The following is a 72,089-nucleotide window of genomic DNA, read 5'->3' as shown; positions in this document are numbered from 1 at the left end:
GCCGCTCAGCCTGCCCCACCCCATGGAAGGGACTGGCTCCAACTTGCTGTGATACTTGGCACCCAGGTGCCCTGTGCAGGTTATGCCTCTGGCTGCGCAGTGTCTCTTCTCTCTCCCTGGACAGAGCTCACTACTACACTGCGCTGCAGACTGCCGCCATCTTGTTGCTACTCGCGCTCCCAGGCTCCCCGCCTCTGCTGCACTCAACCCAAATCGTCTAACCCAGCCTCAAGCGTCTGCCAACCTCTCTCTCCTGCCACTGTTGTTTTGTTCCACGCCAACCCTGCTCCAGCACAGTCATATCGCTGTACTCCCCTGTACCTGACTAATGCCTGCATTTTATGGCAGCGTGCAAACGACACACCTGACACTTTTAGGTGTGCGTCCGTTCCTGGGTGGTTGTCGTCGAACGGAGGCTGCAGACCCTGCCATCAAAACGTGGTAGACACAGGACAGTCTGTACCGATTCTGCAGGGGTTTATGTTCCCAGTGTGTGTTGGTAGAGTAAGAGGGAACATGTATGCTTGTGTGTGCATGTGTGTGTGTGTGTATGTGTGTGAGAGAGAAAGAGAGCAAGGGAAGTACTGTCAAGTCTCCTTGGCAGACGCTGTGTTGCATGACTATATGTACTCAGAACAGACATCCATCATAAAATAACTGCTTCACACATGCTTAGATTCACTCAAAACACAGATTCACTGAACACAACTGAACTGTATCGGACTTTACAGATAAATAATTTTCTAAATAGTCGTTCAAAATTATTTGCAAATGTAACATATCACTCAATTTAGCATAACACTCTTAGGGTACAGTTTAAGCTTGTGAAAAATATTCCATTTTTTATCTATTGCAATACTGCAGAGGCACTGAACATTTAATGTGAATGTTACCGCAGGAATGTCCAGAATACACATAGTTTGAATGCCAGAACCTGGAGCATTTCTGTCCATACTATTAAAACTTAATGACTCAAATGTATTTTTTGTTCATTAAAAGTACCTCAGAACATTAATGCCCATACAGTTATTCATTCAGCATGAGTTGTACTAATGTACTGGAAACCCATTCGTTTACAGTGACAGTAATCACAGTGTCGTATAGGCTATGGCGCAAATTCAAGTGCTGTGCGTTTTGAGGCAGTTGCATTTGCTTTGGGTGAAAAGGATGTGGAAGTGAGTAGGTGGAGGGCTGTGTTACCATACAGCGGTGAGTTCAGAAGATCCTCGCCTTTGCCACACACTCAGCGGAGGAGAAACTCTAACCAAAGAAATCAAAAAGAGTATGAAAAAAAATGAACTGTCCTTTGAGAATACAACTGCTATAACTTGATCTTTACATCTTAAGTTTGTTTATATATATTTATATATATGTGTGTGTGTGTGTGTGTGTGTGTGTGTGTGTGTGTGTGCGTGTTTTCTGCTTCACTGCTTCACTGATTTTTGTCCATATCACTGAGACCACACACTTTTTCTCAGATTTATACACTGTATAGATCACTGCACACATTTCCTATTGTGAATCAGAAACAGAATCAAAAGTTATCTCTAATGCCATTACCCTGGTAACTTTTTGCCTGTTTTGCATCTAATTTTTGTTTCTTAACTCAAGTATTTCTATAACACGCTCTGCCCTTGCACACCTTATCATTCGTTGCTTTGAATATTGTTGAACAAGGGGTGATGAACCAGGAATTTAAGCTTGTTTTACTCATTACAAGCTGCTCAGTTTAAGTATTTTTGCGTGAGACCAACAACGCTGATCAGCTCACAGAAAATACTAACGTTTTTAATGAATGCAACCTCATAAGCCATTGTAAAATATTTCACACTGGATCAGGTAGGACACTATTTACTTTTTGTGGAGAATTTAGGCTTTCTTTCAGTTTAAACTTTTTTCTCTTACTGCTGCCGTAAATACCATTATTGATAGATTATAGAGAAATGTATTATATTTAACTAGCTAACAAAAAATGGTTATTGATGTAGAACATTTAATAACAACATAAATAAAGTTAAACCAAATGGATAGTTCATAGTGAAAAAAAAAAAGTAAGGCAGTGCTGGAAAGTGTCGTGGTATGTTCTTTGCATGACGTATCTTTGCTTTTTCTTATCATGCACAGCAACTAATATGTGCAGGGATGGAACTGCAATTATACGCTTGCCGGTTTCTGATGAAGCAGAGCCATGTTCCAACCTTAATAATTTAAATATAATTTCCATCAAGCACAGGAAGCCATTTATTACCAATTAAATTTTATTTTATTATTGTTATTGGTTGTTATGCTAATTCTTGCAGTAATTGCTAGCTGCATTATTGTTCTGTAGTAATTAAGCAATAATACACGAGAGGGAGTACCAATATTGCACGGTATAGCGCTCTCTCGTGTGTATTATTGCACTTACACTGCAGTTTTGTATTATTCAGTCATACTTGATTTGATTGATGACTGGCTAATGTGACAATGATCCAGCAGAGATCAGCTGCTAGTTTGATAGGTCAGCTGTTACTTTGTGTTAGGTTAATTAGAGGTATGAGGATAAACAAGGCAGGAGGATACATGTACAGAAATGTGGTTGAAAGTGCCAATACCAGGAGATATTGGCACTGATAAGACAGCCACTCAGCCAATCAAAATTGTGACTGGCTCTGGGATAATAATAATAAAAAAAAAGAATGCTCTGTTGGGTATTAATGTCATATGATATCCAGTACATTACCTTCATGGCTTCAAAGTAGACGCAGCCTACATTAAGTGGTACAGTTTGGATAAGAGAATGAACTGATGCACCCAAGGATGAGTCTCTGCAGTACCTCACATTCTATGGCTTGCATATAATGGTTACTAATGCATGTGCTTTGTCTGAAAAATTGTCTTCAAGGTGGAGTATGCTACATAAACAAGACTACATAAATATATATAATACAAGAGTAAACAGCAGGATTTAATAATGAATTCCATGGTTACCAAAACAGTCTGCATAACAACCAGTACTGGGCAGTTGCTGAAAAGCTGACATTTTGCAGATACAAGACTCTCCCCAGTGAACAGTGATATCAGCCAGTGCCGAATCCGTGAGGAGTTTTGGATTTTACAGTTGTAGTACATATGAAGAGGGGATGTTGAGAGGAGCGATTCTACAGTTAGACCTTTGGGGTTGTCCAGCCCCTAATACAATGTGATGAATACAAGTGCCTTGTATAAATAATGTTGATGATATAATAACCCTTACATATATAATTACACAGTAACTCATCTCGTGATCCAGTCATGGAACAGAGTAGGGAGGGGTTTGACGTTACTTTGCTAAACATTGCTATTCAAGTTAACAACATTATCAATGGCAACTGTTGGCTCGGCTCGGAGTTCTTACTTACGCTTTGGTTCTTTGTTTCGTCCATCCTCGTCCTCTTTTTGGCTGATGTTAAACCCAAAACATTTGAGCAATGAACACAAGCTGGTAAACATCTTACACCTGAAATTCAAAAATAAAATTGACTGATATTAGCTCTTCCCTCTGAAGACATTGCTTTTTAACGCTGTGATGTTTCAATCATGAAACGCTAATGTTTTAAACTGTAAATAATACCTGTTTCATTCAAATACTCCACAGCTCACTTCATCTCTTAGAACAGAAACTAATGGCAGTGTTGCCACCAGCCAACAGCTGCATAGTAGAGATTGGGGTTGCCAGGTAATCATGTCAAGTATCCCTCATGTCTTGTGTATTTCCTCTCCAAGGCCGTAACGCCCATTTACATTGAGACGTACAAGTCCCCCCCAATGTTCAGGCACTCCAAAAATGTCCCCCCCCAAAATATTGCTGGAATATACCGGTATTAGCAATTCAGTGTTCAGGATATCTGTCCCCCCAATGCTGAAATGGTGGTTTCGGCCCTGTTCCTCTCCATCTCTTTAAAAAACGGCCCAGTTTTTGCACAGAACACACAAACCTGGCAACTGTGCAAGTCTGCATAGACTTAACACCAGCCACTTGTAATCCTGTGTTGAGTTATGATGACTGGTTCGAGCAACGTTGTTAAAAAATGTTGGCAGGGGCAATTTGTTAGTACCGTCACATTGGCAGGGGGATGTCCCTACCCCAAGACATCCGTGCCCAATTCTACGCCCATGTAGTAATTGTAATGTAATAATATGTAGTAAAAATAATATTTTTTAGGGGTGTGGAGATTAAATTCAGGTGTGCTTGAGCACCTCTAAAAACCGACGAAAACGCCCCTTGATGTCGATTGGTGCAAATCTACACACAGCAGTCTACATTCTGAAACTCGTCTCCTTCTCTTAGTCCTTTTCCCACTTTCGCTCTCCCTGTCCCTTTCTCCTCGTCTTACACAGTTACACACACCCCCAGCCTGTCCCTGAGTTTCACACACACACACACACACACACACACACACTGTCTTTTGTTCAGGGTCAGACGGCATTGAAGGCAGATCCTGTGGCTCTTCTGAGGAGAATGTTAATATGCCTCCTCTGGTTTCTCTGGGGACGGAGGGAATGGACCATGGCTGCTAATCCACTGTCACCCTGGCCTCCCTCGCTCCCCACACACAGGAAACAACAGCAGAACAACTGTCTGGGCTAGCACTGATCTCTGATGGTCACACTGAAAATGATTGAACCATGCTGTCACATTAGTGAATCACCTGCTAGAGCTGCTCTCAATTGATATTCTCTCTCACCTGACATGCTTTCTTTCCCACACGCACTCAAGTCCATACTTAAACTTAGGTCTGTTGGGAAATGTATTTTATGTATCTTCTGTTTTACTTGTCTCGGGTATTTGCACAATTCAATGTGCTTTACTCCACTTGAGATCCATCAGCACTGAGCTGCAGACAGCAGATGATCCAGGAACAGTATTCAGCAGCAGACTCTTGGACGATTTCTTCATTCTCCATTTACTTCCAGCTTCGTCTAAAAGCCTTACTTCTAATGTATGTATGTCATATATGAATGCAAGACAGTCCCATGAAGTTTACAGTCTCATTTCTAAAGCTGGAATGTATGTTGTAGACATAGAATTACATGAAAACTGCGTCCCTCCAACACAAACTGGATTAAGCACAAATTGGACATGCTGTTTTCATCTGTGTCAGTGAAAACATTTGCTAATGGTTGAGTTTGGGCAACTTAAATGAAATTTCTTAAGCTAAGGCTGTGGAGTTACATACTGTAGCCATCAGTTTGAATTAACAAATCTTTTTGAACAAATCTCTAATGAACTCAGAATCAGAATCAGGCATTGAGGGGTGAATTGACAAAAGAATTGTGTGGCTTTTGTGGATGCTAAACCTGCACAACTGTAAAAACAAACAAACAAAAAAAAATGTGATTCACAAAATGCCTGCAAAGGGTGAAATGCACGGTTAACTGCACTGCCAGTGTCATTCTCCGCCTTTGCTATTTCAAGGTATTTAAATTAGGTAATATGCATACATTTGGTGCCAAATTGGCCCCTTTCCATGCAAATGAGCCTTATTGCAAAAACAGTCCAGTTCACAAAGACCAGCGCTAATAGCCACATGCAGTTAGAGTGAAATTATTATTATAAACATCCTCAGAGAGTTGGTGGTAATTGAAGTGCATTTATAGGGGTGTCACGCCCAGACTTTCCCGTGATCATGGCAGCAGTGATTTTAGCCAGGTGAAAGCATCGCCAGAGCGGATATTTTTAAGGAGAATATCATTTTGCAATTTAATTGAGACCAAAATTATTCTCACATACAGGTTGCCAGATCAAACAGTTCTTGCTATACTTGATGACATCAAGGATAACATTGAGCCGGCCACTCAAGAAGTCATGCAGGGCATTGCCCTGTCGACTGTGTTCTTGGCACAAGGCAACATTTTGGCAAGGCAACACTTTTCCACATGGTTGATTGTAATCAGATGCAAAACTGTATGGTCATGTTTGCGCTGTAATATCAATTACGCAATATCTTGTGAATCAGACCTTGAGACTGGGCAGAGAACGGTCGTAGGTGACGTACAATTCATTGTGCTACCAGCAGCCACAATCTGTTCTTTGTGAATTCGTGCCTGAGTTTACAAGTCACCTCTATAAGATATTTGGGCACGCTAGGATTTTCACAGGAGCTGAATGGACTGAAGAAACTGACTATGAACTATCTGTTGACAAACTGTCTTTGGACTGATGAACTGCTGATTGTCAGTACCAGTAGCGCAGTAGACTATGGAAAACACTTGCAGTAATATGGCAGGATTATATGAGGTGAGATACTTTAAATTCCAGTGTATGTCCATGAAACACTTGAATGATACTAAACCAGGAGTGAGGTGAAGTGAACATGCTGCTGGCATCTGATTCGCTTGATGAGCCAACCAAATCAGTAAATCTAATGATACGCCCTGAATGGAGATGGAATTGAACAAATCACATAGTCAATGATAGCCAATGATCTCCTCTGTACATGTACAGTACATGTACAGTAGGGATAGGAACTTAGCATAAAACTGCAATTAAAAGCAATTAAACTACAGAGCAAGGGACAGCTTCTCCTGCTGGTGAAAAGCACCTTTCTCTGGGTTTCCTGTCACATCCTGCTCACTTTCCTGGGACAGAATCAGCACACTGGCTAAAGTACCGGTATATTTTAGAGTTTATAATTCTCAAGCCAAACTCTGTCAAGCTCAGATTATGTAATTTTTCCAACAGGTACGAAGGGTCAGTCTCTGTTCTGCAGACAGCAGTCATTCAGGGTCACGTGTTATAGTCCCAAAGAATATACATACCTGATTTGGTTTTTAGATTCTTAAACAATTGAAGTGGATTAAGAATTAACAAGCGCATTATTTCTGATGAAAATGATCATTCTCTAGGCAACATGAGCATGTTTTGATTCTTAACCATCACTACCACTGCCACAACATTTAAGCCTGCTGGTGGCACTAGAGGAAAAGTCATAGGGTCAACAAAGTCAACAAGCATCATCTAGCCAAAACAAATGTTGGCTAGATGATGCTGGTGGCACTCGACAGGCCAAAATCAACAGATTTCATCCTCTAGTCAACATGGATTTCGTCACCAATTTTTGTAATGAGCCACTAAATAGATTTTGAGATATTCCATTGCAATATTGGCATTTTTGCCTGCTGTTGGTGCTAGAGGGGAGGTCATGGTGACCCCATGGGGTTTCATCCTCTCGCCAACATGAATGTTGTCACCAAAAGTCATGGCAATCCACCAAATAGGTTTGGAGATATGACCCTCTGGATCTAACCAACAGACCAACCGTCACAGTTACGTATTAGCCCTCTTCTTCCCAGGGGGAAAAAAAAATAAAAATAGGGGGAAGATTGAATGATGAAGACAGCTCCTCAGCTATTTGGTTCCACTCTTCACCGAGCTCCTTAGGTGGTAAGTGTGGTGAAAAGATCTAATATTCATTTTAATATGCATAACACATTTTCAGGTCTGTGTATGAAGTAAGTAAGAGTGGTTTTACTGAGTGAGCACACAGCTATGGCCATTGGTAAGGTGCAAGCAAGTGAGGCTTGCAGTAGACTTCGCTAATCAAATGGAAGAAGGAAAAAAGCCCAAAGCCCAACATGTTCACTCTTGCTCTTAGCCACTGTCCAAAAACTGCATGCTTGGTCCTGAAACACTAACCATAATAAACATGAAGTTAACATACATTTTTCGTAGTAACATGTAGTGTTCTCACAATATGTAAAAATTTTGACATTCTGCAAGCAAGCTGGACGGCAGTCCAAATGTGGTTGTCCCTCTGTAATTGGTTGATTTTAGTATCACTCATGCTGCACAGCATTATGGGTGGTTTGCCATTCCATTATTTTCCCTAATGCCTGCTCAATTGCACTTGGATAAAAGAAAAAAAATCCCCAGCCTTAATGAACTATTCTCAGTGTCAGTGAACAGAAAAAGCCTAGTGATCTGTAGGCACTACGATGTGTAATGGAGTATCTCTTTCACCCATTCATTCCCTCTGTCCCTCTGTTTCCCAGCTGTCAGCTACTGTAGGAAAATGCACCTCGCTATCCTCCCCTCTCGCCACCTCTTCTCTCTCTCTGTCAGCTGAAGTCCTTTCATAATGAATGGCAAGGTACGATAATAGCCTTCAGGTTGCCATGGAAACGAGACAGGAGCCCTGTATGTGTTTCTTCTCTTTTTTTCCAAGCATAAATGACAGAGGACTCTGAGGCAAACTCTCTCCCTTTCCCCACTCCTCACACAGGCAGCCCCACGTTTTCACTTTCACATTTTCACGTTTTGCTCTCATCTTTTCACTCTTTTCTCCATCAGCATTTCTTATATTTCTTCCTCATCTGTTTTGATGAATTCATACAGGATGAAGGAGACGTGAAACTAATCCCAACTGCAGCCTTAGCAAAAAATACAGCGTTGTTTAACAGGAATGTCAATCCTTCACCATGTTTTTTCACACATCACTGGCATCCTCAAAGTGTCCAGCCAGTTCTTTCCTGTTGCACCTGGATGAATGAGGTGATCTCTGGCCATTTTTACACGTACGCAGGTCATAAACACCTAACAACTTTTTGAAAATTGTCCAGTACTAACGATTGATCCAAGACTCACAGGAGCAGACGCAGCTTTTTCACCACACAAGACCCAGCTCAGGAGCCCAAGTCGCCTCCCTGCACTGAGCATCTCAGTGCAGCTATTAGTGCCGCCATTGAAACTTCTTGCTCGTGGTCTCGGTTCCCTGCCCAAACAAAGTATTAATCCAGTCCATTACTCTCACATCCTTGTATATTAGGCAGTGGTGAATAGTAATGAAGTACATGAAGTAATGAAGTAACATGTAATAGCACACTTTTATATGTGCAATGACTAAAAGAGCCCAAGGAAGTGAGTGTAGTCTGTACAGAACAAATTATATTACTTTTCTGCATTATTGCTCACTCTCCTTGCTCCCTGACACCTTTAACTGTTCTGTTGATTCGAACATGATCACTCCTCCTTACATATTCAGAGTTAAAGGACAGCAGTCAGCACAAGATGCACGATAAATAGCACATATCAAACGGACATTCAGCATTCACTACATAAGTGAATGTCTTTAGTTGCAGCTGTGCAGCAGGTGTAGTGAGTATCCAGTAGTGCATTTTTTTTCCAGTGTAACATGACACAGTTATGATGAATGGAATACTATTGATCAAATAAACGATGAGCCTTTTAATACAGCAACGTAATTCATGAAGCTAAAGTATAGACGTGTGCACAGTTTGAAGTTACTAGGCTGTCTGCAAAATTAAATGTGCCTGAGGCAGTAAAAAATAGCATAGCAATAAATAGTAACAGTAGAAGGTTTATGTTGAGCAGGAGTCAAAAGACAATCATATATTGAAAAGGTTTTTGACAATTGAATTTTTTTTTTTTTTTTTTTTTTTTGGTGTAATGACAATCAACTGCTTCAGCCCTGATGACAGCCTCCTTGGCTATCGTATGTAGGAGGAGAAGCACTACTGTCATAGACAATCAGTCAAAATATGATTTATGAATATTGCTTGCAATGTAACATTAATAGTTACAAGTATTTTGGCGGGCTTGAAAGATAATTAGTTAAATGACAGAGTTATCCCATTACTAAGTGCTTACTACTACTGTGTTAATAACTATTAAATACTGGCACTGTGAGAGCTACCTGTGAAAGCACATATTAATATTTGGTTTCTGCTGTAATCACATGCTACACACATTCTAGCATTATTTAAGTTCATGTAACAGTTAATTCATAGTATATGGACTGGTCAAGTGTATTTTGAGGATTATAGCTGTAAGTATTTCTATCTTTTTTTTTCTTGAGTGTTCAAATGCAACAACATCTATTTTTGTTATTTGTGACAGTGGATAGTGCCATATGGTAATTTATTGAGTATGCCCTACAAAACATGCTAGGGAAGTAGAGGAATGTGCAAATAAATTTTGACAGCATATAAAATGTGATGTGTACAGCATGCTCAATGTGTTTCACAAGAAAGTGGATTTAATTCAGTGGAACACAAGTCAAAACTAAGATATTTTTTCCGTTTAAGTGGCCGAGGCACTTGGAACATGGTTAAACAGCCACAATAGGCACATTTTTCCAAATCAAGTGGTAGGAACACAAAAAGCCATAATAGTTCAGATAAAGTTCATATCATACTTGACTATATGCGTTTTTCACAACATGTATGCTTTTAGATCAAAATCTATGAGGCAACATAACAATTTGCATATTAATTTTTTCACAGTATAATATTATATATCACAGTATAATGTTCCATTGTTCACCACTGCCACCTCAGAGTTTAGCCTGTCTAATTAGAGGCAGTTTTCACCAATTACGTTCAGTTGTCATCATCTTTTGTTCAGTTTCACTCTGTGTGTTTATTCACTTTTTCTCATTAGTCAAGTGCTAACGACGAAAACTCAGATGTTTTTAATTCTCTACTTTTAGAAGACAATGCCTCGTTCTTATGAATCTTTATGGAGTTGTTATGACTGTTTGCGTGCTCACACAGCATGTGAGCTGAAGTTGACCGCAGTCTTTAGTTTGTTGGTGAGTAGGATATGGCGGCAGAAAACCTTTTGTTGTGACATCATCTGTCAGTCACGTTCTACTTTGTGCTTGTTATGTCTTGCCTGCCACCGCACCACCAATGATGCTGCAGTATAGCAGTCAGCTTAGGCCGACCACTAGTTGAGGTGTGAATGTCGAGTATGGATCACACAGCAGACCACTAAGACTGTGGAATGCTTTGTATTATTCTTGGAGCCACAGACCTTCGTAGTGAGATAACACATACGTTTATGCTGTCAAGGTTGTATTCTATATTCTTCTGTGTCGGCAGGGAAGGTTTTTATTAGCTATATGTCTCTGATGACATGAATGTAAGAATCCTTGCAGGACAAATTGTTCAATAGCAATCATTGTGTGTGTTTCTTTTTCTTGCTGGTATCATTAACCAGTTAACCAGTAGGCTGACAGCAGCCTTGTTGTACTTGAGTCCAAGATTCGAACTCAAGTCAGACTCAAGCTTTGTTGACTTGGACTCGAACTGGTGCATTAAATGCCTTCTGACTGTTGAAGCTGTAGTTGAGCACTCAAACTTTTTTTCTTTTTTGTTTTCTTCTTTGTCATACAGAGGTGCAGAGACTTACTTAACTTCCCTAAATGAGGTAGTGGAAATGACATTCATGCCTCTCGTGGTTTTATACTGTATGCCCCATTACAGACATAAGCATGTTCAACTTCCTCCCACTTGCTCACAATGTGCAGCATACAAAGATGCTGAAGGAAACTCCCCAAGTGGTGCACTTTTGGATTTTGCGATGGATTCAACTAAGAGCTTAGCTAGATGCTTGATCTGCAAGCAAACAATTGAACAAAAGATGGGGACAACGTTGAATTTGACTAGACTTGTTATCATGAAAAATAGACTAAAATCAGCTGTGTTCTCATCAGCAGAACATTAAGGTGAGGTAACATCATCAAAAAATTGATTGCATGACCTGAATAACTGACTTGTTAAAGCTTAGAAATCTTTAACATAACCTCTGTAAGCAAGCTGGGTAGGTAGCCAATGACATTTACATCAGCTAACTAGGAACAGAACGGTTCCGAGTTCAGCTTGAAAATCAGCTCAGACATGGACAGGAGACTTGGGCTCAGGCACAGCTAATGTGGACTGGACTTGTGGTCAACAGTGATGACTGATCGCCGAACACTCGTGATTCGACCTGGACTCGAGGTCTAGTGACTTGACTACAACACTGCCTTACAGTAGTACCAATCTAAGAGCCCCTTCATTAGACCACTACAGCTGAGTTTTGTAAGGATGAATGAGAATTAATGTAAGTGGCAAGGCAGTTAGCATCCCTGTTCTGCTGCCACAAGCTGCCTTTAGTTTCCTCTCAGTGAGTGAATTTCAGTTTCATTTCATTTACCGTACCATTGCTAGCCACAGCAGCATAGTGTGTTTTCTCACTTGAAAGACTTTGTTGTGGTTTACAAGTTTAAGTGTACTGTACTCTAAGACATAAAAGCAATAGAAGTTTATACAGCCTCTGCCTCAAGAGGCTGTATTATGGCACAGTAGCAGATGAGTATAGAGTTGTCATCAAAATGCTTGATTGATTTTTTTTTTTTTTTTTTTTTGAGATATCTGAAGTGCATTTTCACTCAGTGTGTAGGACGGTCAGCTCTACCACCACAAGTAGCTGGGCCTACCACAAAAACAGCAGCATTGCTTTGCATGAGCAGAACTGAAGCTCCTCAAATGATGCCCAACTGCAGAGTGCATGATCACCCATGCTAGAGAAATGTTGTAACACAAGGACTCCAGGGACACGAAAATGTCTCTGTCTGGCACAAAGGTGAAGACTGGGAGGGCACAAGAAGCTGAGTCATGGCTGAATCATGGCTGCATGACAGTGTGCCTGTGGGGGCAGCGGCATCAGAATTAGCAGCTTTCCTACAATTTGCCACAAGAGGGCCCAAGGCAAAGACAGTTGACTGGTGCAGGAGGAGAAGTAAAAAGAATGGATGAATTTAAATAGCGAAAACACCCAGTGATCCCATGTTGCATCACAGATGATGTGCCAAAGTATACCAGAGGCTGTGCAGCATGGTAACTGAACTATACCACAGAGATCATGTTTTTTTGCGAAATAACATAGGCAAATATCCCAACGAGCTAACAGGCAGAGTATCCTTTACCCCTGGGTAAACAGAACGTTCATGAAAAGAAGTAAAACTGAAACACAAAGCTAAGCAATAGGGAATGAAAAAACGTGAATAAATATTTTTAAAAAAATGAAAGAAAAAGACTTCAAGGAAAGAACTTGTTGGATTACTTAGGTGAGGCCAAAAATTCTTAATTGACACATCTTGGCAAGCCTAAGGTGCTGAGCTGGAAACTCACTTCAAAGGTAAGAAGTGTACAAAGTTTTTAGCATGCTGGCAATTTCAGGAAAAGTGCAAAATCATTCCAATAAGTAATACTGTAAGTACGGTGAGTACATCTGTTTGCTTGTATTTAGTCACTTCCTCTTTGTTTCAGCTCCACCACCTCATGCTGTGCAGCCGGTTTCTGGCACTGGGCTTTTTCCTGGTATTCACCAGCGTGACCTGCTGTAGTTCAGTTTGCGTAACTCCTTACATATGTTTTACTGGAAAACAGTGTTGTGAGGTGTGGTCTGATTTATGTTAGGCTGTATAGATAAAGTTTTGATTGCAGTTTAAGTTCTGAGAAAGAAGATGTTCTGAACTGGATCCATCCACTATCTACTCTTAATCCACTTCCTTTTAGTCACTGTTCTTTAGTCATTCTTGGCTCCCGTCTCCATCCTCCACATTTTTCATTTTCTTAATCGGAGTCTGGGATGTTGGTTCTGTTAGGGCTAGGGGGGTGCTTTTGTGGAAAACCCGAGGTGAAAGACATATAGTGTTGAAATTTTGTTGAAATTTTGTGATTTTTTTTTTTTTTTTTTTTTTTTTAAGACACTTTGCTTTTAGGGCGGTTCAAATGGTCCCTTAAAACAAACAGTTCCACCTTGATCTGACTGGTAAATAACTAATCACTTTAACCAATTCATTTCTCTGTTGATGTCATTTCTGTTTGTGGTGTGCACCTTCACCGTCTGCAGCATCAGCTCTCTAAATCTTTAACTGTAGACATTACGTGATTTTAGCTCTGCCGCACTGACGGAGGTTTTTGTTTTCATGTCCAAACTTTGCTCAAACCCACAGATCTTTATTTTAAATTCTTTACAAAGCCATATGTGTCCTGCTGAATTATAGGAAAATGTGTCTAAAATGATCCACAAGATATTTTTATTTGATGTAATGATGCAGCCATAAAACAATGGCAGCTTTAATAGAAATGTGACTTGGTTTCAATTAAGTGTTTCAACGAGCACATACAGAAAATGTAGTGTTGTACAGTATGGAAAATAAATCTTTTTTTCTAACTTTGAAGCTACATAAGAGGACGTTTAAGGAAAATCAGATTTTAACGGGTTAAAGGTAGACTATAAATTTATTTAAATGTATTTAATTTGTGGGTGCATTTGTAGTGTGGTAATGGTGATTCTGTGGCTGTTTTATGGCAAAGCAATTATTTGTTATTGCTGAGAAAAATAGACATTTAAAAACAATGATCTTTCTGTGTTGTGCAATTTTATTTTATTAACAGACAAATGCCCTTAACTTTGCAAAGCTACCTAAAATGTACAGGATACTATTTTGTGCTCACTACTTTTGAGGTCAAAGAAGTGTCTTCCCCAAAAACAAAAACAACTGAGTCTGCAGCAAACTTGCAGAAAGCTCTAGAAGCCAGAGGATGCAGGATATTTACAAGAGGTTTGCCACAAGTATTTGCCAGAAGGCAGCAAGTTTGCCACAAAATGGACTTTTGTTTGAAAATATACATTTGCTGCAAATCTGCAAAAACAAGAGAGGTTCACCACAACAGTTTGCCAGTGGGTCTACATTTTTGAAATGGTAGTTGTCATAATTGTGGTTACTGTGCTCTATAATATAACAATTAATCACAGATAACCACTTCAGTCAGGCTGGGGCAGATTCTTTCTCTTTTGAAATTGTATAGTGACACCTTTATGTAAACTGTAATGCATGCTTTTCATCTCTGGATCAGATGACAATTTGAAAATTTTGTTTTTTAAAGCAGTTAAAATGAAAGATTAAGTTAAAGCTAAATAGAAAAATGATGCTGGTTGAAAATTCACAATACAGGCATAAATTTGGTGTGTGTGTGTGTGTGTGTGTGTGTGTGTGTATGACACAGCAATGGTTGAAAGGAAACAGCAGAAATGCAGGACACTACAACAGATTAACTCTTGAAACAGCTCCCCACATAAAATGTTTGTGTTGTGTGTTTTATTATTATCAGAGAACTTGGATTTGAGTCTGTAATCGAGTTGCATTCTTCCTGTAACCTTGATCAGTGTGCTCGCTCATTGGGAATATATTAACTATTGTGAGCACTGTGGCTTCCTCCAACACCAGATGAGTATGCAGTACAGTAAGCCCAGAAAAATTCAGTGTATGTCATTGTGTGTGTTCTCGTGTTTGATAAAGGCCTCAAGCTGCTTAAGTTTCACAGCCTCTCGCATTGTCTGTCGCGACAACTCCGCCTGCAGCTTTGCGTGTGATGCCTCAGGTCGGAATCACACTTAATGTGTTGGATGATCACTCTGATTGAAGTTCATTCATTTTGAATAAGAGAATTCCTTTACCGTGGCATCATTCCACTGCAGATTCACTGCGTTGCAATGATGGTGCTTTTTTACTGCGTGACTGTTATGCAGTGATTTATGCTGTAGTTCCATCTTCCACAATCATGTCCAATCAGTTCTCAATAGTCTGGATCCACAGGGCTCCATGCTTAATACAAACATAGTGTGATTGCAGTGTAAGGGCTGAGAAAGAAGATATCCTGAACTAGATCCATAATGATCCACACTTAATCCCCTTCCTTTTACTCACTGTTCATCCATAATCCCGTTTTCATCCTCCACACTTTTTTATTGTCTAAAATGGAACTCTTAAAAAATGCATCTCTTTTAAATACTATGTTTTTAATACATTCTTGAATTTAAAGATTTGTCCTGTTTTGAAACGGAACAGTGTGAAATAAACACATATACACATACACATTTTTTTTTTTTTTTTTTTTTGAAGAGGAGTTGTCAGGGAAGTTGTCATAGCAACCTAGACCACCAGCAAAAGATGTCTCTGCTTGTGCTTAAGATGTTTTAGAGACCTTTTTCCTCATGTTTTGGGTATGTTCTTAATTAATTAAACATTTATACAGATATGGCATGTATGACACCCTGAAAGAGGAGAATCATCTTTTGTGGATGAAAATCCCCCCAAAATCAACTGTATGTAAATTATGTCACTGTTCACATACCTCTGTACCTGATTGTAAGATGGCCACACAGCGGACTGTCCGTCTTTCCGTCATGGACCTGTTTTTCCCAGGTCTCCTGTGGTCCTCCAACCAAAGGCTCTTTTGGCCAAAGTCCACGTGGCACAAAAAGGCCGCAGCATTCCTGATGTCTGTGGCTAATCTGTGGTGTCAGCTCGTGTTAACGCTGCACCGCCAAATTTGAGGGCACACAGGGCCAGGGAATATTAAAAACTCCCATCAGCAGCATTCCTCCAGAGGAGGGCGGGTCTGACGAGAGCAAGGGTCAGCTAAGGTTGAGCGGTGGCTGTGTGTTGAGCCGCTTGTACTGTAACGGTCTGATCTACTGGACAGGAGGTGGGGCCGGGGCAGGACGGAGGGAACACACTTCAAAGACAGAATGCTTTTTCCTTGTCTCCCCTCATTGAAACCAGGCTAAATGAGCTTTGTGGGGGCTTTTGTTCCTGCAGTTAGACAATGCGCAGACTGGACGGAAGACGCTATAAGGGACAGGAGGTCATATGGACAGTTAATTATTTGCTTTGCAACCTGCCAGACTCTTTCTGCGTGCCACCCCAATTGACCTACAGTGGTCATGAGATGTTGTTAGGTGTGACTGTTTCTTCAATTGCCACCTGTCAAATTTCACATCGCCATGTGGCTGAGAGTGTCTGAATTGAGGCATTTTGGTTATAGGTATCACAAACCAAGGGTGTAAACAGTTTGTGCTCAGGTCTGGGCCTTGTCTTTGCTGCCTACACTAGTTTGGAGTTATCGATCTCTATGCAGAATCATAACTGCCAGTGGCTTGTTTAGTATCTCACAGAGTGAAGCTTAACATGCACATAGATGGATAAAAAAGCATGTAAGTTTGATTTTTGCCACTGATTTGATGCTGATTTATGAGACACCAAACTAAAAACTATACAATCTATATCTGGACAAACAACAAACCATGCAGTGGTTGAAAAATATGATACATTCCTGGTTTTCTGAGGCCAGCGTACAGACAAGCAACACGTGTTCAGCTCTTTCCAACTTCCCAGAGGGGCAAGGACAGGAATGCAGTCAAGGTCAGGGGTCAGACAGCCATGCTCATGTGCGTTACTGTAGCCTGGCAACAGGTGCTGTGCAACAGCCTTAGCTACATTGTCATTTAACATTGCAGAAAGCCTCTTTTGTCAAGCTAAACTTTCTCATATTTTCCTTAAAAAAAAAAAAAAAATCCTTTTCAAAATTACTGCCTCTCATCCAGTTTTGTCAAAAATGTTTTTAAAGTGGGACTAAGGGATTTTAGGGCTGCACATCTCAAAATATTCAATTTACTTTTCTTTCTTTTTTTTTTTTTTGCAGTAGTTGAAAGTGTTGTTACATGTCTAAAAGATGAGAAACATTTATTTGCAGAGAAAGAGAAGCTTGTACTTGAGAGAGCTGGTAGTGTCTCGGGGAAGTGATATCCCTGTGCCAAAGTATTCCTTGTGCCTCCTGAGAGAGGCCCCGCCGTTCAACACAGTGAGGTCAACGAGTACAGACCATTACCCACAATTCCCCTGAACAGAAAAAAAAATTAAATATGCAGGGCTGCTCCTTTAAGATGGTAAGACAGGAGCCGCCTGAATGCACTCCGAGACGGAACAGCAGCCAAGATGGAGAGAGGGAGGGAGAGAGAGAAAACAGGAGGGAGAGCAGCTAGTGGGGATGCAGGAAAAGGATAAACTTATTACTGCACTTCCCTGCTCCTGCTACGAAGCTGCTAAATTACAATTATTCATATTGGAATATTATGGGTGTCAGTTTGCTCACTGCACCGCTTAGAGAAAAGGAGTGTTGTTGCTAGGAGAGGAGAGATTCAGCCTTCTCTTATTGGCCACTAGGATGCATAAGATGGCCCAATGAGAGCCCTCCCCCAGAAGCAATAGAATGGCAGAGCTACCCCCACATGCAGACCTGATTAATATGTCAGACATGTTTTATGGGTTAAAGTGAATCAGGCTAGATGTATTGAAAAGACTGCAGCAGGGATTTAGTGTGTGTGGAGCCTTGTGTGTGTGTGTGTGTGTGTGTGTGTGTGTGTAAGTCTATGCATAATTGCACAATATGCATGTTGGGGGAACACATACCACCCTCTGACATATGTGCTACACTGTACTTTAAGGTCAAACTACAGTATGCGCTTGATTCTTAGATGGAGAAGATGTTCTCTCTCTCTCTCTCTCTCTCTCTCTCTTTCTCTCTCTCTCTCTCTCTCTCTCTCTCTCTCTCTTACACACACACACACACACACACACACACACACACACACACACACACACACACACAGCAAACTTCAGTACAGCAAACCTCCTGAACTAACGAACCAAACACAAAACAGACTAGTGGAGTGGAAATAGGAAATAGGATTCCTCACATGCGCATGATTATCACAAGAATCTGGTATGCTAAAGAGAAACAGAAGTGAAAAAACTTAATTCTGTATTTTAGTTGCTATGTTGTTACCTGAACTGGAAGAGGGCTCATGTAATCCGTTGAAAAAAAAAAAAAAAAATCACTGTACAATTGTAAACCTCAGTCTATAAATATATTTCTCTGATAAGACCAATTTTTGAATGATACATTTTTTAATACGTACTTGAAGATAATAAAGCAACCTATTTTTTTTTTCTAATTCAACAGGATACATGAGCAGTATAATTCACAGTGCTGTCTGTGCTTCATGAAGAGGAGTTATATTTATTTACACTTTTTTCTTTTCTTTTTCTTTTTTTTTTTCACTTTTCACTTTCCACTTTAATTGCTCAGTTTTCTGGCAGTCCCTTCCCATAGGCCACGTGCCAAATGGCAATGAGGCAGGCATGGCATCCACTCAAGACCTCATATCATGCCCCTACTGTCCTGTATCTCCACCAGGAGTCTAATTTAGCTCAGTGCTCACTGTTGTATTATCTTAGTGGACTAAAATAAACAGTGGGCAGTGCAACAACCGTGTGTCAAAAGGTTCATTATTTTACAATTACTGGTTTATCTTCAGAGTAGCCAGCTGAGTAGTTAAGCTAAGCTAAAGTGAACAGTAGTTCAAGCGAATATCCATTAAGCTGTAAAAATATTATATATGACAATTAATCAATATTATCGAGACATTTTAGTGACTTTGATGGCATCATTCTTCTGTGTGCTTTCTAAATTCAAGTCTTAACTAACAATTATGGAGGATTCTTATTCTAAAAGTGTTATAACCTACTGTACATAACCTACCATCCTGTCAGAAAATCTAGATTTATTTAACGTTATCATTCACTGAACGCTTCAACAACTACACTATCTCAGAGGAACTGCAGAACCAACTCCAGCTAGTCCAATCAGATAGTGGGACTTTACGTTGAAGGGGTTTGGCAAAGAGCCAGTTCATATCAAATGTGAATGAAGCAGATTATGACAAAGAAGGTTTTCATATGTGCATTCCTTGGTTACCAGCTGAAGCAGAGTGAACAAAGTTTTTGTTAAAGTTTTGGTCTCATGCTCGTGAAAAAAAAAAAAGCATTTATTTGAGGCTGATAAAGATAACTGAGGAATTTGTTTGCTTCGGGGTAGCTGCTGTATCTACTAGAGCAAGTCGAATGAAAGAAAGGGCTGGTTATGCAGTGATTTGTTTTTGAATGGAAAAGTCCCCTGTTAAATCATGTCACTGATTTGTCGCTCTAATTGTTTTTTGACACATTATCAGCCTATATTTAATGTCATATTGCTTTATAAAAAATATTGTACATTTACTGTAGAGAAGAGGGCGCGCACACACACACACACACACACACACACACTGAAAACACCAGGAACAGGAGCCAGACCAATTCTCCATGTGGAGCAAATGGTCAGGTAGTACTGACCATTTGATGCATGTGACTTGTTGCACCCATTTCGACCTTAAGGCTGAAAAGTCAAGGGATCACATGAGGCTGATGTCACACTGCTTTTGCTGGTTGGCTAATAGAACAATGTCTATCAGCAAGCCAATATGTCCATACAGCATGTGGTCATGTATTGATAAAGGTTTTTATAAATAACCTTTGTTCTAACGTCACATTTGCCATAGTAAGAGACTTGATTACCAAGTAAAATCCCCACGGTGACCACCTTTCAAAATCAAACTCAACTTTATTTTCTTTGTTATTTATTGTTAATTCTGACATATGTACAGGACATATAGAGGATTGAAATGCCATTTCTCTCAGAGCCTGGTGGGGGCATGTGCAAGTACAAAAAGAACAACAAAAATACTAATAACAAAGACTTAAAAAATAGTTATGAATACTAGGCTAAAAAAGAAATACTGAAAATATCTGAGGATCTGTTTGTAAGTTAGACTTTTGTTCTAATAAATCTTCGAAAAATATGTAAATTGGCAAGAAACAAAAAGGCGACTAGTACAAGCAGTTAGATTTAAAGCTTAACCAGCCATCAGACACATTGTGAGAGTATTATTTTTACTTCTCTCCTTTTGTTCACTCCACTGTGGAAATATACATCTGCTCTGTGGCCACACGTGCAGCCTAAAAGTGAAATGGCAAGCTGTGGTCAGTCTTCCTCCTTAAGTCACTGGTATGATTTTGATCTGATGCTGAGTGTTATTTAAATGAGTTCATATAATTTTTTTCTCCTCTTTTTATCCCCACGTTTTCCAGTTCAAGCTCAGTGTCAACTTTATTCCAGTCTTTCTCAGAATGACCTCATTTTTGCCTTGCACATTGTCTTTTTCTCTCTTTTTCCTCCGAAGGAGCCACACTGTCTCAAGTGTCTTGTAAATGCAGTTGTTATAAGGTCATGGGCCTGCAAATAAAAGGTCTGAGGTTCAACTTCCAGATCCTCCACCATACACAGTTTGTTTTGAAGTGGCCGAGTGGCTCCTTAGTAATAGGACAGTCTCTGTAATGGTGGTTTCACTGTCCGCTTGTCAGAAGGTCACAGGTTTGACTCCTCAGTCAGAAGGTCACATTATGTTCACAGAAAGATTGATCCCTCCAGCAGGCATTGTGCCATCTTGAGCTCCTACAGGAGCCCTTCTCTTCATACCGGGCCCCTTTCTTGAAGGCTACAGTGGATAATATGGTGGTCGAGTGCTCACTTTCTGTCTCGTGAATTTCCCATTCATACAGCTCAAAGTACATAAGATTAATGTTGAGAGAGATTGCCCCAAAAAGCTGCTGACTGAGAATTGTTGCCACTTACCTGAAAATGTCAACTGTTGTCAGTACAACAGCAACATTACAGTCTCCTGCTTATTTATTTATTCATCTGTTTATTCATTCATTCATTCATTAGATTTCAGCATCTGTAATTAGCAAGAGCTCTAAGTGGACGGACTTGACAGTGCAGACTTTCAGCAGCTTCAGGATATGCCTGAATGCACCTGAAGTGCCATCAAGTGCTGACCTCTAGTGGTGAATGTGTGTATGTCCTACAGCAAAAAAAAAAAAAAAAAAAAAAAAAAAAAAAATCCCAGGATCTCAGCTTTGAGTTTGTGTGTCTCTCAAGGAATGCCCAATTAATGAGAATGGATAAATATTTAAAATAAGAAGGTTGCCTCAGCCAAAAACCAGCAATTTAAATAACACAGTCAAGTCAAAAGTTCAGACTTGCATTAAGAATTTAAAGCTTCTGGCCTTTGTAGTTATTTAAATATCTTTTTTGTGCACAGTGATATCAGGCTGTTTTTCATGCTGTTTGAGAAGATGACAAGGGGAGTTAAAGGACAATAAACACTGGAGACACTTGTGAGTTTTGAGAAAAACACTTCCGAAGACTTTTGAAAGCGAGCAAGAATATTTTTAGGACTTTTTATTTTTACTGAAGATGTTACAGTTTCCTCAGTCCATTTTCTATATGCAGAACCAAAAAGTAAACATGTATTTCTGAGCAGTATAGTAGAGGACCATATGACAAACGGTCACTCAAAATGTAAATCTGTAAACACAATTTCTTCATTTTGCAGAGGTAAAAAAAATAATACTATTACTCAGGCTGTAAAAAAAAAAAAAAAAAATCCATTACGTAAAAAAAATGTTTAAATAGCAGAAAGTACCATAGTAGGAAAAAGTACCTCAGATTGTGTTTAGGACACTTAGGAATCAATCAGCTGGCATTTGGTTCATTTTGGTAGTTACACAGATCATCACAGACATCACAGGTTTAATGCCTACAGTGGCTGGTGTGTCCACTCCTGTTGATGTACCCTTGAGCATGGCACTGAACCCCCCCCCTCCTTAACTCCTCTTGGAGCTCTGTCTGACATTGCTCTCTGCATACATGCACAGTATGTGGGTCTCAGATTAATACACAATGAATATAATTGCCTATAATACTGTGCGTAATATCTTTGAGTACATAATTATAGTGGTTAAGTACTGTAACACTCTTAAAGGGCATCAAGGCGTTTCCACTGACTGTCATTCAAAAGTTAAAAATTAGTTAATCAACATTCAGGAAGTGACAGATCACCACTGCCTCTGGCTGTTATAATAACTGAGTACCATCAGAGATATTGTTGGTATATAGTAAACACTGCTTATGGTATCCCTCATCCTACATCCATCAGAAATTCAAAGGCTCTGAATAGATCAGGAATGACTGATTTCACGCTGAGGCGTTGAAGGTCCCATGGAAGCCATAAGGTATGTTGACAGGCACATTGGCTCGTCCCAGCTCCTCAAATGTCTTGGCATCCAAAACCAGCAGAAATGTACCTTTATCCTGGGGAAGACATTGGAGAGTTTTAATCAAACTACACTGCAAAAAGTCAAAATCTTACCAAGATTATTTGTCTTATTTCAAGTAAAAATGTCTTATTTCTAGTCAAAATATCTCATTACACTTAAAATAAGACATAATCAGCTCAGAAATTACTTGTCTTTAGACAAAATGAGCTTGAAACAAGAAACAAATTTTGCCAATGGAACAAGCAAATTTTTCCTTGTGACACAAGTGAACAAGTAAAAATTTGTCTAAAGACAAGTTATTTCTGAGCTGATCATGTCTTATTTTAAGTGTAATGAGATATTTTGACCAGAAATAAGACATTTTTACTTGAAATAAGACAAATAATCTTGGTAAGATTTTGACTTTTTGCAGTAGAATGTCCATTCAGACTATGATAGGTGTGCATTATTATGCTGCTGTCTGAAAAAACTGTTTTGAAGTGAAAAAATCTGCAAGTGGGATGAGATAAAATGACTATTTTCCAATGTAATTTAATTTGTTTCAGGTACAAATGTTGAAAAAAGGTTTAATAAGGCAGATCTGCCCACTAGCATCAAGAAAATGACTAGGGCTGGGGTGACGCGTTGACGTAATTGATTACGTCGATTACATAAATACATGACGTGGAGAGAGATATCCAACAATTTGGGAATACCAGGTGTGTTTAAAAACTGGCAGAGATATATGATGTTTTTGCTTTCCACAATAGGCGAGATTTTTTTCTTTTTTTCTGCACGCCGCCTTACTCTACACGCACGTGCGCACTGCTCTGTGCCCGTCCGCACCGTACCCAGCTCAGAGCACGGCCCAAACCGCGTGCTGTGTGAAAGCCCCTTCAAGTATGGGAATGCATTTTTTTGTACTACTTAATTCTTCTTACTTGAATTTTATTTTGGAATTTGGAGATTTTAAGAGCAAGGGTTGTATTAAAAAAAAAGTCAAATAAATATTGAAATGTTAAGAAATTAATGTTTTTACATAATATAGAATGTGTAAATTGCTGTATTAATCAAATAATGGGAGAATAATCGACAATCGGAAAAATAATCGTCTAGGTAATCGAAAAATTAATCATTAGATTAATCGATTATTCAAAAAAATAATCGCTAGATTAATCGTTTAAAAAATAATCGTTTTGCCCAGCCCTAAAAATGACACAATTCAAATAAATTATGGAAACAAGTGAAACTATCTCAACTCACTGGTAGATTTTTTTTAACTCTTGTATGAGGAAAAATAAGATTTTAAGAGTCGATCCTAGACATGGGTTGTTCTGTTGGTCTGTTGCAGTATAGCTCGTATATTTCGAGGAATTTTGGCCCTGTGATTTTCACAACTTTCCAGTAACTGAATGTGAAACCAGCAGAAAGCTTGTCACCAGAGTGTCACCAGAGTGTCACCAGAGCTAAAGCATCTCTGTCAGCTGGGAAGACATGAACCGAGAGGTGTTAAGTATGAGTCCTTCCCTCACTGCTTACCCGATCGCACCTTTTCTAAAAGTAGAATGACAACAATCTTAAACAAATACATTTGGCTGACTATTAAATTAACCCACTGCATCAGTTTATTCAAAGACAAGTTTCAATTTTTTTCCTGGCAGTGTGTGCAAGCGTACATCACATGGTCAATGTGATATTTCCCTGAAGTGTCAAGCAGCTATTCTTGTCAGCTATTTCCAAACTAGGCCCTGGGTCAACATTCAAATGTTATGGAAGAACTGCTTTGGTAGCTTTACAAAACCTAAACAGTTCTTAAAAAGTGCAACTATGGACCAGGCCACAGTGCACTAGCCCCCTCCTTGGTGACATAAATGGCTCATTCAGGCAGTCTCAATGGGCTCTTTTGACACATGCTGGGATTAGAAGCACCATCCACAAATTTAGAAATTAAATTTTCACTAATGAAGGTTTTTTCTGTGTTTCAACACTGCAGAAGTGTCAAAATTCTTGTTCAAGAAGAAGAACTGCTTCAACTTCTTTAATGAAGTAGAAGTCAAAAGTACAGGCTCTAAAATGTTTCTGTTAATTGCTGCTCTGAATCTGCTCAGTCGGCAGTCTTGGCTGGTTCGCTTTCATCCGTGCTGCTACTAGTTCTCCCTGTCATGGATGCCACTTTCACTAGACGCCATTTCTCCACCGTTGACTCTCCCTATCTCGTCTGTTTTGGCTTGTTGCATCTGCTGTGCATGACATGCATAGATGGATACACCAAAGGTCTGTCGTTTCTATGTGTTATTGTCCCATCCATTTAGGTTGAAATCAGTCTTTTCGGGAAGACATGCAATTCAAAATAAAAATAATAATTCCACTTGATCAGTAAAAGTAAAGTAAAAAGCCTGTTTTGAAAAGGTAAGGAGTAGAAAGATATCTGTGTTGGAATGTAGGGAATAAAAGTAAAAAGATGGCAGAAAAAGCAATACTCCAATAAAGTACAGATACCTGAAAGATCAACAGTAATGAAGTATTTGTACTTGCCATCTCTGACATGGCATTTAATACTACTACTGATAATAATAACGATAATGATGATTGATAATGATCCTTCAGCATCTGATAGGTAGGTAGGTAGGTAGGTAGGTAGATACTTTATTCATCCCGCAGGAAATTCACATTTTCTTCAGCAGTATCCACAGATTACAAATTAAGTAAATAAAAAAATAGAAATAAAGAATAAGATCTAAGTATAACAGAATAAGATCTGAGTACAACAGAATAACCTAGTAAAGTACAACCCAGTGTGCAAAAAGCAATGTGCAACAAAAAAAAAACAGAAAAAAACGTGTGCATGGGTGTATAAAATGTGCATAGAGGTAGGTCAATGTGCAAATTTAGAAGAAATATACAGTATACACATGATAAATAGCAGAATATACAGTATACACATGATAAATAGCAGAAATATATGCTTATATATGAAAAGATATGCTTTTCAGAAGTTCATTTCAAACTGTGTCAGAGATTTTTTCAGAAAAGTTCACAAATTCCCTCAGCCAACATGGAACCTCATAATCAGTGGAATTCCTCTAGATGCTTCTATTAATACAAATAGTAGTTAACAGAAGTTTACTCGGGGTGTGGACTACTAAACCAGTTGTGCCAAAAATCCCTGTTAATTTTACAAAATCCTGCTGTCGACACCAAAGTCCATGTTAAAAGGAAAACATCAGCGGCATCAAGGTTGTTTCTGCTAATTTGTCATCTCATTCAAATATTTATTAGTATTTATTTCCTCTATGATCTCTAACAGATATAATTACACTGCCAGACATCATTGTAAATCCAAAGCCATAATTCACATTTGCAAATGTACTAGTATCCTCTGTTTATTTCCCTCTTTCTCTGTAAAAGTAGCCTGTAGGTTTGATAAATGGCACCATGTGATACCAAGCAGTCAGCGGGAGTTTGCATATAGTTTATTGCCTTAATCAGCCTTAGAAACTTTTGTTCTGTGTTTGAAAGTTACAAGTTTAGACTATGCATATCAAAAATCATGTTACGTAAACTCATCACTGAATATTTATGACTCACCTCTCTTTTATGCATATTCATAATCACTTCTTGGTCTGATAACTGACTAGACAGAGGAAATGAGCCCGGCTCATGTGGATTTATGGGCCTGCTGCCCTGTCATAAATACTTGGGAGCAAGGTGGGTGTTAGGATTTTTTTCAACACCAGTGCCGGTTCAAATTAAAATTCGAGGAGTCCTTGCTGAGTAGTATAATCGTAAGAACAGATCATTTCAGAGAAGAGAAAATATGACTCACTTTGTTTGATATCACACATAGAGTTATTAATCTTTATTTCCCCTCTTTCCTTGGTTTCAAAAAATAGGTACAGTGTGTTTTCTCATAGCGTAACTATGTTGCAAAGATAACTAATATTTAATTTTAAGTTTATAAATGTGATGTGGTATATGTGTACATAAAACAGTGAACCAATAGCACTTTTATTACATTTTTGACACCATCAAAAATCAATCATTTTCAGCATGCAGGTCTCCATACAAGCTGCATGTTATGGAAGAGGAGTGTTACCTGAGTGGGGGTGAGGACCACAGACAGGATGACGCCGTCGTCCTCGTCCACCGCATCAGGTGAGGGGACAAACACAGGCTCTGATGGGTAGAGGCCCCTCTGGTACCACACCTGAAATCACACTCATACTAGCTTATCATGATCAGGAGCAACAACTTCGTATTTCAAATGATTATTATTATTCAAATTAGGAATTTATATACAATTTGTTGATACCTTTATATTCTTAGGCCTGTATTGGATTTTTTTTTGTTTCATAATTATGATGTTAGCCTCTTGTTATAATGCAGGTTTTAGATGTGGCCTTACTGTTAATGACACTTTTAATGCCATGTTTTACATCTTTGTTCTGCCCAGGGGTAGCAGATGAAAGGAGTTTGCTGTATTCTGGTGCAATATATTTATTGTGCTTTGTCTCTGACAATTAAAAATTAAATTAAATTAAATTATTTCTGTATATTTCTGTTACCCTGTGTGAAGGATCAGGCAAACAAAGCCTGGTGTACAATGCTCTCTGCCAGTTGCTAAATGCAAAGTAATGAAATACTGTGAATTCTTCTGTTCCAACAAACTAAACTCTAAACAGCCAAGTTAAAGATATCTAATATAGTTTGTGACCACTAGGGGTATTTAAGTGCACACCAGGACAACTAGGTCCCTGTATTGTTGACATAACATGCACCTCTAACACACCATGAGTATGTGACGAGATATTACACACACTGATGTAAACAATGCAGCTTTCAGAATTACATAACAAGGCTTGGCAAATATTTTGAGGTAGGAAATGCATTCACAACATGTTAATAAGGCCATTTGACCACAGTTTCAACACAGTCTCCACCCATCAAGCCAATTACTACAAGGCCAGCAGAACCCACGGTGCAAATCCAAACCATATCAACAAGGACAGGGCGAGCCTCCTTTTGTCACAGCCAAGCTCAAAGACTGTGACAAGGAAGGAGACAACATGAGTTGACGGTTAAGAAAACCTTTTTTTTTTTTTTTTTTTAAATATAAAAATATAGTCAACAAAAACAGCGAGTTGAAATCAGTGCATCAATAATGTAGAGCTATGTATGGATGCGAGAGCTGCCATGCCCACTGTGGGAGTGGGGGTCTCCTCCATCTGGAGAGCCAAGACTAGCCGCTGCAAAACCAAGAGACAAGCAACCCAACAAGAAAAGACACAGGCACCCCTAGTGCCCAGCCAGAGGGATTGTCACAACACATGCAATGTGTTTTAGTGAGAAAGTTTGATCGTAAATGCAATGGTGTGTGTTTGCAAGGTAAGCTACATGAGGTAGCTTTAATTTTGTGTGAAAGGATGAAGACTAATTTTGACAAAAACAAATGGAGGGTGGTGATGACGATGTGATGCAGTGAGTAACAGCTTATTTCTTTGATTTGCAACCATGCTATGATTACTGAAATGGAAGTAGTAACTTGTTTCACTACTTTTTAAAGGAATATTTCACCCAAAACAACCAGTTGGTCTTCAATTTGGTAAACGTGCAAACCACATACACAGGTGAAGTAGCCTGAACACCATTTGATTTATTTGCAATTTTTTTTTTTTTTTTTTTTTACCTCAAGTACACTGGTTTTAGACACAGTGAACTTAACAATGGAGAATCAAGACTTGGATTACGCTGCATCAAGACTTTGAGGGTTTGAAACTGATGTTTTCATATCTTTTTTTGCTCCTGTTTGTCCAAGTTGCTGATCAGCTCCATTTGCACAGAAATGGTTACATTTCTCAGAATCTCTCTTCTTCTCAGGGAATCTCCAGAGCTTTTTTTAACTGGACATGCAACACAACTCACGGTGAATAAATGATACAAAACCTATTGTTTTTGGGTGAAGTGTTCCTTTACTGGCAAAAATAAAATAACCCAACAGTGGTATGTAATGATGGCTGCAGCTGTTGTACTCTGCTGGATTATGTTGGTGTAATGACAGCTGTTGTTTGTCTCTGGATGTGTGAGGGAGGTAAGAGTGTCCCGCCCACCTTGAGGGACTTATCCTTCAGGTCCATCTTGAGCAGAGAGTCTCCCACCAGGTGTCTGAAGCCACAGCCATAGAAGTAGCGGTACTGTCGCGTGTTGTATCTGCTGTAGTTGATTTGAGGGAACTCCAGGCCACCGTACTCATGGAGGTCATCACCATGGAGATCCTCATGCTGGCATAACACCTGTTGACACAGCGAGGCAAAGAGAGGATTAACTGTCTATTGTGAGTTATTGTCAGTCGAGTTTACACCACGGTCACTGTTGTCCCAACACGGGTTTGTTGGTCATTAGTTTGGTATGCTACCCTCAGTTCAGGGAAAACACATGAATAGGATGAAATTTGGTTTATTGGTGGCTGGTGACTTTAATTCGCCTTTTTAAACCCTGCCTCACAGCGTCACCATTTGTGTGCTCAGTGCTGTTAGTTTCATGAACTGGAGCTTTGAGATTCCTAAGTGAAGTGACTTTGGACTGTTTTAACTTGTTGTCACATTAGAGAAGATGTGAACTGTTACATCCCCACAAGTCATATCAAAATGTTGATCATAACTTTTTTTCCACATGAAGTATAACCCCTTTTCTGCCTGAACATGAGGCTATGCTTGCTCCTGATGGAATAAGCTGTTATTCATTTTCTAAAGCCAAGTAGAAAATGGTCACAAATTATGTGTAAAGAGGAGTAATATGATGCCGGCATGAATATAGAGAAAAAAACATTAAAACTTAAAGCCTGTCAAGCCCGAACAAGTTCTTAAAGTATTTCTACAAGTAATAAGACTGCTAAAGTTGTACCCATGTCAATTGCTGTCTCAAGAGCATGATGATTTTAAAAGTATTTATAAATCTATATAAACCTGTCTTTACTAGCTTATATTTCCCTCACACTACCTGAGATTCATGGCTGGGTATTCACAGTTGAATTGTCAGAAAGTTGCAGCTTAGAGAGAGAGCCAGACGATAACATAAAGAATCTAATAATAACCACTAATTACAGATTTAGGAATAACTGTACCTTAATAATTGACTATGTATATAAAAATAAATACGTTACCAAATGTACAAATTCTAACTGAATATTTTAACACACTGAGTTGGAGGAATCACGTTAAAAATGCTTCACAGCTGTTTTTACTGTTTGCTCAACGTGGCTGAAAATGTAGCAGACAAACTTTAGCCTCATACTTTCTGCCATTTCACCAATTATTGTGTCATTTTACATCCAAAGATACCCAGAATCCCTTTTCCACAAAAACAAGTAGAAGGATTGCCCTGAGTCAAAATGAGGCCACACAGAACTGCAAACAGGACTGTCATGGTGTTGACTAACATGGCAGAGAGGGAGATAAGATCTGTGGGCAGGAGGCACAAATACATGCTCTAACAGTTAGGCTGACTGACAGAGTTGCACTTAACCCACTTGGAAGAAGTCCAAGAGAAATAGCTCTGACATGAGGAACAATGACTTGCATTGAACTAGCTTCCCTCTACGCAATACATTTTTTAGCTGAAGGAGTTCGGGCCTGCTATAACTATTAACTGTTACTATTAATGATTTCACCGCAAACTTTGTGTTTTCTGAGTTAAAACTGAATGTTATGTACAAAGAACGATGTTGAGCGCCCTCCTTGTATAATGTCCTGCCTCATGAAGACAGTGGAAAAAAATAGGTTGCCAAAGGGTGAGAGTACATGAAATACAACAGACACTGTATAATGTATAAAACCAAGAGATGTATTTGCAGTCACTAGCGTTATAAGTCACAAGCACTTCAAAGCAAGAACTTCCTCAGGCAGCATTAGCAGACAGCAAACATGGTTTGTTTTTGTGCATTATACGGTTTGACGCCTGCTGTAGTTTATGCCCTGCCAGTTCCAAGCAGAAATGTGTCAATGTACAGAAGTAAGACATTATTGCTGCCTTGTTATACCTAAAACTTCTTTCTGACCATGCTACTCTGTGTAAGTGCTTTATGTCATGTTACACTGCCCCAGGGTGTTGCTGGACACACGCCTGCCATCTGAGCAGCAGTGACACACTGCTGCACATAGTGATTTCATGCTGATTAGAAAGAGCAATGTATAAATAGTCTGCTGTCTATTTACAGCAGACTATTTTGCAGTGTTGTTACTGTCCCATGGACCTTTGATGCAAATCAGGAAGAGCAATTTTATAAATTAAAATCTGCAAACAGGTTACGCAGGTTATTATGTAACATTCTGGCAAGATAACTGGTTCATGCTTACAACTCACCTTATCTTTGCTTATTTTGACACAGGTTGCTGTGCTAGAAGGCCTTGTGTTGAGGTTCTGGCCTGTTGGCGTATCCATGGTCACACTGAGGGGCAGAACAAAACGGCGGGGGAAAACCCTGCACATGGTGTTATACACCTGGGGAGACACAGCACGTGTACAGTTTAGCACCTTTATATTGTTTGTGAAGCACTATGTACAATAGTTCAATAGAGTATAGTACAATAGGTGTGTATTTTAGAGATGTATGCTTGTCTTGATTTTGTCTCTAGATTTCCCTTATTGTGTTGTATAAGCAGATGCATGCTTCAAAACATAACTGTACATTTCAGGAAGTCCAGAACTATTAACAGACAGACACTAACAAATTAACTAACAAAAGAAGTTTTGCAAAACTGGTATTACCTCAAAGAGGAAAAGAAGCCATAATATCAGAAAATCATTTGTGTATCAGTCTTGAACTTTAGCAAAACCACAGTTTTTAAGCAGAAATGTTGGAATTGATTGTTAATCACTCATTGCAATAGCAATTTCTCCCTCTCCTGTCCTGTCAACCAGTGACATGATGGTTTACCATCCTCATGTCCAACAGGAGTCACTTGCTTTAGTTATGAACTCCTTGTAACCATGTAAATTACTATAGCTGCAGCTATGCGCTGGCTTATAATTGTGACAGGAAATGTCAGTGTCAGCATTTGTGAACAGCAGTTGCACAATATAGCTTGATAACAGGAAAATGTTCATTTAATCTTAAACATCAGTGGTAAACGTGGTTTTGGTGTCAGTTCCTCAGAATCAAACAGCAAGAACTTCTTTCTAGATGTAACCATTTTTCACCAAGGTTCAGCAGACATACGTACTTGGAGACGACCATTGCAAAAGAAGCATACAGTACCTACCGGTTTATCCACTAACAGTAGCTTCATTACCAGCATACAGCATAGCCACAAGTCATATTGTGTTTTGCTCACTAGCACTGCATTCATTTTGTTAGGGTGACTGGAAGAACTCCAGCTTTCTGAAGTAAGAGTCCTTGTGCTAATGTAGATACAGACAATGTAGATTGAGGAAAAGTGTAAACTATGAAGAATGATCACAAAATATCCAAGAATGGGCTGAACATGACACATTGGCAATATATAACAGTGAAAGAATATCCAAAGGGTGGATTATTGTTTGCGTGTGTGCGCACGTGCGTAGCTTCACACTGACCTCATCTAGTGCGTCTCCTGACTTGCGCAAGTTCTGGATGAGGTAGTTGTTGATGGCTTGCCCATCGTCTGAGGCACATATGTCCAGCATCAAGAAGCCGTCCTCCTCAAAGGCATTGATCTGATGGAAGTTGGAGAGGGCTTTGGTGTAGTACTTCACCGAGCTGACCTGGAGTACAGATGACATGGTTTGACAATATGAGAGCTTGGAATTACCAACCTTCAACCTGCACCTTACTGGTCTTTAGGAAGAACCATTTTGATTTTAGAGGATCTTCAACCCCCAAAAAATCCTAAAATGGCTCACTAGTTTTCTTAAATCAGGAATAAATAAATCCTCATTCACATCACCTGTCCTGTATGCTTGTCAATAAGATGGAAGACAGTTTCCTGCTTGGGATCCCAGAAGATGCCCTCACTCAAAGGCTTCCCCCTCAGCTTGCATGTGACTATCTTCAACAGGTCCATCTTAATGGGCTGCTCAATGAAAACCACATAGTTTTCAGACATAGCTGGAAGAAAGAGGAAGAAGAGACATCAAGAAAGAGGTTAACAGTCTCAGTTTTATGCTATGTGGTGGAAGGTATGAGTATGAGTGATGTTAGCATCACTAATGAAGGTCATCCAGATGGACTGGCTCACCAAAGCTGTGGTAGTAGGAGGGGCAGGACTTGTTTGCAGGGACAATAGAGCATAAAACTTTGGCTCCTTGAAGGGTGTCTGTGGCCTCTGTCCTCTCAGGAGGCACCTTGATGATGTTGTAGATGGCACCTGGAACAGAAGGTATATATATCAGTATCTATATCTATATAGATATACGCAGTAGCTATAGATATAGATACAGATATAGATAACGTGCCTCTTAAAGGCTCAATTTCACTGTATAATTTAATATAGGTCCTATTAACTTAAAGGTACAATATGTAACATTCTTCTTGTTCAAATGTGCAAATGACTTTAACACAACACCAGGGGTTCAATACCATTCAAACCATTGTTAACACTATGGGTGCTCAGATTTCGAGCTATGAAAACAGACCATCAGGTCATGAACTTTGTTTTGTTTTGGGGAAACCCCCCCTTCTCCCCATCTGAATCTCCATCGCCAACACATACACACACTTACACACACACACACACACACACACACACACACACACACACACACACACAATGTCAGGCTGCTCTTATGATCACTCCAGCATCAAGCAACACTGGTCTGTAGAGTCTTTTGTTAGCTGGTTAACACACACACACACACACACACACACACATTTGAAGCTGTTGAATGCCTGGATGTCAGTGGTGGAAAGAGTACTACACATAAGAATTAGCTACTCAAATAGAAGTTCTCTTTGCTGATATTTTACTTAAGTAGATGTTGAAGGACTGCTGTAAAAATCTACTTAAGTGAAAGTAAAGAACTCATTTAAAATGTACTTGGAGTAAAAGTTATTGAGTTACTTTTTCAAAACAGTAACTGTGTTAGACATGATCTTTTCCATGCAGTTATAAAAGGAAGAGAGAACACTTTTCAAACCAAGGCTGTAACGCCCATATACATTGAGAGGTACAAGTCCCCCTTAATGTTCAGGCACTCCAAAACTGCCCCCCCACCGCCACCCACCCCCCAAAAATATTGCTGGAATATATTAGCAATTCAATGTTCAGGCATATCTGCTGGCCCCACCCACTGCCCAAATCAGTTTATTATTCTTATTGCATAACAACAAAGGAATTTGTTCAGAATCAAGTTCCGTCATTGTATTTCTTTGAATCCCACATCGAATAAAAGATATACACTTGGGAGGCAGATGTGAGAGAGTGAGTCTAAATATACTATAATTCAAGCTCTAGCTTTGGCTATGAAAGTAAGTTAGTCAAAAATAAATGACTTCTCGATAGATGCAGACCTCTATATGGGCCCCTTTGGAATAGTAGAACTGACCTTTGCTGCCATAGGAGTTGCCCATATTGTAGGTGGTGCCATCGGGGTCATAGTGTGGGTGGGCAGTGGCTCCATTTACAGCAATGAACTTGCTCCAGTCCACCTACAAATTATAGTGGAGAGTCAGACATATTACTAAGGCTGTAGAGCCTCTAAGCCACCCACCACTGTGCCAGCAGCTGACAGACACAGTTGCTTACTGTAGATTCAAAAGATTAGTGGGTGCTGGCTCTCTGTGAGCACTGTTCTAGGCATCACCATGATTAAGCCTGATTTGACAAAAGTATGATTTAAAATATTGTATAATCACCATAGATATGGTAAATTATATTGGTATTATGATCTATCACAGCATGATGATGATAGTAATACCTTTTCCACTGACTCTAGGCTCTCTGGGTCCACTTTGTGCATGAAGTTTGTCTCAGTACTGACGTAGTAGTCACCCTTATATTTCACAAAGCTGACACTTGCATTGTCTGTGGAATCTGTAATAAGGAAATAAATAGCTTCACTGTGGCACTTTACATAATACTGTATGAATGAATGTCTCATTAAATTTTACATTGGGATAAACCATACTGACTAGTGCCCTCTATGATTTGCTGCTTGCGGTTGTACTAAGAAATCCAGTGGGCCTGTAAAACATTTTAAAGAGGTCTGCTCCCCTTACTTGTTATGAAATGTCTACACATGATATTATGTAATCTTGGGATATGCCTCACCACAGCTTTAGGTTTTGTAACAGTCCTTACTTTGTCAGATTCCTTGGTATAACATCAACTTCTGAGTGCATCATCTGCAGTCAATTAACATCATATAGACGCATGCTTAGTCAGATACAGTAAGATACAATTTGTTCAGTTCATGACCAGATTTCAGAAAACTGGGGAACAACATGTCCAAAGACTGACAGTCCTGCCTCGCCTCTTAGATAATCAAACATTGCAATAGCACTTTTTGAATGTTTGCTTTGTGACCTCGGAGGGAGTGGAAAATTAAGCAATATTATGTATTTTTTTACTGCATCGTCTACTATCACTGAACTAAGGTGACACTACCTGTGGCTCCTTATCATTATCAATTTATCCTTCACATTCCCATACTTGTTGTCTGTCAATCGCTTACCAATTATCTCAAAGCGAGAAAGAAAGCGCTGGAAGAAGTTTTTGCAAGGGTCAGGCATAGCGAGGGTACCAAACTCTGACACCATGATGCGGTCCCTTTCACTGTTCTTTTTGAAGGCATCACTTTGCAGAAATCGGCTCTTGTATGTCACCCGGCCTTCCTCAATCTTAAACTGATGCAGCATAGCCATCCCATCAAACCAGTGGTTGTAGCTGGAGGTGAGAACAGAGGTTATGATCATCAGTAAAAAACACACATATGCAAGACAAGTTTATTTATATACTGAGGTACCTTATCATTCACAGAGGTTATTCATAGTCCTTTACGGGCAAAAGATGAGGAGAAAGAAAAATAAAGGCATGAAATAAGTTAAATAAAAGTACAGACAATTTCACACACATTTAAAGCCGAATCAGTAAAATAAATAAAAGTACCCTATGAACTGATTAATTAAAAGCAGTGGCAAAGAGAATAGTCTTTAACTTGGTTTTAAAAGTGGTGACAGTTCTGGGGAATTTCTTAGTTCCAACCAGAGCTGATTCAAGCAGTGGGCAGCATAATAGGTAAAAGCTGTTTTCACTACATGTGGCTTTAACTCTGAGCACCACTAACTGAATAGTCCCTGCGATGTGAGAGAACCACCCTGTTTGTACTCTGCAAACATATCTGCAACATCCCCTACAATAAGTAGGGCCTTGATTTCAATTCTACATTTAACTGGAAGCCAGTGTAAGGATCTAAGAACTAGAGAAATGTGTTCTCTCTTTGTGTTTTCAGTATTCTAGCAGCAGCACATATGAGTGACATCTGTCTAATGTTGTTGGGGAGGCCAGTATGGAGTGCATTACAGTAGTCCACCTTGGAAATAAATGAAAGCATGAATGCACTTCTCTAGATCTTGCTTGGACAGAAAGTTTCTCATTGTAGCTATGTTTCTTAGATGCCAGAATGATGATTTTGTTACAGCATTGGTATGGCGCTGAAATTTAAATTCTCATCGATGATAACATCAAGATTGTTAACGTGTGGTAGTTTTTAGTACTCTAGAATCAAGTGAATCATTAAGCGCCATCCATCTTGGAGAATTTGAAGAGGAAGAATGTAAAGGCCATATATGAGGGGACCAAGAACCGATCCTTGTGGGACTCCGTACGTCATGGTGGTTCTTTCAGATTCATAATTGCAGATACTGACTATCTAAATATGACCTGAACCACCCGAGGACATTTCTAAGAGCCCAACCCAATTTTCCGGTCGATGTAGCATTATTTTATGATCCACTGGGTCAAATGCTGCAGAAAGATCCAATAACACACATATATACACACTATAAGATATTTTTCATCTACATCATGTAACAGTGTGTCAGGACGTTACATCTGCGATGACTCACTGTGTGTTTCCAAACTCAAACTTTCCTGGGCCGTTGCGGAGGAGGTTGCCATTGATCCAGGTGGGAATGGTCCCTTGTACCTCAGTGGAGATTGGCTCAAGGGTCTCCTCTACAGATTTTACCAGAGGGGAGATGTTCTCCAGCCCCGTCAGCACTGTGGTGATGCATTCTTTGGCCTTGGCACCATCAGAGGGTGTGGTCTCATCTGCAGAAAACAGCATACATGCTTTCACCTGAACCACACTGACATGATGAAAATTGACATCTTTGCCCACAAATCCTGGATATGCCTAGAAACCTAGAACAAAACTATTAAGATGTGTACTGCATGCAATGTGGGATAGTGGCGTGTTGCGTTGTGATTATTGTGGTACGTATAAAGAAAGAGGCTATTGTTTATGTTCTTTCTGCATTTAAACAGCTGTTTTCTTTTTTTCTGGTGAGACAAGACAATTTATTAGTCAGTATTCTATAATTTTAAGCAAAATATTAACTGAATGTTCAAAATACAGGGACACCTTGCAAATATTGAGTTGCAGTTCCTTTTGCAAAACTGAAATCTCAATTGTTTCAAACCATACAAATCCCTCTCTTCAAGTCTTTTGACCTAACCAGATCAAGAATTGGACCTATTAGTATGCAGCGCTAAGTGAAAGAGTTAATGTTCTGCACACTAAAGCACAGTTTTAGTTGGTTTGATTTTAACATGCGATATTGTATTAATGATAGTATTAATAGACTTCATAGAGCAGCTTTCATACAGGGGGTAGAGACCAAAGTGTGTCACAATTAAGTGAAGAAACAAGAGAATGAATAAAATCAGGCAAATTAAAATCACTGCTTATACTTGGAAATGAAACCAAGCAATCAAATGAATAACAAACAATAAAAGAGGAAGCAAATAGCAAAAGTGGGTCTCCTAGAACAATAAAATATGTAAGAGATGGGAATAAAACAAAGGATGAGTGGAATTTAGTTTAAAGTAATGTTGAGTAAATAGGGTTTCAATTGTCATTTAAAAACGCTCACAGAGCTTGCATCTCTTATGACCTTGGGTAGGGAATTCCACAATTTTGAATATGTTATTATTCTTATTCTAATTCTTATTCTTATTCTATCCTCACCGTTGTGGTCATCATCATCGTCTTCATTATTACTGTTGTTGTTATAGTTCTACAATTTTAGAAATCAGATGTTATTTTTTGTACTTTTTAACCAAGCAAGAAGGTCATGACCCCTTCTCTGCCTGAACGCTGGTGAAGGTTAATGCGCTTAATTCTTCAGGAAAAAGCTGCCATTCATTTTCTTAGGGAATGTAGTAAACAAGACTGTAAGGTCCTAATTCTTCTGATATTCATTCAAGTAGGAAAAGCAGGTTGGAAGAAAAGGTTGCTACAGTTTTACATGCTGACTGAATCTCTGCTGCAGCAGAATGCTGACTTGAAAATGCACTGATAAATCAAACCCTTCTTTATCAGATGTGATTTACCCCACTCTGCCTGAGTAATTTAGGGTTGAGTGTAGTCATGAGGAAGTCTTTACAAGATACAGTTTGGAAAGACAACCTGAAAATAGCATATGAAGAGTCTGATAACTTACATTGCTTACAACTGAGGAGTAATCACACATAAATAATGACTATTGAGGATACTTTTGGTAATCCATTCAAATATTTTAGTAGTGAAAGTCTATAATAACTGTAACAAATTAAAATAGTGGTGCACCAGTACGCATTCATTAATGCTTCACTAATGCACAGATCATCATGATTTACTGTATGACTCATGAAGAACTAAGCCAGCAGTTCACAGTAAAACTATGAAATCATGATCATGACTTGTTGGCTGTATTGAGGAGCATTTGTTTTAATAAATCACTAGCTGATGATCAACTAATGGCCACGATGTTATTACTTTACTTGGTGAAGCACGACTATTAACTCACTATTAACTTGTTTTTAAGTGCAAATGTTGTGATGGTTATTGGCTTTGATACTGCCTCACACATAACCATGTCCACACTAAGGTCGGAGGTCTGACTGATTTACAGCTGTTACTAATACTGAAATAGCCATAAGCGGCTGAATGTACTCAGTGTCCTGCCCTTGAATCCTATACTTCAAGCCTCAAGAAGAATATTCCTGCCCCATTACCAACAAGGCATTTGGTAATAAACAGATGTTCCAGTTTATCTGGTACATCCTGCTTGCAGATGGCTGGAAGTCAAAATCCATGGCTTCCATTCCATTATGGTAATTAACACATGAATTAGCAGTCTTAACTAATGCTAGGTGTTGATAGGGAATTAATTCATGACGGTAGACTATTAATGAGATAGACTCTTTGTTAGTTGCTGATGAGATGAACATTAATGGCTTAGTTGTTCATGAGTTATTAACTTATGATGATCTGTGCATTAGTTAAGTATTAATGAAAGTATATTTATGCGCTAGTATTGTAAAGTGTTACCAAAATAACTGCAGTGCTTCACTTTTAATTTATTAAGGCCTAACAATTGTTCAAATTAAGCCACACAAACTGAACTTTACCTTTGTGCCATTTCCACTCCAGAGTTAACAAGAGTCTGTAAACAGTGAATGTGAAACAGCCTTGCTCTTTCTGTGAAATAGCCCAAGCAGGTTTCCTTTAAAGTCCTAATCCTCTCCTGATTTGGATAGTTCTCAGAAAACACAGAGGAAATGGCATGTTTTTGCATTAACTGTTTGAGGGCATTCATGAGCTTGTGTAAAGGAAAGGGACAGTGACAGTGAAATACAGCTACAGTATATGCTGAGAGACTTCCAGGCAGAGCTTACAGTGTTCACTGGTGATCTGAGTGCAGATTTACAGCACACAACCTCACATATCACTTGTATTTTTGGTATGATTTTGTAACCTCATGTGACAACATAGTAAAAATAGACAGTAAACATAGAAGCGCTGCCTACAGGGAGATGTTTGTGTGTGTGCTGTTTGGCTCCACTTACGCATGAGACTAAAACCCTCTCAATAAATCCCTCCAAAAAATAGTGGATAATTGATTTTTAAAGGCCAATATAATAATGTTATTTTGGTGCAGGAAAAAGCCGATAGTTGATTAATCGGCCGATATATAATGACCTTGTTGGAAATCATCTTTAACTTTACTACACACTGGACATGTTAAGTCAAAGTAATAAAACCTAAATAAATATATAGATCTAGACCACTAAACATCAAACTCAAAATAATTCATGAATAGGATTCAAGGATTCAAGGAAGTTTATTGTCATACCAGCTCACATTTACATGCTAGTGGTACGAAATTAGCACTCAGGTGCCAGTATAAGCCTAAATAAATAAATAAAGCAAGGTAAAAAAAAAAAAAAAACAAGTGTAAATATAGAATATAAGTATATATAGAATATAGAATATAAGTATAAACAGTATGTATAACTATAAACAGTATATATGAATAAATATAAACAGCATATGAAAATATAAATAGTATATATATATATATATATATATATATAGTAAATATAAATAAACAGCCTATGTATCAGTATTATATGTATAATAAATATAAAATATATATATATAAACAATAAATATAAAAATATAAAGAAAAATATAAACAGCCTATCTAAATATATAAATATAAACGGTATGAATATATATATATATATATATATATATATATATATATATATACAGTACAGGCCAAAAGTTTGGACACACCTTCTCATTCAATGCGTTTTCTTTATTTTCATGACTATTTACATTGTAGATTCTAACTGAAGGAATCAAAACTATGAATGAACACATGTGGAGTTATGTACTTAACAAAAAAAGATGAAATAACTGAAAACATGTTTTATATTCTAGTTTCTTCAAAATAGCCACCCTTTGCTCTGATTACTGCTTTGCACACTCTTGGCATTCTCTCGATGAGCTTCAAGAGGTAGTCACCTGAAATGGTTTTCCAACAGTCCTGAAGGAGTTCCCAGAGGTGTTTAGCACTTGTTGGCCCCTTTGCCTTCACTCTGCGGTCCAGCTCACCCCAAACCATCTCGATTGGGTTCAGGTCCGGTGACTGGAGGCCAGGTCATCTGCCGCATCACTCCATCACTCTCCTTCTTGGTCAAATAGCCCTTACACAGCCTGGTTTCTTGGCCCAAACAAATCTCTTCTGCTTGTTGGCTCTCCTTAGCAGTGGTTTCCTAGCAGCTATTTGACCATGAAGGCCTGATTGGCGCAGTCTCCTCTTAACAGTTGTTCTAGAGATGGGTCTGCTGCTAGAACTCTGTGTGGCATTTATCTGGTCTCTGATCTGAGCTGCTGTTAACTTGCGATTTCTGAGGCTGGTGACTCGGATGAACTTGTCCTCAGAAGCAGAGGTGACTCTTGGTCTTCCTTTCCTGGGTCGGTCCTCATGTGTGCCAGTTTCGTTGTAGCGCTTGATGGTTTTTGCGACTCCACTTAGGGACACATTTAAAGTTTTTGCAATTTTCCGGACTGACTGACCTTCATTTCTTAAAGTAATGATGGCCACTCGTTTTTCTTTAGTTAGCTGATTGGTTCTTGCCATAATATGAATTTTAACAGTTGTCCAATAGGGCTGTCGGCTGTGTAGTAACCTGACTTCTGCACAACACAACTGATGGTCCCAACCCCATTGATAAAGCAAGAAATTCCACTAATTAACCCTGATAAGGCACACCTGTGAAGTGAAAACCATTTCAGATGACTACCTCTTGAAGCTCATCGAGAGAATGCCAAGAGTGTGCAAAGCAGTAATCAGAGCAAAGGGTGGCTATTTTGAAGAAACTAGAATATAAAACATGTTTTCAGTTATTTCACCTTTTTTTGTTAAGTACATAACACCACATGTGTTCATTCATAGTTTTGATTCCTTCAGTGAGAATCTACAATGTAAATAGTCATGAAAATAAAGAAAACGCATTGAATGAGAAGGTGTGTCCAAACTTTTGGCCTGTACTGTATATATATATATACAGACTAAGCCACAGAACCTGACGCCCGGTACTCGGATTCAGGAGCTGCAGACTTGGTACACAGTCAGTACTGAAATTAGCTTAGTGCTAAACATGTGTGTTAGTGATATTGCACTTATGGTGGAACCTGGAAATTAACATCAAACTAACCATAAAAAAATCTAGTATATAAAATAACTCTGTGGGTGTTTTTTTTTTTTTTTTTTGCAGCAATTCTTTCCCTCAAAGGCAGTAATTCCAATTTAGAAGCCTGAGACTAGAATGGAGGAAGTAGCTTGTCTGCAATGTTGACTTTTGCTGAATTACATTAACTAGGGTATACGATTATGTCATTACCGTTTACAGAACTCAAACTATTATTTTACTCTTATGTAATTCATGTTTACTCAATTGTGACACATTTAAGTTACTCATCTGTGTTCCCTCTGCCTAAGGACAAAGTCATTTTTGTGTAGGGTTAGGGTTATGCATTTCAGTTCCCACCTGTCAGCCATCAGCCACTGTCAGAGCCAAGTTCCACTGACACCAATCATTTGTAAAACAATGTATCGGCGCAGATTAATCAGCCAAACTGATTAATTGGTGAGCATGAGCATGAGCATACTGAGCTGCTGTAGCATTGCTATGGAGGGAACTGCTCATAAAATGAATGCATTGCAGGATATATATGTGTGTGTGTGTGTGTGTGTGTGTGTGTGTGTGTGTGTTCTGCTGTGGTCATATTATCTCTTCTTTTTTTCAGTACTGTTGGCAAGTGACTGAGGAGCTGGCCAGTGTGTGTGTGTGTGTGTGTGTGTGTGTGTGTGGTTATTGTCATTTTGTCATTGCCATTTTTTGGCTGGTCTTGTTTATTAGTTCTATGATGTTTGCAACTGTGCAACATCTGAATAACAATACATGTGAGTATGCAAAATGCAATAAAATACAATGAACATATCTCCAAGTGCAAAAATGAATGTAGGAATACACTTTTCGTCAGACAAAAATAATCATATTCTCTCTCAACCAAGAAGAAAAATCTACAATGCTGCATATATTTAGAGTGATAGTTAGAGTGATGCACTGATGCAAGACATTTTTGATTTCTGATAACTTTCCCCCAAAAATGTTTTGTTTGGCAAGAAAAAAAAAAATGCTGCTGTGCAGTACATCGACTGTCCTGTAGGTGCCATGTAGCTGTAAGCATATAGCTCTAATGTGCCCCAGCTAAGAGGCATGCACAGATACACAAAACGTTTCGTCAACAGTCATGTGTTAAAAAGAATGCAGCTCGAAAGGAAAATGGGCTTCTATTATTTAAAAAATTCAACCGAGGATTAAGCTGTAAATAAGTATCTGCCACAGTTAGATCCCGTTCAATTTGCTGAGTCCTGCCCTGCAGATCATAAAAAGTACAGTATGTACATTTTGGATAGGGGAAAAAAATGCTCCTTACTGTATGGATCTGAACCACGTGCAACGAGCCGGCTGAATGCAACCTTCAGCAAAATTTTATATCGCATTATTATTTATATTATATTACAGTGCAGGCTTAACTGTGTGCAGGGATAAATTTACAAGTAACAAGACATGCAAATCGGTGTTATTTATAACACGAGCAACAGCTTACAGTTATGGAAGCCGGCGCTGCATAATATTGTGCCACGAAGTCAAGCCTGCAGAGGAACTCTTTGTACAGTAAATTCATCCAAGTCGGTCCTTCTCTGCCAACTCCTGCACGCCTGCATGGAAACGCCCTCAAGTCACTGGCAACTTTTTACAGTCATCTTTTAACCAAGCTCTCCGTCTAATAAACAAGTAAACGTGGGGCATGATGTTTTTAACCTGTTTTCCAGTGATGACGCATTTCTCTAAAAGTAATAGCTGTGATGCAGACGCGCATCAGCAGGTGGATTAGGGAAGCTCTGTGTCCCTAAAAGCGACGTCACATCCACGAATATGGGAAAAGTCTTTATGCCTTACCTGCACTGTCAAGCTTCACAGGCGGCATGATGTTGATGGGGTCGCTGGGAGTCAGCTCCTGCCCTCTGCATCTACTGGACCATATATGCTGTCCACACTGCTCACCGCTGGCTCTGAATGCAACCGGGCTGTTATGTAACTATTATGTAATCCACCGGAGAGACACTGTACTGGGAGGGGAGCACCGAGATGACAGGAGTATCGCTGTAGAGTTTTGTGACTCATTGATGGGTATGTTTTTTATTTGAGATAAAAAAAGTAAACTTCAGTCCAAATGTATGAGTCCACTGGCAAGAACTCCTCTTCTCATTTATATTTCTCCATACAAATGACATTTGTTATGGCTTATAGGCTATAACTCAAACCATTTTGTCATCGTTCCTAAAAGTCGAAATCTATCTTGCACTCTATGTGCCATGGACTCCAATCCAACTATCCTTATACACACACACACACACACACACACACACACACATATATATATATATATATATGCTCATAGCTCCTCATGAAGTTGTCATCATTCTGTTTGCCTTACAGTTCCTCCAAACCATGAGCACCAGCACTGTCAGAAACAGAAGTACTGCAGGAGGAGAATTTTTGTCCAGCAAGATGCAGTCTACACAAATGTACCCCTGAAGGATATTGAACCTCAGTGTAACCCTTTTCAGCGTCAAAAAGGTACATACATGTTCCCAAGCAGTGAAAGTTACATTTGTACAGCATTTGTCAGGCCAAATACAATGAATTAATCAATTAATGAATAAATACATAAATATAAATAAATGCAGAAATTAGATAAATTGTTAATTTTAGGTAGATTTTAACTTGTAGGCTATGGTTGAGTAGTCTTATCCAGTCAATATTGTGGTTATAATAAAGGAACAAGACTGCTCTCTATAAAGTGAAAACCACAAGGGTATAAATAATTACACAGTGTAAAGGGTACAAAAGCTGTATCTTGGAGGGTACTGACCCACTGACAGTGCTTGTTTTATATCCTGATGCATTCTGGCTGCAGTCATTCACCTAGTTATTATTTTCTCAGTAGGTGATACAGGAATTTGGAAATTGGTTTGCAGTCAGGAAGTTGGCTCTCCTCAGTGCTTTGTAATGAGAACACTGCCACTGCACATTACCATCAAGAAAATGACTGTAGTTCTAGTTGGTCACATGAGTTGATATGGCTAAAAATACCCCTTGGGGAAATTTTCATCAGCACATAGTGTCAAATTGATTAAGTCATTCTGGGCTATTCTGAGCCATAATGTTATTAAACAGCCAAAATACTGTGGCCACTCTTGTTGAAACTGTTGCTGTCCAAATTGTAACTCAGCTCAGTGTCTGGGATCGATCAGTGTTTCAGGAAAATAACTTACTCAAAAACTATATTCTTAAAACTCAACTCATTATGGATCAAGATGAACAAATGAAGCTGGTAGTTTACACATAGGTCTTATGAAGGAAATGGTGTACTCATGCTTGACTGTATTTGCACGTTTATCATTATAATCATGTCACCACTTTTATTCTGCATTCCATATCCATGTATATTCTATGTTTACATTTTGTTGTGAGAGGATCTGCCACTGTTAAGCTTACGATGTCCAGGGGCGCCGTATATGGGGGAAAAGTTAGGACAATTCCAAGGGCCCTTGCCTGACAGGGGCCCCAAAAAATAGGTAAAAACTAATAGAAAATTATTAAACCATCATCGAGTAAATATATATATATATATATATATATATATATATATATATATATATATATATATATATATATATATATATATATATATATAATTTTTTTTTTCATGGGGCCTGAAATTCCTGGCAGCACCCCTGACGACGTCTGTTGGTGTGCAGAAGACAGAAACACTCCTAGGCCACACTGTCCTCGCTACATTTTATTTTGTCTCTAGTAGTGGTGAGACTGCTGTATTTGACTAACCGAAGTCCTTGCATTTGGGATGGAGTTGGAGTGCTCTTTTCAACCCATCATGGTCACTATTTTTGCATTCAATGTCCTAATAAGGAGACAGGAAGGCCTTGTTTTCTGCTCGGCCACAGTCCTAACCATTCAGAATTTAACCAAGCCAAATGAAATATAATGATAGGCCTACTGTGTGTCATCAGGAAGTACAAACAAGAGGGACTTTCCCCACATTTTTTGAACCAGCCTACACTAGAAACTCTGACATCATAGGTGTATTGCTTTTTTCATATTGCAGTATTAAAGTGCAAAGAAAGATTACTTTGACTGCCCTTTCCTTTATTAAAGAACTCCACAACAGTCTACAGTTATATTTTAGTGTAAACTTTATAGGCCTTCAGGGACGCTGAATGAGATTTTAAATGCTGGATCACAGATTATGATCAGTCTGAGCAAGGCTTATCCAACAAATGCAACATTTGAAAATTGTTGTCAGCTTTATAATACCATATAATATCATCCTCAAATTTTTATTTTAGTCCAAATTTCATGAATCACCTCCAAGTGACCCTGTCTTGTTTTGACAAATTACATCATGTTAACAGTTAGAAGTCTGTTAATAGCCTAACTTTACTGCACTGTCTAGCCTATATATTACCTTTACTACACAGTCGTAATTTGACAAGTACCCTCGCTCGCTGGCAGGTCAAACACCATATGGGCTGTAGATCCCCATCTTGACTGCTCCAGATAATCTTTGTCGGAGGATTAGTGCAGTGTCATGGAGAAGGAGCTCTTTCTCTGCTTGTATCCCGGCTTCTAACGCTTCCATTTCCCGGTATGTTTTACTGTCTTGTATCATGCCTGACTTGGACACCCCTGATTTTCAAATTTAGCCCGTGAGTTGGATGAACTTCAGGTGAGTGGCAGCTGAGAAACGGGACAGGCCCAACACGGCTAAAACTCCGTCGCTTAGCAACTGTTGCTACTGTAATCAGGTTAACAGTGCAGGAGTATGCGTTTCCTAGGATGGCGATGGATTTTTTTTTTTTTTAATGGACTTCTATTCATTTTTTACACATAGAGAAGGGTTAGGGTATAGCTTTTCCCTGATGTTAGCCATAAGCAACTAATGCCCAAATCTAACCCTAACTCTGATCTTCACCAATGAGGCAAAATGACCACCTTCAGTGCAGTCGCTATCCTAGGAAACGCAGACTAGTTGACGGCACTTCAACAGGTTTGAGCTACATACGCAAGACAGCAACTCGCATGATGAGTGCAGGAAATAATTAATGTCTTTGTCCTCTGCTGCAACTAGATTTACATTGGTGCACAGAGCATGAACTCTAACTTCCTCAGTCTGTTTCCATTCTGTTCTCATTTGATTTGAATAGCCCGTTTATATTATCATAAAAAAGGAAGTAGGCTAAATTTAGTCAGTATTAAAGGTACAGATATATGCCCTTGCCTATATTAGTTCTATCATAAAGTTAGTCAGAGGGTGCATCGAGAATTTCTTTTGTATTGTAAAAATAGATAGATTTGTTCTGTGTTATTTGGGTCTTGTAATAGGTCTGTGTATTGAGGGGGCCTAATTATTTGGAGGACTTTTCTCCTCTATCATTGGTTGAAGTGTATCATTCCACTTCTGTCATTACTCTAGGTATCCTAATTCTGATTACCATCTTTTGGATTCAGCGTCTTAAGTCTTCTTCAAAGTCTCGGGCTTCATAGCTGTGTCTGTTAATTTTCTGATGTTGCTCAAATGGAATCTCAGCTGTTTTGGAGGGAAGCGATTTGTTTATATGGAAAACAAACCTATCATTTTCCCGCTGTTGGGAAGGGATGGTTTGTCCTTGTAGTTTGAACTATTCAAATATTGATACAAAGTTTGGCTGTGTGGATTTGGGAGTGTTCCACAGTTATATAACTGCCTCTGAAATCACGCTTCCCCTGTAAAAATTAGACAAATGCATTAGCCTTATTATTTTTAAGACCAAAACTGAGATTATAAGATGCTGCTGCTCAGTTTTAAACCTCTATCACAGTTGATTTAGCTAGGATAAAAAACTAATCACTTGTAGTAATAATAATGATAATAAAGTTGACTTGTGTCAAAGAGCACATATAACAAAATTAAATTTCCTCCTCCTTCTTCTTCTTCTTCTTCTTCTTCTTCTTCTTCTTCTTCTTCTTCTACTTCTTCTTCTGACTGCCTTTTTCAGGACATACCCCCACACTGACTTTAATGCCTTCCTCAAAGAGCCCTAATCACTGGGCCCTGTCGGAGTTACTTGGACAGCGGAGGCTGCTAGGGGTTGGGGCTCTGCTAGCATGGCTTGTCCTCTTCCATCTCCTTGTGAACGTTTGGCTCCTGTGCATCTTCACCAGTCTCCTGGTGGTGCTTGGCGGCTGGCTCGGGTCCCGTGCTGCTCTGGACGCTAACAGTCTCCTCCACTTGGAGCACTTTGTACCCCTTGGCAAAGCTCATCCAGCTCCTCACTCCCCTGAACATGAAAGGAGGTTGGACCATGAGATCCACAGTGCGGTCCACAAAGCGGTGCGTGACTTTGTGTCCTCATGGTACCGTACTCTGTTGCCGGACGAGAAGGGGGAGTTTGAGCGCGTGGTTCGGAATACAATGCTGGAGTCTGTGATGGAGCTGAAAGAGCGTGCCCGGCGGGTTGACAGGAAAGCACTGGTTCAGAGGACTCTGGAGCTGTACGGCTGCCACCTGCAGAGCTACATGAGTGCACGGGAGATGCAGGCAGAAGCAGTACTGACACAGAAAGATGGCCCCAGCCTCTGGCAGCTGTACTGTGAAGCAGATGCCCCTCACCCAGCCGTGAGCAGTGCAGCCTCTGAGCTCAGTTACTCAAGAGCTTTGGTGAACCTTGTCTTACATGTGCTTGTCCCATATCCTCACATGGAAACCAGGACTGGAGGCTACATGGTCGCAGAGCTCATCACCTGCAATGTGCTGTTGCCTCTCATAAGCAGGGTATCTGATCCTGATTGGCTCAATCAGACCATTGTAGACATATTCACCAAGTCCAGAGAACCACAAGAAACAAGTGTGGATCATCTCCTTACATCTCGGCTATACAGAGATCAGGCCCAGCATGAGTCCTGGACCACATGTTGCTCCTTCTCCTCCAATCAAACTGATCCCAGTAGCAAAAGCTTCTCTGACATGGACGACCTGCGCTACCAGAGTCCAGTCAGCAAGAAGGATTCCTCACTGAGCAGCATGGCTAGCCTGATGAGTACTGGTAACATAGAGAGTTGCCATGCTGGTCTGCTCACACCATGCACAGCAAACTGCTTTTATCTAGACACTAAACATGACTCCCATTCATCAGAGTCAAAGATGTTAGTGGAGTCTTTAATTCAGACAGACTCAGAGGAAGACCTAGCAGAGAGCTTTTGTGACTGCGTTCCTCCAAACAACCTATGTGGTATAATCACATTAAAGGATGATGAAGCCTCTGGCTGCTTAGGTCCTCTGAGGGCTCTGGGGCCAAAGGTGGTGGTGTCAGAGGACTCTCAGTGGCCTGCAGGCATAGCCCAAGAACCGCCCCCAGTTTGTCCCCCAAGAGGACTCTGTCCAACCTCCTATAACTTTGAGGCTTCTACCTGTCTGGTTGCACCTCTTACCATCCAAAATGTACAAATTACTGGCACAATGACTGCCAAGGAGCAGCGCGGCTCTGGGACGCACCAATATACTCTCTACATTATAAAGGCAATACTTCCTTATTCTGTGTTTACACTTATACTTTTATGCTTGACTTGTATTTGAATATTTGCATTTTTCGTTTCACAGTATGAGGCGGTGGGTGACTCAGAAAGCCTCGGCACTTTGCAACCCATTGCTTACCGCGCTGTTAACCGGAGATACACCGAGTTCCTCAATTTGCAGTCTCGTTTAGAGGATAAGCCAGAGCTCAAGAAGTTGATAAAGAGTAAGATCAAATTTCTGCTTGAATAGATAATTGCACTGCAGTATATACGTAGAAGGATGAATCAATATCTCTTATTGTTATGCGTTTCAGATGTAAAATGCCCAAAGAAACTTTTCCCTGACCTCTCATTTGGCAATGCAGACAGTGAGAGGGTGGAAGCTCGAAAAAACCAGCTGGATACCTTCCTTAAAGTAGGGGTTAAAATCACATCTTTATTCTACAGGATGAATATTGATTTGTATAGTCCTGTAGTTTGACTAATTCATTTTCTCTAGCAATTAAGCAGCATTCCTGAAATAGCCTACAGTGAAGACATGCAGGAGTTCCTGGCTCTCAACACAGACGGTGCCACATCCTTTGAAAGAAAGCCGTTTCTCAAGTCAAGAATTGATAAGGTGAGAAAGAATGTACACAGGCCTAGTGAACATCCCTGACTATGGTCATAAGAAACAATTAGTTTCCATCTGATTTATATAAATGTCTGCATTATGAAAGAGAAAAAACACAACATTATAATAATAAGGAAGAAATATCATGACGCATGGTTCTTCGTCAAAACAAATCTATACAACAGAGCCGCTTGGCTCCCTATTTGGCTGGCTGTACAAGATTCAGACTAAATGTATGCATTGATCTGGCTAGTGCAGTCAATTTAAAATGAACAAAAACGAGATGAATGTACCTGATTGACCTCAGATATTTTTTAGATTTTTTTTGCAAGGGTGTTTTGAATTGTCTCATGTTTTCTCCAACTTGGCTGCCACTGAAGATGGTGGAGAATGCTTTAGATACGCTGAAGACGGCTTTCCCTCGTTCTGAGCCCCCGAGCCCCACGGACGACCTGGAGGGCGACGCTGATGGAAAAGCAATAGACAACAAGAAACTCAGGTTAGAGCTCTGTGTGTGTGTCTCTCTCACTACTGATTAAATAAGCAATTCACATACCTTGGTGAACACAGCAGGAAGATAAGACACCACTTTGGTAAAACATGCACTTAAACACACCTTGAATTGGCTGATTTCTCTCAGTCTTATGACAAGTAAACCATTTTGTTTTACCTGCTGTTTTTGTGGTTCTGTGTTTCATGTCTTAGGAGGCTTCGATTCCCTAGCAAAATTGCTCCATCTCTCAATATAACTGACCTGCCTCCCAAAGTGACATACTGCTTCAGTGAAGGCAGCACTGTAAGTTACTGGCTCTTCCATGCATGTTTGCTCCCTCCGTCTCATAAATTTTGCTTTCAAACCAGATAGCAGATTGTACGACAATATGTTAAGGCCATTGCAGGCGCAAAAAAAAAAAAACAAAAAAAAAAACGGAGCTGTGGGAGGAGAAGGGGTACTACTCTGATACTCTGAGGAAAAAAAAAACAATTTCTGAGATTAAAGTGGTAAATTTATGAGCAAGAACTCACACATTTATGAAAAAAATCTAAAATTCTGAGATTATAAAGTTACAAATTTGCAATAAAAAAAATCGGAAAAATAGTTTTTCTTTTACTTTTTTTGTCAAGGAACCACATCACTTCAGTTTACAAGATTGGATCAGCCACACACTGCAGATGTTGCCACCTGCTGTGTATCAGGCCTGCAACTGATGGTCTCATCAAATTATACTTTGCAGTGGGTATACTTCGCATCAGGGTGTTGTTTTCTTCTGAGTAGGCCCAAGTCACAGCAATGTCTCTTCAGTGTCTGGATGTTTATAATAGTATTGTGATTCTGGACTAAAATCACAAACATATCCTTGTTAATGAAGCATTTTCTGTTGTGTATTTGTAACAATTTTTCTGATTTTTTTTCTCATAAATTTGCCACTTTAATCTCCTTGTTTTTTCTCAGAAATGTATGTCTTTAGGCTAGGAAATTCTTAGTTTTTTTTCTCAGAATATTACCCCCCCTCCCCTGTATTTTTTTTCTCCCTACAGTGGCCCTAATATGCCATCATAGACGACTTATCATTTCATCAGTGTGTTTTTTTTTCCTGTCCAGGTGCTCAATGGCATGTCAGTCTCTGGTCTGGAGAACTTTGTCAAGGAGCAGGAGAGGCTTTTGTGTGGGCTGAGTGGGAGAGAAGCTGGGGAGGCCAGGCAGAGCTGGGAGCAGTCTGGCAAAGACAGGAAGACATCAGGGAAACCTCGTGGGACAGGTAGACGTTTCTTCAAGTCAAGGGCCTTCTTGTATTAAGACACCCAGTTTAATATTCACTGCTGAGCATTTTTACATAAAACAACTATATAGTTATCCTTATCCTTAGCCTGACTAATTGATCAAATGCATGAATGCAATTTCTTCATTCTGTTTTGTCAAACCCAGTGCTGGCTATATGTTGTATATGTTTTCTTGTGTCTTTACTGTTCCCATCCATCATGTTTTCTGTGTGTCTGTGTGTTTGCAGACACAGCAGTGGCAGATGTAGCATTGAACATCTTGTGTCTGCTGATGAAGGACCAGTGGAGCTGGCTGTGCACTGAGAACATACAGAAGGCCATTAGACTCCTCTTTGGCACCTTCATTGAGAGGTAGCATAGCTTTCAGTGTAGTATCTAACAGCTCTGATCATATTGTCTATACTGAGCACACAACTGTAAACAACTGCAAATGATTCAGGGTCCTGTTCTCTAATCATATCAGTCTTCAGCTTTACTAGAAAGTTGTTTGATTCATTCATTCATTGGAGTAAAATTACTTGCAAGAGCATAACAGGAAATTACAAAATTAAGTGACGCCATTTGTTTACAAGATCAATTATCATTTCATCGGTGGTTGACCTGTTTTACTTGCAGCTCACATCTTGACAGGCATTCGGTCATTTTTGCCTCATATGGTTGAACATCCAGATGCTGGATCCTTTTCATATTCCTGAGAGGTTTGTAGCACTTGCATGCTGCATGGCAGTCATTCAGATTACCTATCAAAACATACATTTTTCTTTAAATGGGCCATTCAATCATGTATAATCATTTGTATTTCACAGTTAATATATTGCAGTATTTTCAGAATCATTTTATGCAGTTATAATAGACAGTCACTCAAGAGAGCATGTTATTGATGTATTTGCTTTGATCTGGTGTCAGCTCATTTCTTGGTCCATATCACTACAAGAGTGAGGTTTGAGTAAATCAGAGGAGAGCCAGTAGCTAAATATAACGCCTTTAAAGCCAGTTCCTCCTTCGATGTCCTGACTCCTTTTTGGCACCAACATTTTCTGACATTGCTGTTGATTCCCTCTCAGATTGATCCGTAGGGACCTGACTGGTCGGGCTGGGTTCGGACAAAAGTTTTGAAAACATGTTCATGTTCAGGTCGGGTTTGGTCACATCAGCGCTATTTTAGCAAAAAACAAGGGACCTACTTTCTGTTCTGGGCAACTTCCTGTATAGTGCTGGAGTATACATGACGATGCTGAAGGCAACACATTGGCTATTTCATGCAGTAAATGTAACCTGGCGATGGAGGACAAGCAAAGTCTCAGGCTCTGGTTGGGTTTGGACACAAAAACTGCTTGTTGGGTTCGGGTTGGGCTCAGTTACTATGCATCCATCTCGCAGACTGGTCCTCTGCATTATTAATATATTAGTTCATATTCTCGGGTTTTTACACATGCCGCTGGGACTTTTCATTTAGCATGCTTATAAAGGCATAACATTCATGCTCTTGCAGTTGTTTAGAGATTCAAGCATGGCTGGGTGTGTCACTCTTGCCTTCATCCCTCTCCCTGTTTCTCTGAAGTCACTGAGTGCATGTTTGCATGAGCTTATGTTTATTTCCACTTGTCTTTTATATACAGTGTTTGACATCCTGTAGAAACACGGAGACACGCAAGCTCAGAAACATGCTGTTGACATTGAGCTTTTTGACGTATCGTGCCGCTTCATGTGTATCTCAGATGGCTGGATGTGGGCGCTGCCCACCTCACTAGTGCCCCCTGCTGGGTGATTTACCTCCAAGTGCTGCAAGAGGCTGTGTGGCCGGGTGGCGTGCTGCCTGCTCAGCCCCGGCAGGAGCGGAGCACCGAACAAAGACAGGAGACCAAGGAAGAGTGCCTGGAGTGTCTAATGCAGCTGCTCCCAGGTATGTGTGTGACCACAGCTACTTATTCAGATTCTCATTACAGCTCATTTAACACTGCTTTGGTCTGTCTTGCATAGAGCTCATTACCGACATGCTGGGCACTAAGAAGTACAGGCTCAGTTTGGAGACCATGCTGGAGTCTTTACAGGACCATCACATTAACAAGTGAGTCGAGACCTTACTGTATCTACAGCTACATGTTAGAGGGAAGTATGAGCCTGCTGCTGGTTTGAAATGACTGGTCTCTCACTCAGCAGGCCAGAAAGCAAACATTATCAATGAGCAATTAATCTGAGATCTGAGAAAAGTACATCACTGTATCTGGCTGCAACATCATATAAATACTATCATATGTTGTATAACTCCTGTCTTAATTATTAGATCATCATTATTAGGGATATAAATCTCCAGCTTAACATCAGTTTAGTTCAATTCACCATTTAGTAGTTGGTGATTTCCATTTAAGAACTAACTTTCTTATTTGGAACCATTCAGTTCAATTTCAATTTGTAAAGCATGAGTTGAGTCAGTGACTTTATTCAGTCTTTTTAGTCAGAATGTTGTGTGCATTAATAAGCATGCGCTATGAGAGTATCCTATTTACTCTGAAATTTAAAGATAATAAATAAACAAATAAATAAATAAATGTGGCAACAGAATTACTTGAACCTTTTTGTAACAGTATCATTTTAGATCACAACACCTATATTTTTTTAACAAAGAAAATGTGAATTAATTGATTCAAAGCATTTCATATAAATTCATGCTCAAGCCAGTGATTCATTTATTTATTTCTTTTAGCAGATTGATGCATTGCTTACCATTTAGTTTGCAGTATTTTTAGTCAATGCATCATTGTAATGAATGAATCAATACACCCCTCATTATCATGTATAATCCCATTTCTATGTTTCTGTGTTTCCACACTTTACAAGAGTATTATATTTTTATATATAACAACTGAGCGTAATATGTCATCCCCCCCGGTTCTGTGATTCTGTGCAGGCACCTGATCTACTGCATTTGCGACTTGTTGCTGGAGTTCCTGATTCCTGAGTCGTGTGATGAGGCCTTCCAGAGGTCGCTGCTGCACAGCCTGGCCAAAGATGTGGAGAGGGAGAACCTTCACATATGAACAACACATGGTAACACTCTGTCTCACTGTTGTTTGCAAATGATGGATGATGCATATGTATATGAATATTACCTAACACTGTGATGCATTTATAATCAGTTTCTGCATTAAACAGTGCAAATGGGTCTGCAAAAAATATCTTTAGGCAAGGCTGGCACGGGCTATGTAACTAATACTGCAGCTGCGACTGAGATTAATCATGAAAGTTTAAGCTGTGTTACTTTTACAACCCTAAGTTGTAAATCAGAAATCTCACGCAAGTTCAAATTTTGCAAAAGCTTTCTTCATTGAAGCAGAGAACGGAGTGTGAAACGTTTCTCAAATTACATACAGTTAGGTCCATAAGTATTTGGACACTGATTCAGTATTCATAATTTTGCCCTTTTACACCACCACAGTGAATTTGAAATTGAGTAATCAAGATGTGATTGAAGTGCAGAAGTTTAGCTTTAATTTAAGGGATCAAACAAAAAAGAGACAGACAGAAGAATGAATTATTCTTTCCCTGGTGAAGAAATACCCATTCACAACCTCTAAGGAAGTCAAAAAAACTCTCAAGGAGATAGATGTATCATTGTCCAAAGCTGTAGTCAAGAGACGTTTGTGAGATAATAAATGCAGAGGGTAAACAGCAAGGTGCAAACCACTGGTGTCACTCAAGAACAGGAAGGGCAGATTAGACTAACCTAAAAAACACCTAACACCTAAAAACACCTAAAAAAAAAAAAAACCCTAACCCTAACCCTAGCCTGCCTGATTCTGGAACAAGGTTATTTGGACAGATGAAACAAAGATTAACTTGGACCAGAATGATGGCATGGGCATGTATGGCTGCCAAGGGAACTGGGCCATTAGTGTTTATTGATGATGTGACTGCTGATGGAAGTAGCAGGATGAATTCTGATGTTTTTAGGGCTGAACTATCTGCTCAGATTCAGCCAAATGCCACAGAACTGATAGGACAGTGCTTCACAATGCAGATGGACAATGACTCAAAACATACTGCAAAAGCAACCCAAGAGTCACTGAGAGCAAAGAAGTGGAATATTCTTCAATGGCTAAGTCCGTATCCAGACCTCAACCCAACTGAGCGTACTTTTCACTTGCTGGAGACCAAACTGAAGGCAGAAAGACCCACAAACAAGCAGTAACTGAAGGCAGCTGCAGTAAAGGCTTGGCAGAGCATCTCAAGGGAGGAAACTCAGAATTTGGTGATGCTGTCCATGGGTTCCAGACTTCAGACAGTCATAGAGTTGCAAAGGCTTGTCTTCCAAATATTATAATATAATCCTTATAATTCTAGTTATATATGTTATGTATAGGTTTTCCAATTACTTTTGAGCCTCTGAAAATGGGGCGATGGTGTATAAAACTGGCTGTAATTCCTAAAAAGTTAATTCCATATTTTTGTTGGACCCCTTAAATTAAAGCTGAAAGTCTGCACTTCAGTCACATCTTGATTACTCCATTTCAAATCCACTGTGGTGGTGTACAAGGGCAAAATTATAAATATTGTATCACTGTCCAGATACTTATGGACCTAACTGTAACTAATTGTGTATATTGGGGATGCGTTCTAAGGTTTTTTACTTTTTTCAGCTGTTTTTTTGTTTTGTTTTTTTTTTTAAACACATTTTTTTAAAATCCAAACTGAATTGCTCTTGGTTCAGCTAGTTTGCAGTTTAATCCCCTCGTTTTAATTTATTTCCTTTATTGAAATATATTCATTGACTGTATGCACTTCTGCCTTAAAAGGATTGCAGGGTTTTTGTAAGGCTTTTTGTAATGTTAAAAACTGAGAGGAATGGCAGATTTTTGAGTTAGCACCATGAAAGCAGTTTTCACGCCTTTGTAGGAAGGCAGTCTAGGTTTTATCATAAAAGAATCAAGAAAAAAGTACACTACTATCAAACCTGAATAAACTGTAAGATCATTTTTGACTGTAATGTGATCTGGCTCATCAAGGAGACTAACTACTTCTGCTCCTCAGTGCACTGGTATGAATGACATCTAACTAAGGATAAAATGTTGGGAAGTGGCTTAGAGTGCATCAAAATTACCATAACCCTCTGAATCCTGATTCAAACACCCTTTATTTCTTTTAAAAATATTTTAAAAAATCACTACTTTGGTCTGTGAAGTGCATTACTTCATTTATTTGTTTAGTTTGTTTGAAAGCAGAGTCTTCAGTTTTTAAATGCTTATTTATATACATATTTTATATTTTGAATACATCATTTTTTGTTTTTCATTTCAGTTGAAATATTTGTAGGGTTAGACATTGTTTTTTAGATGTGGCTCTATGCTGTGATGCAAAAAAAAATGTGTTTTCACCGACCAAAGTAGGGATTTAAAAATATTTTTTTAAAAGAAATAATGGTAATAAAGGCAACATGTGTTGAGGGTAAATATTACCTTTGTACTTCATTTTTAGCACAAGTAATGGAAATGTCAGTATTTCACTGTTTAACTTGTAAGCTTATCCACTTTTGTTGTAGAATTTACAGTATTTATTGTTAAGTCACTGATGCATAGCAAGACGTCTGCACTACACTGCATGTGCGTATTCATGTTTTTGTGTTTGAGCTGTACACACAGGAAAAAAGAATGATGTCGTTGATTTTGTTTCTTTTTTATTGCTTGTTTTAAAATATTAAAATGTTGCATGTGTTCAGATCAAGTTTGTTTAAATGAAACTGAATGAAACCAAAAATCTCATGTTTGACCAAAATTTCCAAAGCAGATCATCTATCGGTTGATGTTCTGAGTCTGTGTCAGTGTTTTTTCCAAGTATTATGGAGCCTTCCTGCTCAGTTGTAATGAAAATGAAAGCCAGTGCCAAAAGGTAAGCTGGGTGCATTCTTACAAAAAAAAACAAAACTCTCTCGGATTAAAGTTGTAAATGAGCGCGCTGTCTAACTAGCAGTGATATTTTTAATGCAATGTTTTGGGTACAAAATTGTGTTTTTGTTTGTTATTTATTTATTTATTTATTTATTTACCTATCTGTCCTAATGAAGGTCTGGTACTGAATTGTGGGATTTCATGTGTCACTGCAAGTTCACCCTGAGATGCATGCAGTGATTGGTACCCAAACTCTTCCATGAGAGGGTCAAAAATGACCCGCATTAGATTCAATGTATTTTTCAGTAATTTAAGCTGAGTATTTTCATCCTTTTTGCTGAACTTTATTTAGGTCATTTCATTTCATTTTTTTTTTTTTTTATTTATTTTATATATTTCAAACAACAGGAAAGAGAAAATAATGATAATAATGAACAGCTCAGTGTAAAAAAAAAAAAAAAGATCAAAACACATATTCATATTCTTAAAGGAGTGAGGAGAAGTGTGAACTTACTGAATCCCAGCCTTCTTCATCAGTTAATGACTGATAAATATTCAGACTCCTATCATTTATACAGACTAGATATTTTTAACTTTGTTTAAACAGAAGGGATTGATAGTATTATAGACGGGTAATTTTTGACCCACTTATGGAAACTTGGGGTAGTAATACAAAAAATCTGTTTTCTTAAAAAGTAAATAAAAATTGAATGGAAGGTATCAAAAACAAGATTTTTGAGGACTACTTGGAACATGAAAAGATGAAACATTTCCATTGGACAGATATTGCAAAAAAACAACCACCAGGGACAATTTTTGACCCACTTATGCATCCAAGGATTAATAATGTGCAAGAGTTTATTTGCAGTTTTGATTTGCTTGTTCTTCCCTGTCTCAAGAAATAGATGTGCTGTGTGTTCTTCTGTTTGGAGGTGTCTAGGTTTAAAGTTTCATCTTTCAAATTAGATTAATTCCAGAATAATAGGAGTTGCTATGAGACCACCATGGCAACATGACAGTAAAGCCCTGCTGTTCTTTCGGCTGACAGTTGGCTGGAACAGTCGTAGTCTTTTGTTAAGGAAACTAGCCACACCTGCCACCTTTGCCAGAAAAGATAAGCCCTCAATAACTCAGTGGCTAGAAACGGGTTTGAGAGGTGACACTCATGCGCTCATATTTCCATGGTTTACTTAAGCCACTGGATTGAAATTTCATCAATAAAAACTGTAAAAGTGGAGTTTGAGCATGCAGGGCTGTAATGCTCTAGTCTTGATGATGATGTACGTTTTGGTCTTGACCCAGTCTTTAAGAAATACTAATGTACACGGTGATTCTGTTTTCAGTCTGCACATGTAGTGGAAATAGTAATAATGTGAGAGATTAACACCTTTCACTGTGATTTATTAAGCTGCTGTGAAATCCTTCTTTAAGTAGCCTAAAGGAAAATAAAAGGACAAAACTTAGGACTAAGGAACAGAATTGCTTCCATATGGCAACAACAGACAGTATAACATGTTCACCACTTTCAGTTCACATGTTCTGTTTTTTTTTTTGTTTTTTTTTTTAAACTACAAATTCAGTTTTTTACTGTGACACCTATTAAGTTGATTATTTACAGTTGATGTGTTTTTGTCTATTGTAGTTAAATATTCCATTGTATAGTGTCATTTAAGTGAAGTGGGCACAGGGACTGCATTTCTGGTATAAATGCACAATAATAAAGTTCTGTAAGTGGCCAACACTGCTGGCATTTGCCCATTATAAAAAATATAAAACTGTCCAATATGAGTAGCTATGTCAGAATTAGTGATGATCCTCATTCACTATTGAATTTTGTATTTTGATTATTATTTTACATTTTCCATGTGTTCTATTTATTGTATTTTTTTTTCATTGGCACTACTTTTGAGCCTTTTTATAAACTTTCTTAATGTTTTTCATGCATGCACCTTGTTGGAAGCATGTAGTAACTGTGGTTTTGAAACTCTCTCTAAATAAAGTTTGTTATTATTGTTCATATATATGTTTATTATCAGTGAAAGCAGGAATTTTCTGCATGCGTGCCTCTACTTTTGACCATCTTATTACCATTAAACCTCTCCAAACCAGAGTAACACCCCGTTGTGCCTTGCAGTGTGAGTGTGCAGAGATGTGAGAGCCAGAGATCAGCAGTGTGTAAACACACTCATGTTTGCCCTGGCCTATAAACCTTCCACAGAGTGCGCTGTGGATGAAACTCTGCCATCTTCTAATACACAACTGGGACTGAGGCAATAACAAAACATTAGTGTTACAAGTGGTCATCACATTAGTGAGTTACTATTTACTGAAAGTGCCCTGAATATATAGACATTATATATGTACTACTCGAAGTGGTGCCTTTGTTATGAATTAGACGCCTAAATTTGTTGATTGAGGAGATGTGATTGGTTTAATTTTATGTGATTCTACAGCCAGCAGCTTATACTTATAAATGCTGGACTCAAACATATGGACCACTTAGAAACAGAGCGGATGCAGATGTGATTGCTTACAGGCTCCCAATAGATGCTGATGGAAAAATGAGAGCTTTGCCAAACGCAATAGAGCATTTTATTGCAAAAGAGCTCCAAGAGATCTGAAATAATTAAAATCAGCTCCAAGCCCTGAGGCTATTTTTCAGCATTGAGATGACACAGTAGACAGTTTTGGCTTGCTGACTATTTGAGTTGGTATAAAAGATAAGCTCAAAAAAGATCTATCACTCCGCTCTGCTTTGGGTTAACATTGGACATCATTGGATTTTGAAAAGCTACATCTTTCTTGGGTCATTATTATAACTGATTGCTAAACAGTTTTTTTGTTGTTGTTTATTTGTTTTTTTTTTGTTTTGTTTTTTTGTTTTTTTTTTAGCTTCAGTTCTTTTAGGGTTTAGAGGCAAAGCTGTTGTCCATTGGGTCTAGTGGTGCTGGCTCGAGTGCTGTGGCACCACTCTCCAGATGGCAGAAGTAAACAGTGCACGTTGGGTTGGGCTGATGATGATGCTGCAAGCCTTCTTCTCAAACTGCTTATGTAAAAGACTTGTATAGATGAGAATAATGTGAGAACCCAGCGATGTACTGTATTTGACAGTTTCCTGTAATTCCTGCTGAATTTCAGCAAAATGTTTGCAAAATGCTGCACAAGGCATCTAGATTTTTTTTCTTTTACTGTGATGCTGCAGCCATAAAACTGGCATCTTGGGTATGAATATTTCACTTAATATAAGCATGGTGAAGCATTTTAACAAGCTGATACAGAATATATCTGAGATTGTCAGCAGTAAATGTATATGTATTTTCCTTAAAGGGGTTAAAGGGATTTGGCTCGCAGTGTACTGTGTGTCCGATGAGATCATCAGTGTGATATTTGCAGCGCCGAGGTTCCTGCAGGCTGCTGTTTATCATGTCATCTGTAATGCCGTCAGCCGTCCCACAGAGGGAACTCTAGACCCATTTTTTCCATCTTGACAAGGGCCAATGAGGTCAGTGTAGCTAATGTAGGGTGACAGCACAGGCCAAAATGAGAGCAGCCATGAAGGCTATCCCCTCATGAGGAGATTGTTCCATGCATATAGGATCCTGCAGATTCCTATCACACAGACAACAGCACAGTATCTGATGCTCTGTGATCACAACAGTGTGGTTCCTCTGTGTTCAGTGCAGGGCAGTGATGACTGTTTGGTTCCTGTTTTGTTCCTGTTTGATTACTGTGTTCAGTCTACTTCAAAGGTAGATGTGGCTTAGAGGGAAAATGGTCTTGGCCATATCATTTATGTGCGCACAAACATAGCAACACACCTTTATTTACTTTTACAAGATACATACGTATATATAAATAAACATGTATCTGATGTAATGCCGAAGTATGGGCAAACTAACAATGACAACTCTATTGCACACCATTGTTCTAAATGTGATTATGGTTCTCCTTCGTGGCTAAAATTCAGTGAACTTGAGAAGATTACACCCAGTCCTGGTCAGGTAAAATCCTCAGCCAGGTGTCACACAAGGACCCATCCTGGATCCACTAAATTCTGTGGAACCAGTTGGATGGAACAAGGAAATTAATTTAACTTTTTTTTTTTTTTTTTTGTCAGCCTGATAAAAATGTTTCTTGCGTTAACTCTTATGAAGCATTCGGGCTCTGAGGTATTGCTTGAATGTTTTACTCTAAATTTGATGTTTAGTATTTACCTATGTTGTTGCCACTTGAGACATAAATGGTTAAATAACTTTTTTGTCAGTTTGATTTAGATCATTCTAATTTAAGGGGTTCTGAGATGTGGCTTTGATTTACTCATTGATGTTTTGACCTAGGTGTTAATTAGGGACTCATCCCTCTTTTTTACTCCAGCAAATGCTGATCTACTGTTTAATATGGGGATGTATTTATACTGGTAACTAGTGAATCTGTCAAAATCTGTCATTCAACTGGACAACACAGACTCAAGCCTCCACCCAACCTCCAGCTGATCAAACATTAATCTTACATCAATAAAAGCTGCGTTTATGATCATATTTTATATAAACACTTAAGTAAAACACAAATCATTTTGAGTTATGATGCAACTTTCAAAAATTCATCAAAGATCTATGGGTATTTGGCTCAAATTTACATGGCTGAATGCATTGTGGGATGGAGGCGTTGACACACCATGTTGACCTCTCTGGACACTGTTTTGCTTTATTTTGCATAGAAGAAATCTCAAGCGAACTTTTGGGGGAACTTGTCAAGAGGTCAGGAGCCAGAAGAGGTAGACATTTACCAGAACTAAGAATGATTGATGGTGTGACTCAGACAGTTGTCCCAAGGAGGGGTGAGGAAAAGGTCAACATCAACTTTTTTTTTTCTCTTCCTCAACGCTGACGCATCATGTTACTCCCTCTGCTTATCAGAAGGAGTAAAGCTTTGTTCAACACTCCTTCACTTTAAATCACATGAAGCCATAAGGAACATATGGCTTTACTCAGACATTTCAGTTCTTGTTGTCTCATTTGTAAGTGAAATGCCATTGTCTCACAGCGCAGTCACCCTCATCTCTCGTCCACTCTCACACTCGTGCTCCATCCAGTGTTTAATCTGAACCACAAGCCAAACTGTCAAGTAAAATAGGGCAGGGGTGGAGTGTGGAGGGGAGCTGTAACTGGATAAAGTCATATTGCAATTGAAATATGTTGTTTTCCAGACCTCTTGGTCATCCGACTTTTTCCACTGTAAGTAGATGGAAGTAGGGCACTGAGGCGGGGTGTCAGAGTTCATTGAAGGCCTCTTCCCACTGTACATCTGCACTGTACAAGCCACTTCTAACAGGAACCAGATCTCCTTTCTCTCCTTGATCTACAGGTCAGACCCTAAAAATCAGCGGTTAGGCACAGTTACGCTAGAACATATTGGTGCATTTTTGCGTCATGCTCAGTCGTTTTCAGACCGTCTCGTTTGATGTTATTGTTAATGACAACGCTGGTGATCTGCAGAGATTCAAGCATGATTCTCTGTTTTTAATTAAGCTCAATGATAATAGCTGCAAGATGGGCATCAAATGGAGATTTACCTCAAAGGTTGTCCAAGTTTGAGCTTCACGGTAAGTCCAGATGCAGCACATACACGCTTGTTAACATGCAACCCCAGCTGGGGATGTTCTGATGTTTTGAGCAATCGCTACATCTGGAAGCTTGTGTGTACACATGTGCTCTTGTACATGGATTAGTCTACCAAAGTGTTTATGGAATTCCCCCGTGTATTTACCCCACTTCTTGATACTGCAGCTGTTGGTTTGCTCCAGGAAGTGGAGGTGGGACTTCCTGTGGTCACTGAGCAAAGTGTCACCTCTGGCTGGTGCCCACACATAAACAAGACATCTGTTGTTTGGCACCATCATGAGTCGGCGGCAGGCTGATTCATCGTTATATTGTTTATGATACATGTCTCCAGACGTGGCCGGCAGAGCTTCATCTTGTTTCATCTCCAGTGTGAGGTTTAGTTTCACCCAGAGGATGGACGTGTCCTGCAGCCCAAACAAATAGGGCTCTTGTTTAAGATTTGGGTGCAGTATATTAAAAGTGCGCATGATAAACTGCCTTCTTTCAGAACTGTTTAGGGGAACAGTTTAAAGGTGCATTATGCAAAATAACTGTGGGTGAGGATTGTGTAGACTCAATTGACAGGAAACAGAGTAAGCATTGAATTTGGTGGATCAGTCTAGTTCTCATTGTCGGCCTGACTCACTGATAACTTACATGCATATTCCAGATTTGTGTCCATTAGGTTTGAAGTGTCCTTATTTCAGTTGACCCTTGGCGGTTGTGCGTAGTGCTCCTTTAACTGTCAACAATTAATTCCAGAGCACAGCTAAATCAAGTCAATGAATTTATTAGTAGCAGCAAGGGAGAAACATTTCATGACTGTAGCACCCCAAATGTCACTCCGACACAAAACAAGTTTATTATTGTTATTATGAAATTTTGCAGGTGTTTGTCCCATTGACTGAACGGCAGTGAAAATAAAATTGCTTTGACTTTGAGAAATATGGGGCCACCGTCAAAGCAGTCTGAATTTTTTGACTCTTTCTCCTTGCCAGCGAAATCCCAGAGCATGAGAGCGAAGGTGGGAGTCCGCCAGTATCAGCTCATGATATCATGAGAAGGGAAGTGAACTGTGTCAAATGTTCCTGAGACCCAATTTATAAGGTCCTTAAGAACTCCTAGTGGAAAGAGCTAGGAGACAGTTACATAGGGAATCACCTTACTGTAAAGCTCAGACCACTCATGACAGCTAAATTAAATTACATTTCTTCCTCTGACAAGTTAACTAAAAGCTTATAGCAACGTTCATTAGGGTCCAGGATTCACAGAGCAGAGACTGAAAGCCAAGTTTGTGCACCATAGCTTCAAGCAAGAGAACTATATTTCAGCATCCTCCATTTTTAGGCTCCATGAGGTGAAAATTGACCTTGATGAGTTATTTTCTTGTCGTTCTCTATTGATCCCCCAGAGGGAAAATTCTCTTCTCACTTACCAAGCTCCACAGAGAGGTCACAGAGTGCAAAGTCAGCTGGAGCTGGCAAAAACTCTATACTGTCTTGCTCAAGGACACTTGAGCAGTATGGATTCTGGCTGTCACAGAAGCTTGAATTCAAAAAAAGTTCAAAAAAAGTTCCCCAACTTGCTTCAATACGCCTGTCTAGCATGAACAAGTGAAATGATGCAGCTAAACATTAGGTGCTGAGGTAAAAGAATTCACAAAATTATACGAGTGCCAATCAAAACAGCCCAAAAGGCTTCACATCCTGACTGATTTCTCTGACTGAGGTCAAGGTGCTCTGTTTGGTACGTGTTTCAAAGGTGGAATGCATTCAGAGCTCTGTTAGTTTTTCTATAGTCCAGATTGGCATGTCAGCAATCCTAAATATACAAGAAAAAAGCGCATTAAAGCAAATATGATGAAACTACACGGTTCATTACATTCGTCACTTCTTCGTATTGCCTTGCTTCTTTTCCAGACGTTGTGTAATCAGTTGCTGTCACTGAACATTTGATTAACACTGTCACTAGTGTGATGTACACTCCCACTGTTCATCTTACATAAGTATTGGCTGCGTTCCCTTTTGATTGAATTCATATGCCTTAAACTGAGCTCAGGCGTCTTTAAATGGGTGGTAAACTAAAATAAATCAGTTTTACTGGGGGTTAAAAGTTACTTTCACATGTAAAAATGGAGCAATCCAATAAGAACACAACCTCAATTTTTATTTTTCCCACTCCTTTTGATTTATTCTTAAGTTGCAACCTGTTATCCTCCGCTTGCCTCACCAGACTGTAGTAACAGTGACATGATGATTTGATGCTGTTTCTGGATATAAAGCCATCATTTTACTAAGGATTATTTTACCAATCTAACATTTAATCAGAGGAGGGGAGGACTAACAAAGAGCTTCAATCTCACATGGAGCTTTAATTTGCTATTTTTTCAGACATTTTCTCACGTCAGCTCTGCCACTACAAGCTTCTGAGGTTTTTAGTGAGTGAGCTCTACAGCAAAGTTAGCTAGGAAAACATTAGATAATATATTGTTGCAGCACCAGTAAGAAGTGTAGTTATTTTAGTTCCAACAAACAGGATATTTTCACTTTGCTGGACAGCTGGTTGGTCTTATCAGTGTCCAGACAATATTGTTACCCTACAAGGGGAACTAAAGCCCACTCAGCCCTGCTGGAATGGATTACTGTAGAAAATGCTGCCCCATAAACTCAATTTTATTACAGCTATTGACTTTTAAGAACTCCCAAATCTTAGAGGGTGATGAAGATAGTATTATTTTATTTTTTATTCAATTTATAAAAGACATTACTAAAGAATAACACTAAGTCTAAATAAGAAAATCCCTGTTTTTAACTGAGTTTACCAGTTACCAGTAGTGCTGTTTATTAAGGTGTTGCATCCTGCTGGATTGAACAGTTACTCACTTTATGTGGCTTATTTCCTTATATCTTGTATGTCTGCATTTGATAAATTACTTAAGATCTTTTCTCCAAGCACAAGCTCAACTAAAAGTCATTATTTGCATTGTAAATTTTAGGCTATGGTAAGTGTAGAGTAAGGATCTGTGGTCAGCAAAAAGAGGAAGATATATAGGCCCATGTGACAACTGCAAATAAACACCACACTGTAGGTGACACTGAAGTTCGTCTCAGATACATATAATCAGCACATAAGGGATTTTACATTTTGTATAAAAGTGTATCATAAAAAGTCTGTGAACGTGAATGCATTATCTGTCTCCACACCACTGAAACCACTGGGATCTCAAATTAAAAACACATTTTACAGAGATTTTTTTGTCCTAGACACCATAGCACAGATTAGTGTCAAAATACAGAGCACATAGCCGTCAAATGGTTATGCAATGCCTCCCATTGATAATTATGACCTTTTGACAGGTGTGACCAAAGAAAAATCAGTTTGCTGTAGGTCTCCTCAGCACATGAACATGCTGAGGAGGTTTATATTTCTGGGTACTTTGGTTTCTTTTGAAGAGTTTAATAGCTCCTCTTGCTCATTTCACTTTACGATTTATGAAGGAATGCATTGCATTTGTCAAACTCAGAGCTAAAGAACTTAAGTCTCCTGAATCTGAGTGAGGGAAAAAATGTGCTATTGCAATAATTCATAAAATGCAGAACTATGAACCATAGAAGGTAAACGCTGTGCTGTTGCAGTTTTACCCATTTTACCCTCACTTTCACCTCTCTGCTAATCTCCTCTGCTAGTGTAAGAGTTTTATCAACTTTCCTTGCTGCTGACAAATTACCGTGCCGAAATAGCATGCATGCAGGGATCACATCACTACTTTAGGAGAAGTGTCTCAGAGAGATGAAACAAGGCATGTCTGTGTGAATTCCTTTTTTAGCTGTGAAAGGACAGCAGGGGAGAGGGGCGCCTCACAAAATTCAGCATTATGCAACAAGCTAGTAAAGTTTTCCCTCCCCTGAGTACACTTTCTTAACATGATAGTAGTTATGGGCTGTACCTCAAAGGAAGTGTAAAATGTGACACCACCTGTCATTTTAATAACTAGCCTTTGTAAGCCCTGGGCAAAACGGGAGGGCCCAGCAGTGCAGGTTGAGCTCAGAGTCTACACGCCTTTCATAGGTATCACATGGCGCTGAAGCTGCCACAGGCATCTCCCATTAGTTTGTTCAGTTAAAGCCGTGCAAGACTCCTACTGCCACTCATATTGTGAGATGATGTGGAGAGACATTTGCCAAATATGTATATATATTAATTGGAGCTGCAACAACAATTATTTTCATTATCAATGAATCTCTTGATTAACTGATTAGTTGTTTGGTCCATAAAATGTGAGAAAATGGTGAAAAATATTAATCACAGTTTCCAACAACCCAAGGTGTTTGCCACATGCAACAATCCACAACCCAAAGGTATTTAGAAAGAAAGAAAGAAAGAAAGAAAGAAAGAAAGAAAGAAAGAAAACTTGAAAGTATTCGCATTTGAGAGGCTCCAATCAGAGAATTTGGACAATTTCCTCATAAATATGACTCAGAATATGACTCAGATCAAAATAGTTGTCGATTAATAGCTGGCATCTAATTGATTATTTGACAAATTGTAGCATCTTTAATATTGTTACATTATTAAAAGAACAATATGCCCAAAATACAAAAAAAGATATTCTCTTACTTTATCTTTTAGTGAGATATATGCATCCATATATTTTCTGGAAAGAATATGGATTAATAGGTTGCATTTGGTTTAAGTGATGAGAACATGTATTTTTTTAATTTAGGGTGGAGTGTTCATTTGAAGCAGAACATAGCATGAGACATAAATACACATTAATTTCCTTGTTTTACATTCCAGAGAAACAACCAAAACAGTGATTCAGAAAATCAATCACAGATTTCATAATTACAGAGCTTACCTGCCCGCTTCCCCCCAGCCAACCCCAGCTTAAAAAAAAAAAAAAAAAAAAAAAAAACATATCTTAGTTGTTTTGCATTTAGCGTTTGGCTTGTCTTTGGACTAACTCAGGTTGGAGTGTTTGTAATATAATGCAAGAAAACCACCATTATCACTGTACCTTCTCAACAGGTGGGTTAGCTATGGCTGCCTGTCATTAAATACTAGCACACTGAGGCAGAGGAGCAACTGCAGAGAGATTGCATTGTAGAACAGGTGGACGTTAAATATAGTTGGCAGAGTGGAGCGGTGTTTAGGTGGTTAGAGTGTGGAGGGAAAGCAGTGCTGGTGGCAGCAGAGACACGGCAGGTGCCCGGGACAGTCAGTCATGTGTCTCCTCATTCCCTCGGCCTCCCTGTTCCTCAGCCCTCACAACTGACAGCCTGTACAGCTTCCTGCCTCGTCCGTTAACTAAAACACTGAATGTCGCCTCATCGTACTCCTGCCTTTACACCATGTATGAGAGAAAATGTGGTTCAATATGTATAATAGCAATCACTTCAGGGTGTCGGGTCAGGACACTATATGGTGTTTAGGTGGAGTGAGGAAATGAGATGCAGGACCCGAAGATAGAGTTTAGATGATTTATCTTGAATTAGGTGTGTGGTTCTGAAACAAAAGAATACAACAGTACAGACTTATGAATAATTTAAGTCTACAACAAACAGTAGTTGTGAGCCTAAGCTAGGCATAGATATATATATATAGCTAACAGCTAGAGTACCAAGATCAAGGATAATACCCATTTAACAACAGCATATCAACCATGACAAAATGGGATAGCTAACAAACAGCATCCAACATCCAAACTCCAAACTGCCAAATATTTGGATCACACACACTGGAATAGTCACCTATCAATTGACATCCAATATATAAGTGTATAAACTTCAGAAAATGGCAACAAATACAGCATAACAAGATAAAACAGTAGCTAGCAAATATAAGCATGTCTCATTAGCTGTTATAAGCTAGCAGCTAGCTCTGCATCAAGTCAGCTACTTTCACAAAAACAATTCACTTCTCTAAATGAATCCCTCCAAATTCAATAGATGAACATTAAACTTACATATTATGGACGCACACTGAAGGAACAGAATCACCAAACTCAGAGTTAACCTTGTCATGCAACCATCTTCAGATTGTGGCACTCTGCTGCATTCAGGGGAATATACAAGGTAGGAAATATGAATACTGAGTTCAGGGACACATGAAGGGTCGGAACTCAGAGCTCCCATGAGCCGAGAAGAATCAGCACAATACAACAGGGGGAATATACACAGGAGGATGGTTGTTTTTACACACCAGTTAAAATCTGCTGCACCAGTCAGCACATATTGCAGCAGTGATTTAATAAGAGTCAGTGAGCTGAATCACTGACACACCTCCAGGTTAGTGCATGTCTCCTACCATTCATCACTTGTCTCCCAGCATCACCAGTATACACCTTTGTGCTCACCTTCTTGTGAACCGAGATTATTTTTGCCTCCCACACAGGACAACTGTGTTTGTCTCCAGGTGTTACACAAACTCTCATTAATCATCCTGAGTTATATAAAGGCAAAGAGAGTTTTGTATGTGAACTGTGGTAATGTTGGCAAATCGATCCAGTCATGTCCTGGAAAGTGTTGGCAAGGTAATATGAATATGAGTGCAGCCTTGCATTGTGCCAGTAACCGTAACAATTTGATATCAACAGCATGCATGCAGTATAAGACATTGTGGTTAATTACTAAGAGGTGCAAGTAACAAGTACAATGAAAAGTTGTTTTTTATTGTATCTTGACATTTGTACCCAGATTGATGTGCCATGGTTCTGAGCTTTTGTGTTTTGTTTATGTTTGGACCCAGCTGTTCATCTCTCCCAGTGTTTTTCTTGTGTTTTGGTGTAGTTTCCTTCCCTCCTCTCTGTCAGTCTTGGTTGCCTCTCCCAGCCTCCGACACCTGTCTTGAATTTCTGTAATTGTCCCTGATTGTTCTGTTCCTTCCCCAGTTCTTCAATCTCGTGTTGCAGCCCCTTCCCCAGGTGAGTCTTGTTTCCTCTTTAGTTTCTAGTGTATTTAAGTCTTGTTTCCAGGTCGGTCTTTGTCTGGTCATTGCTACTGTCATGTGTGCTCCCAGTGCCCCTCAGTTGCCTGAGTTAGTCACTAAATACCAGTTGTCTTCAACACATCCTGCCTCAACTCCTGCAGTTGGGTCTGCATTCTCAACCTCCATGTGACATGATGATGAAATGCCAATCAGTTAGACAAAGTTTAACTTTTACATCTATGCATCTTTTCATTCACTGTTGAATGGAATTGCACCTCAGGTATATAGAGGTGAAATGTTGCCTTACAAAAGCACAAGGTAGCCTCAGTGACACTTAGCGAAGGGTTTCACACAATGTCATCATAGACTGTTAATATAAGATACTGTAGCTCCCATAAGGCTTTGTCAAAGGAAGAATAAAATGCTTTTTGTGACTGTATCACCTCCTAAGCGCATGCTCCAACTGGGTGTTTCATTGAATCAAGGTCTTGAGTAGAATATTCCCCAGATGGGAAATTAACCAGGCACATCAAGGTCAAAACTGCACAGAAATGAAGTAATCTTGACAGATGGCAAATCCTGATAGTCTGATAATCCATAGATCCACATGCAACTCCCAGTTACTTTATATTACACCTTTTATTTGATGTAGGAAAAAAAGCCTCTTAATGGATAATTTAGGCATATTTCATTAAAATTATCCATTAAGAAGCCATGAAGATGCACTTCATCTTTCTGTTCATGTCTAGCCTGTTCTGAAAAATACAAAATGTTCTTAGTGTCTTCAAAGTGGCATCAGATTAAAACATTTTAACCTGTGGGAAATTATATTGTTTTGCACTAAACCAGAAAAAATTGATTACGAAATTAGAAAATACAGTGCCAGAAGAATGTTAAATAATTAGAAAACAGTTGATTGTTTAATAAAATGTCAAGGTTCAAAAATTTGTTGCAGTCATGATGTTGTCAAGTTACTCAACCTAGGGTCAGAGTCGAGTCACGAGTGCTCAGTGAAGTTGCGTCAAAGTCACGAATGTTGAGTCTGAGTTGAATCCAAGTCGATTATCGATTACCCGAATCTGAGTCACTGATTTTGAAACTACTGCAACTTTGATTCAACTTAAATCTATTTACAACTTAGTCTGGAGAATAAAAAAAAATATGGCGTAGAATTAAATTTGTTTGTGAGGTGTAGGGAGCCTTATAAACAAAAAATTTACATCTTTACTCAGTTAGTGCAAGAATGCTCGTGTCAGTAGTTACGTCTGGTTTCATTACTTGTAACTGCGCTAACTTAGCCAGTTAGCCACTGAGGATGAGCCCAATGAAATATGACCTACGTCAAAATATTTTTTGATGTTTGAGGTCTTTTGAGATGCTGACAGAAGTTTCAATGCTGGCTGACACAACGTGCACTGCACTGTTATGTTTGAACCATTTTCTTGCTTGGTAATAAAATGTCCGCGGGTATTTCCAGGCTGTAAAAACATTCCGCTCCAAATCGTCTCTGTGTGTCTGTGCTGAAAGCAACCAAATGCAGATGTGATGGAACAATTCTGGCCGAGATGACTGTTCCAACTGATTAAACATTAAACATTCATGAAAATATAAAATAAACTAGGAATAAAATTCTAAGAAATCTCCACAATAATCCCGATATTTCCAAAAAGTAAACTATAATCACCCTGTTTTAAACTGCAAATGTGGCTGATTTTATTTTTTAAATATGTAACACCATTACATGTATTCTGTCCCTCCCCGGCCATGCAAAAGGAAGATATTACCTGTCACACATAGGGTGAGCATATTGAGATTTCATGCACACAACTGCAACAGACCTTCTGTCACTCACCAAACCATATTATTTATAAAACGACTAAAAATGACCAGTATTCATCACCCACTGTATGGGTTCCATCAAGCAGGTCCTCACACCTCTGTTTGTGAAGTGACCTGGGTGGAATGAGCTTTGACGGCTTCAT

The 72,089-nt window shown here is 39.2% G+C and overlaps 2 protein-coding genes across 2 annotated transcripts; one reads left to right on the top strand and one right to left on the bottom strand.

The window, feature by feature from the left end:
• Nucleotides 1-21,767: 21,767 nt before the first annotated feature.
• On the bottom strand, nucleotides 21,768-43,758 carry LOC115371900 (beta,beta-carotene 9',10'-oxygenase-like). The gene is made up of 12 exons (XM_030069508.1): nucleotides 43,628-43,758; nucleotides 36,670-36,874; nucleotides 35,277-35,488; nucleotides 34,521-34,636; nucleotides 34,149-34,251; nucleotides 32,843-32,971; nucleotides 32,552-32,712; nucleotides 32,202-32,369; nucleotides 30,990-31,127; nucleotides 28,739-28,921; nucleotides 26,728-26,838; nucleotides 21,768-22,686 (listed from the first exon to the last, which is right to left on the bottom strand). The coding sequence occupies exons 1-12, from the start codon at nucleotides 43,653-43,655 to the stop codon at nucleotides 22,570-22,572; spliced, it is 1,671 nt and encodes a 556-aa protein (XP_029925368.1). The 5' UTR covers nucleotides 43,656-43,758; the 3' UTR covers nucleotides 21,768-22,569.
• A 4,052-nt stretch (nucleotides 43,759-47,810) lies between these two features.
• On the top strand, nucleotides 47,811-54,736 carry snx19a (sorting nexin 19a). Its single transcript, XM_030069121.1, has 11 exons — nucleotides 47,811-49,307; nucleotides 49,389-49,527; nucleotides 49,618-49,718; nucleotides 49,803-49,922; nucleotides 50,297-50,415; nucleotides 50,622-50,712; nucleotides 51,520-51,676; nucleotides 51,926-52,049; nucleotides 53,417-53,601; nucleotides 53,679-53,766; nucleotides 54,607-54,736. The coding sequence occupies exons 1-11, from the start codon at nucleotides 47,811-47,813 to the stop codon at nucleotides 54,734-54,736; spliced, it is 2,751 nt and encodes a 916-aa protein (XP_029924981.1).
• Nucleotides 54,737-72,089: the final 17,353 nt, after the last annotated feature.

Source organism: Myripristis murdjan, chromosome 14, assembly GCF_902150065.1.
Source record: "Myripristis murdjan chromosome 14, fMyrMur1.1, whole genome shotgun sequence".
NCBI classification, from domain to species: domain Eukaryota; kingdom Metazoa; phylum Chordata; class Actinopteri; order Holocentriformes; family Holocentridae; genus Myripristis; species Myripristis murdjan.
This window is presented reverse-complemented; position numbering and strand designations above follow the sequence as displayed.

Bases quoted from the DNA above. Each gene is read 5' to 3' on its own strand.
- snx19a (XM_030069121.1), top strand. From the start codon at position 47,811: ATGCCTTCCTCAAAGAGCCCTAATCACTGGGCCCTGTCGGAGTTACTT. The intron at 51,677-51,925 runs GTAGACGTTTCT...GTGTGTTTGCAG, and splicing joins AGGGAAACCTCGTGGGACAG to ACACAGCAGTGGCAGATGTA. The intron at 53,602-53,678 runs GTATGTGTGTGA...TGTCTTGCATAG, and splicing joins TCTAATGCAGCTGCTCCCAG to AGCTCATTACCGACATGCTG.
- LOC115371900 (XM_030069508.1), bottom strand. From the start codon at position 43,655: ATGCCGCCTGTGAAGCTTGACAGTGCAG. The intron at 34,252-34,520 runs GTATTACTATCA...TATAATTTGTAG, and splicing joins GCCTAGAGTCAGTGGAAAAG to GTGGACTGGAGCAAGTTCAT. The intron at 32,713-32,842 runs GTGAGCCAGTCC...TCTTTCTTCCAG, and splicing joins CTCCTACTACCACAGCTTTG to CTATGTCTGAAAACTATGTG.